Source organism: Prunus persica, chromosome G2 (genome assembly GCF_000346465.2).
Source record: "Prunus persica cultivar Lovell chromosome G2, Prunus_persica_NCBIv2, whole genome shotgun sequence".
In the NCBI taxonomy this organism is placed as follows: Eukaryota; Viridiplantae; Streptophyta; class Magnoliopsida; order Rosales; family Rosaceae; genus Prunus; species Prunus persica.
The window spans coordinates 9,174,006-9,240,557 of NC_034010.1; the positions used below are offsets into that span (position 1 = coordinate 9,174,006).

The 66,552-nt window shown below is 38.8% G+C and overlaps 1 protein-coding gene and 1 pseudogene across 2 annotated transcripts; both read right to left on the minus strand.

Annotated features, from left to right (window-relative positions):
• LOC18786035 lies at positions 10,408-14,072 on the minus strand (annotated as a pseudogene).
• On the minus strand, positions 32,370-35,303 carry LOC18787614 (very-long-chain enoyl-CoA reductase). 2 transcript variants are annotated; one of them, XM_007218382.2, is made up of 3 exons: positions 35,121-35,303; positions 33,463-33,734; positions 32,370-33,049 (listed from the first exon to the last, which is right to left on the minus strand). In XM_007218382.2, exons 2-3 carry the CDS (start codon positions 33,730-33,732, stop codon positions 32,579-32,581), a joined length of 741 nt encoding a protein of 246 aa, XP_007218444.2. In that variant the 5' UTR covers positions 33,733-33,734; positions 35,121-35,303; the 3' UTR covers positions 32,370-32,578. The 2 variants fall into 2 exon arrangements, with proteins under 2 accessions (XP_007218444.2, XP_020411753.1); XM_020556164.1 differs by having other exon boundaries at positions 33,463-33,802.

The following is a 66,552-nucleotide window of genomic DNA, read 5'->3' on the forward strand; positions in this document are numbered from 1 at the left end:
TGAAAAACCGAATACACGACGGTGATTTACCGTCGTCTTTTTGCTTTTTTGTAGTAGTGTCCCTATTATCCTGATCACCGCACCATAATAGGATCTAAGGATACTTCAGACAATAAAGAGAAGGCGCGCTTGCTTCTTCACATCTTGATGTGATTACCCATTTCATTCGGTCTCTAGCAAATGTGAACCCCCGAATGTTACGTGAAGTCCCATTGTACTAGTTAAGTCTTAGCTCACCATGCTTGCTTAGGATAGGAATCAAACATGAAACCTCATCATATTAGAATGTTGGCCTATACTTGTTCCTACCTTTGCAACATCAAATGCATGAAATGGATCCCTCCTAAACATGCGTTGTTGCTGTCAACTTCCCCATGTCTGAGGCAAGCCTTCACAAGTGTCATGCTCTTTTGAAATCCATCATGGTGGAAGGCCACATAAAGGAGATCAAGAATGCCTTTCGTTTATCGACTTAATGTTATCAATCGATTGAGGGAGTTTTGGGTCTCATCTTTTATCTTGTTTAAATACTTTAATTGTTTTGACCACATATTGTTCTAGGACAACTATTACTCCATTTAAACATATTAATAATTACACTGTACTCCCACTATTTAGTTTCAAAAACTCAAATCAATTTCATAAAACTATTTTATTTTGAAATTGGGAATATGTGTTACTATTAATGAAATACCTTTTGCATTTCTTAAGTATGGTTAAATAGTTGTCTATAGGCTCATGGATGATTATGAAATTTTCATTTTCGATTCAACATCGAGCCAAGATGTTGAATCTAGGTCTTTGGCGGGTGATTGATTTTATTACCCATTTTAACTTCTTTAAAACATTCATGGTTGATGGGCATTGGACCCAAGACTATTCTCAAAGTCCCTAACCAATCTTTTTTCTCCTTTGTCTCCTTCTTGGGCTCCCTTCTTCCTAATCTCTATAGAAGACTCAAGACCCAATGGACCCTGAGGGAATTGTGTTTGGAGGGAGATAGAAATTACATAAGAGAATGAGAGAGGAGAAGCATGCAAGCTTCTATTTAATTTACAAACCAAATGCTAATTTAAGCAACCTCAAAAAAATAAAATTAGTTACAATCCATCCATTCAATCAAACCCATTTATCTAATGAATTAATGGCCAATCACATAGCTCAATTTGGTTTTTGGGGGCTTTAAGTCCTTTTTCCAATCATTTAATCAAATTAAACAATAAAGGATATGATACATTAAACAATTGAGACTTTAGAACCTATGGGCTTATTTCCAATGGAAAATTTAAATCAAACATAAAATTTTAATGTTTCACTAGAAGACAAAACAGTTTTGTTTTTAGTGTATTAGGGCAAAATTGCAATTTCAAAAGTTATGGGCCAAAATCGAAAATACTACATTTTAAATTTGGACCCAACAGTTTTGTGTAATTGCATGGAGACCCAAAATGGGTCTCATCTTTGTGGCTGCCAAAATTTCAAGGGGGAGGTGTAACACCCAGACCCCAAATTTTCCCAAATTTTACCCTCATTTAATTATTTAATTATTTAAGGGTATTTTAGTCATATTTTTAACCGGAGAGAGTTTGGGACCGTGACTTATATTTTTGGATAGGTTGTACTGAGACGAGTTCACAGACACGTAGTGGGCTCGAATCGGAGTTGTAACGAGAGAGATATGGTCAAAAGAAGTCCAGTGGCATAATCGTAAATATTTCGAAATGGGATTTTTTATAAAAATCTGGTTTCTCTCTCTCTCCTCTCTCTCTCTCCCGCGACCTCTCCCTCTCTCCCGTCAGCTCTCCCTCTCTCTCTCTCCTCGCAACTCCGGCCACCGGCCACGGATGTGGACGGGGCCGGTACCAAAATGACCGGGGCGTTGTCCTCTTCCAGCCCCAGCCGTCTCCCGCCTCCAGGCGCCGTGGTTTCGCCGAAAAATGGAGGAGAAGCGGCCGGCGTCGTCCGATCTTCGCCGCCGTCGATCTCCCTCCTCCGGCCACCAAATCCGACGAGCAAGGTATGGTTTCTCACCTATTTTTCATGCTCTAGCTGCCTGTTGGGTAGGATTAGATCGATTCGTAGCGTAGGCAATTCGATTTTCGAATTGAAAATCGGCCGAACTTCGGCCGCCGTGATCGGGCATTTTCGGTCACTTTTTGGGGTAGGTCCAAGAACAAAAGTGACTCCAAATGAGGTGTTTTACCTAGGATAGGAGTTTGGAGTCTTGGTTCCGAGATTTTTCGACGAACCATAATCGCTTTGGACACCCGATCTGCCCGCGCGTGTGGCAACGCGCGGGCGAGGGTGGTGGAGTGACTCTGGGCAGTTTTGAGATCCTCGTGCTGTCACGAGTGCGTAGGATTTCACGGATCTCAATTCGGACGTCGTTTGACTATCGAACGGATAATCGCATATTATGCGTTATCCGGGTTTGATAGGTTGGGACCGTCGGATGGTCCCAAATTTAATATATGTTAATCTAGGTATTTCTAGGATCGTGTAGGAATTTACGGATCGTGAATCGGAACCCCGGATGTTCCGAATAATAATTTAAAGTTTATATTTTATATTAACCGTCAGATCGTGCGATCGTGAGCGATCTGACCGTCCGATCTGAACCAAACTTGCAGGACAAGTGTCCTATACCTGGTAGAACCCATAGGGACTTCCGGATCGAAAATTGGAGGTCGTGGGTTCTGCAGGTCCGGTTGACCAGGGTTAGAATTGTTTGACCCTTGGTTGACCGTGAGTCTTCCGGTGTAATCCCACCTTTTAAGGGGGGATTATCGGGTGCTAGACCATTGTGGAGGATTACACAATATAAGAATTAATTTATATAAATATAATTATATGTGGTTGTACAAGGGTACAACAGAGTCTAGAATGTCAGTTTGGAGTGCTATACGCACTACTTTAGGTACCTCATCGGACTTTGGATTCACTACATGCACCACCAAGTGAAAGCTAGGTCCCGCGTGGCGTAGGTTATCCGGCGTTGGGACAGGCCCCATACGTGGCGTTGGTTGTACCGGCGTATGGGGAGCTATTGTGATATTGTGTTGAGGTCGCACGTGGCGTAGGTTATCCGGCGTGTCGACAGACCCCATACGTGGCGTTGGTTGTACCGGCGTATGGGGAGATTTGTGATGTGATGTTGAGGTCCCGCGTGGCGTAGGTAATCCGGCGTTGGGACAGGCCCCACACGTGGCGTTGGTTGTACCGGCGTATGGGGAGTTATGTGATATGATTTGCAGGTCTCACGTGGCGTAGGTTATCCGGCGTTGAGATAGACCCCATACGTGGTGTTGGTTGTACCGGCGTATGGGGAGATATTATGATAGTATGGCATGGTCGCACGTGGCGTAGGTTATCCGGCGTATTGACAGGCCCCATACGTGGCGTTGGTTGTACCGGCGTATGGGGAGGTTATGTGGGATACAGAGAAATGAATTAAGATATCGCTCAAGTGTGGAATGGGATTTTAGGAAGAACTACGTGTGGCTTGATCCCTCAAGGAGGGTACGTAGGCAGCCTAAGGTTATTAGGCGCAGCCGCAGACTAAATATTAGTCATAATTTGTATTTGAATGGTTTGGTAGTTGGATAGGAATTATTGAAAGGCCGAAGGCCATTTGTGTGAATTGCATGAAATTATATTGTGCATGCTGCCAGTTGGGAATATTAAATGCGTTTTTATGCAGGTTGAAATTTTGAGAAATGTCCAATTTATAGGGGAGACTCTGCCGGAATTTCGGCAGGAAGTCTCGGTTTTTAGTAAGTGGGCCTGGCATCGGGGTGATGTCAGGAATTCCAAAGGGTTCGTCTCGGGTTTTGAGAAAATTCGGGGCGGGTCTTTAAAGTTGGTATCAGAGCTCTAGGTTCAATTCCCTGTGGACCCAGCACTTTATGTGCATCCTTAAATTGTGGGGATCAAAATGGGTTCCATCTCGGAATGGTACATTTGCAACGTTGATGACGTCATAAAAGTCAAGTTATTTCACAGAGGAAAGATACATAGGCCGCCGGAGCATAGGAAGGGCTGGAGCTTTACCACAGACAGTGGTTGTTTCAGAAGTTCCGGAAGATTGCGAATAGAAGCCGAAAGTTTGCATAGGGTAAGACCTGTACTTATGGTACAGTTGGATGTCCCTATGACAAAGTTGTCCGTTGAGTCCGCATAAGCAGGAGGTAGGGAGTTGATCAACCTGCTTCTAGGGATCCTCCATTGCCTGAACATGTTGCTAATTTTCGATTGTGTGCCTAGAGCACCGAGTCGAAGATCCTAAGAGCATAACCTCTCTCTGGGACAAGCAACTCCCCGACATTGGATCAAGGGATCCAAGGTCTGAAAGGTGGTGTTAGAATAATCGAAATCACAAGTGTGAAAAAAAAAAAATAGCCTTAATTCTCTTACAGAAAGAGGCTCGTGTGTGGTGGGAATACTGTGGTCAAGTCTAAGGACGAGACCCAGATGGATTGAGAAATCCTACCTATGGAGATGGAGAGAGTACTTTGGGGTCTCATCTCACGTGAGCACGTTTGAGTAGAGATCTTTCATTGGAATCAGAAATGGATCATGGTCGAGAGAGATCGATGATGATTACAATTCGGTAAAAATGATCATTTCTGACTTTTCTCTCAAGGAATCGTGTTAGCAAATTAAAGGGAGAAGTAGTGGAGTTGGGTGTAACCGTACTTCATTCGCGTGGGCTTGAATGCCGCGATTGACAGGAGTGGAACATTAGGGTTCTTCCTCCTTGCTCTCTCACGTGAGCTCGCCATAGTTAGAGAAGGAGACTTCTCTTTCTCTGCTTGCTTAGCTAGAGCTTTTGGCTTGGTTGCCAACGCGATTGTGGAGAAAGAACTTGGGAACCCGAGTGGTAGATGCGGGCCCCATACTCACAACCCTTCGAGTGACGAGGTAGGAAATTTCGGGGACGAAATTTTTATAAGGGGGGTAGTCTGTAACACCCCGACCCCAAATTTTCCCAAATTTTACCCTCATTTAATTATTTAATTATTTAAGGGTATTTTAGTCATATTTTTAACCGGAGAGAGTTTGGGACCGTGACTTATATTTTTGGATAGGTCGTACTGAGACGAGTTCACAGACACGTAGTGGGCTCGAATCGGAGTTGTAACGAGAGAGATATGGTCAAAAGAAGTCCAGTGGCATAATCGTAAATATTTCGAAATGGGATTTTTTCTAAAAATCTGGTTTCTCTCTCTCTCCTCTCTCTCTCTCCCGCGACCTCTCCCTCTCTCCCGTCAGCTCTCCCTCTCTCGCTCCTCGCAACTCCGGCCACCGGCCATGGCTGTGGACGGGGCCGGTACCAAAATGACCGGGGCGTCGTCCTCTTCCAGCCCCAGCCGTCTCCCGCCTCCAGCCGCCGTGGTTTCGCCGGAAAATGGAGGAGAAGCGGCCGGCGTCGTCCGATCTTCGCCGCCGTCGATCTCCCTCCTCCGGCCACCAAATCCAACGAGCAAGGTATGGTTTCTCACCTATTTTTCATGCTCTAGCTGCCTGTTGGGTAGGATTAGATCGATTCGTAGCGTAGGCAATTCGATTTTCGAATTGAAAATCGGCCGAACTTCGGCCGCCGTGATCGGGCATTTCCGGTCACTTTTTGGGGTAGGTCCAAGAACAAAAGTGACTCCAAATGAGGTGTTTTACCTAGGATAGGAGTTTGGAGTCTTGGTTCCGAGATTTTTCGACGAACCATAATCGCTTTGGACACCCGATCTGCCCGCGTGTGTGGCAGCGCGTGGGCGAGGGTGGTGGAGTGACTCTGGGCAGTTTTGAGATCCTCGTGCCGTCACGAGTGCGTAGGATTTCGCGGATCTCAATTCGGACGTCGTTTGACTATCGAACGGATAATCGCATATTATGCGTTATCTGGGTTTGATAGGTTGGGACCGTCGGATGGTCCCAAATTTAATATATGTTAATCTAGGTATTTCTAGGATCGTGTAGGAATTTACGGATCGTGAATCAGAACCCCGGATGTTCCGAATAATAATTTAAAGTTTATATTTTATATTAACCGTCAGATCGTGCGATCGTGAGCGATCCGACCGTCCGATCTGAACCAAACTTGCAGGACAAGTGTCCTATACCTGGTAGAACCCATAGGGACTTCCGGATCGGAAATTGGAGGTCGTGGGTTCTGCAGGTCCGGTTGACCAGGGTTAGAATTGTTTGACCCTTGGTTGACCGTGAGTCTTCCGGTGTAATCCCACCTTTTAAGGGGGGATTATCGGGTGCTAGACCATTGTGGAGGATTACACAATATAAGAATTAATTTATATAAATATAATCATATGTGGTTGTACAAGGGTACAACAGAGTCTAGAATGTCAGTTTGGAGTGCTATACGCACTACTTTAGGTACCTCATCGGACTTTGGATTCACTACATGCACCACCAAGTGAAAGCTAGGTCCCGCGTGGCGTAGGTTATCCAGCGTTGGGACAGGCCCCATGCGTGGCGTTGGTTGTACCGGCGTATGGGGAGCTATTGTGATATTGTGTTGAGGTCGCACGTGGCGTAGGTTATCCGGCGTGTCGACAGACCCCATACGTAGCGTTGGTTGTACCGGCGTATGGGGAGATTTGTGATGTGATGTTGAGGTCCCGCGTGGCGTAGGTAATCCGGCGTTGGGACAGGCCCCACACGTGGCGTTGGTTGTACCGGCGTATGGGGAGTTATGTGATATGATTTGCAGGTCTCACATGGCGTAGGTTATCCGGCGTTGAGACAGACCCCATACGTGGCGTTGGTTGTACCGGCGTATGGGGAGATATTATGATAGTATGGCATGGTCGCACGTGGCGTAGGTTATCCGGCGTGTTGACAGGCCCCATACGTGGTGTTGGTTGTACCGGCGTATGGGGAGGTTATGTGGGATATAGAGAAATGAATTAAGATATCGCTCAAGTGTGGAATGGGATTTTAGGAAGAACTACGTGTGGCTTGATCCCTCAAGGAGGGTACGTAGGCAGCCTAAGGTTATTAGGCGCAGCCGCAGACTAAATATTAGTCATAATTTGTATTTGAATGGTTTGGTAGTTGGATAGGAATTATTGAAAGGCCGAAGGCCATTTGTGTGAATTGCATGAAATTATATTGTGCATGCTGCCAGTTGGGAATATTAAATGCGTTTTTATGCAGGTTGAAATTTTGGGAAATGTCCAATTTATAGGGGAGACTCTGCCGGAATTTCGGCAGGAAGTCTCGGTTTTTAGTAAGTGGGCCTGGCATCGGGGTGATGTCAGGAATTCCAAAGGGTTCGTCTCGGGTTTTGAGAAAATTCGGGGCGGGTCCTTAAAGGAGGGGAGGTTTTGTGTGCGTGATCCCATTTGTCATGACATTCCAAATTGTACCCATAAAACATTTTTATTCTCATTGGCCAATTTCAAAAGATGAAATGGTAATGGGAGACACAAGGTACAACCCTATGGCCCTTGTCATAAAATGTTTTTGACTAACATGTAACCATCATATCTCATACAATTCCATGAATCAAAAGGCAATATTCTCTAGGGATCAATAAGAACTTTTCATGAAAATCTCGAGAACATAAAGAACATTCATATTCTTTCAAACCTTTTTATAAAATCATATAAAATCCTAAAATCTTGGAAAAATTATATTTGTGTTTAGAATTTCAAGACCAACACAACAATGTATATTAGATAGGCATGAAAACACACAAGAACAAAAACCCAAAGATGCCACCACCCCTTTTTGTCCATTTTGAAAAATCTTTTTCATGCAACATCTAAAATTCCAAGTATCAAGTATACATGTGAATCAATCATGAAAGATATGACGTGTTATAACATTTATAACCATGAAACTAAGCCCAAATTCTTTCTGAAACTCAAAAAGGTGCACCTTTTCATAAACCTTGGCTCTTGATACCACTTGAAGGGAATATTGTGGGAATGGTGTTGTGTAGAGATTTCTAAAAACTCTACAACCAAACTTTGAGAGTATAAATCACCTAGCAAGCCATATCTAACAGGAAGTCAAAGTAAGAGCGGAAGCATTAAATAAACTAGGGATTAATGCAAGTCTCATTTGGTCCCAATCTTTATAAGTCTATAAAAGTGTGCACCAAAGACTATCTAAATCCTATTTGAGGGAAAGATAAGATGTTCATACTCATGGAGCGAATCTTGAAACCAAGAATGTTGTTAGCACCCTCACTTGATGTGATAGATTGAAGGGGTTAGGGAGAGAGACCTTGATGTTTTCACTCTTTCAATTTCATCAACTTGAAAACCCTAGGTAATAGGATTCCATAGCTACACACTTATACGATCAAAAATGCCCCCAAACCCTAGTGTAGCAACACCCCTCCGGCCCTGCCCCCCTCTTTGTGTGTCATCTTTTGCTATCTTGGTCCAACACATTAATCCTATAATGTGTCACATATGTGCCTAAGTCCATATGGTCAAATCCCTTTTGAATTTCCAAGTCATATGGGACCTTTAATTAAAGTTTCATAACTTTAATTGAATAATTAAATTAATCTAATCAATTTAATTATTCTAGTGACTTGACTAATTCAATCACTCACTTGTCTAAAGAGTGTTGGTCCCTGTCATCCTTAGTTGACCGTGTCAAGTGTCGGGTCAACAGTTTGACCTTTGACCTTTGACTTTCACATTGACTTTGACCAAGTCACAAAATCATTCATTCTCTTCATAATTTCCTAATCGATTCCTTTTCGGTGTGCAATCTTATAGGTTCTAATTAGTGAGGCAGTGAGTATGAATGATTCACTCTGAATCAAGTGTGAATTGCATCCCTCCATACAATTCTCCCTATTGGCGAAGGCTAATTATAATTAGTCCTTACAGGCTTTCCACAAGCCATAAGTGACATCTAGCAGTATGTCATGACTACCCAAGATAAAAAGAATTCATGTAGAAAACCTAGTCAGTTTGTGATTACAATGCAATTCGATCATTCTCTAATTCAACACTCTGTCATATTCTCGGGATATGGTAAACTTGTGTCAAAATCCCTAATATGACATCTCTACATTATATGATTCAATTTGATGAAATTGCAAACGTTCTTGTTTCAATTTCCATCCAATACTTTGGTCAAAGATTCACGAATCATATCTTTAGAATATTCTCTCTTCTTACTAAGAGCAGAGATTCTTTGTTGTACATTCACCTATCTCTGCGTACACGCTGAGAATCCTGAGGAACACCTTTAAGTCACATCATTTTGATATGACAGTATAGTCCTCTCAAAGAGAAACAACATATACACAAGACAACTGTGATGTCTCAGGTGTAAGGATTAATTTGCATTATCACAACTTAGAATTCTTTGTTTGACACTTGTGAGTAAGACTTCTATACAAAAATTTTAGAGTTGATCGTGTTCAGTGGACTCCATATTCTATAGAGCACCTACAAATCTGTCTCAGTGTCTCTACACAAATGACTTGAAACTAGTCATCCTCCCGATTGAGTAAACGTAATGTGTACCAGTCTTTGCAGGTCACCATTGTCTAATTGGAGATCCTATCACGAGGAACATTTTAGGATACGATATTTATATGTATGGAAAGGTCTTGTGTATCTAACTTCTTTAGACCACTTTCTATTTATATCTTAATCCATGGACTTGTTACTTTGTGTACGTTATGTATCTAAAGTAACGTTCTTGCCCCTTTGATTATTATATATTATTTTTTTAAAATTATCTATTTTATATTGACTTCTAGGGCATATATCTAACAACAACCACACTAGCTAGGTTCGCATGGAAAGAGTCAACTCCGATGGGCCAAGTTGATCTCCCACTTACTCTAGGTAAATACCCAACATGCACAACAATCTAGATTGAGTTCACAGTCATGCATTGCCTGACTACATACGATGTCATCTTAGGGTGAGTAGCTATATGAGGGTTAGGCGGAAATTTTGGAACGAAGCCTATTGATGAAAATACCAACACCAAATGGCATCATCACGGTCAAGGGTAACCAGAAACTCTCAAGGGAATGTTATGTCATGTTATGTCGTACAACTGACAAAACCATAAAGAGATTTGCACCATCTCTAAATTTGGGGACACCCTATCCAGAATATATGATCCTTGAATCGACCATGCTCGTGTTCGGTCGCGAACGGCCAAAGACCTCAAAAAAATTCCTATATGCAAAGAACACCCAAACAAGATGGTGCATATTAGAGTCAGATTGGCACCAAAGGTGAGCATGATTCCCTTTCTGAAAGCAAACGTCAAGTTCTTAGCATGGTCATATGTATGCCTGATGTGCTCCCCGAAGGCAAAACTTATTGTAGATAAATAAATAAACTAGATTAGATCAATAAACTAGATTAGAACAATCTAAATATTGTTAAAATATCCACCGAGTACCAAACTACATTAAATGTATATTTGATCATTGTTGTATGAACCACATTCAGAAATAAGCAGAATAATCAAAATACTTGTGGATCACTCAGCAAGAGAAAAGTTTAAAGATCCAGTAGCTACGTAGAAATGCCTTGGGTTACTCAGCACATGCTCACTAGACTGATTATACATAATCTGTTGTCTACTTTTGAATTCAAAACATCTATAAAACAAATGGAATGAGAGCCTTGACATTTTTGGGAAAATGATCAAACTTGGAAAGATACCATCTTCCCGTAGCACAGCTCCTTCCAATCAAGTATAAAGCTGACCCTATGGTGAAGGAGAATGCATAGAGAGTTTGAGAAATAAGAGAAATCCCCACAAATCCTACGATTTCAAAAAGATAGTGGGGGCATATCACGAGTCCAAACAAACCGCCTTTGGGAATCTTATAATCCTTGTCACCCTTTGACCGAATTTTAGAAAGAAGGTAGTGATGATAGAAATTGCCAGAGATCCCTATTAGGAACAGCAGACATCCAAGGTACTTCAAATCAACTGATGGCTCCGGAAACCCTTGCGTTAAGTATTGAGCGTATGTCACAGTTGCGGTAGACAGAAAATAACTAAGAGAGATGGCCAACACACTATCAAGAATCATCCCTCCACTATAGTTGTGAACAAACAGAACCTATATATGAAAAATGGAAGAACATATTTTCGAATGAGAAGCATCAGAAAAATTAATAAAATTCTGAATTTGAACCACACAGTAACTATTGTTTGCATGTAGTTGCTTAAACCTTCCCCCCTTGAAATGTTCTTGTTTTCTAACTTACTTATTTATTTGAATTAAAACACATAAAAGTAAATCTCTATCATGAAAATGGTTATAAAGGAAAAGCCCACCAGCTTAGCAGTTTACATATGCTCAGTAAGAGGTTTTAGAATTTGAACAGTCAAGTGATTAAACTTGTAGAAATGCTCAGTAAGCAAAATCACTAGTTGGTATAACCAGATAGTAAATAGATGGCAACTAGTTCCAATTTGAAGATCACTGAAGAATACATACTCAAGAAATCAGAGAAAAGATGAGGGTGGAGTTGTACCTCAAAAATCCTTTTGAAAAAATGAATGGTTAGGGCTGAACAAAGCAATAAGATTCTGATATTCTCTTGAGGATAAAGCACAAATGATGCGACACCAGCAAGAAATGCCGGAATATAAGCTATTAGCATTAGGGGTGGGCGCGGTCCGGTTCGGTCCGGTTCTCACCTCAAACCGGAACCGAAACCGGTATTATTTAACCGGTCCGGTTCGGTCCGGTTTAGGCAAAAAAAATTTCAAAAACCGGCTGGTTCGGTTCTAACCGGTTCTGACCGGTTCCGGTTTTGAACCGGATTATTAATTTATTATTTTTTTAATTTTAAAAAAAAAAAAAAAAATTTTAACTTTTTTTAATAAAAAAATTATAATAAATAACTTATTTTTTTAGCTTAAAAATGAACAAATAATCCAATTCATACATTTAGAAATTTTTTGAAGTTGAACTTGGAAAATTAGTGATTATAAAAGTTAAAAAATGGCATTAGATTTTAAAATTTTGTAAAAATATAAATATAAAATATATGACCGGTCCGGTTTGGTCCGGTCCGGTGCGGAGAGATGTAAAACCAGAACCGGAACCGGTTGGAACCGGTTCGGTCCGGTTCCGGTCCGGTTTGTTGACTTTTTTGGTCAACCGGTTTTTTTTTCGGTTTTTTTTCACCGGTTCGGTTCGGTGTTCCGGTTTTCCGGTCCCGATGCCCACCCCTAATTAGCATGCCTGTTCTACTAGATAGTTTAATTTTCTCTGCAGCAGAGGTTTTAGAACCGAATTCCAGAACTTCGAATAGTGTAAGTGCTTTCCCCTTAGCTCTGAAAGCCCAAGACTAGCTAATGATGTGAAGCTAATCACTGACATTGCTGTGACGAAAAGAGAAGGAGGTGGTGGGAAAATATATGTCAACATTGTGGTGACAACCATGTAACTAGCCTTTGATTTCTCTCCCTAGATTTCTGTAACGAACACAGACAAATACGCTGTTAGGAAATATAAATGCCAGCAGATAAACACTTTCCTCTCCTTTTGTGAATTAAAATTTGGGCTTATAGAAAATCAATAACTGATGAATAAGCTGACAAAATAGTAAATTCTTTATGAAGGTATGAGATTTATCAATTCTCATCACATCTACAATATTAGAATTAGAAGAAGAAAACAAATTTCTTTATGAAGGTATGCCAGCCGATAAAAACATTGTAAGAAGTACCATGTAAAGTAGGACACTCCTAAGTCTATTGTTGTTATCACTTATGAAGGATGAGTAGCAAAATATTTGTGAGGAAGCAACCTCTACCAAAGAAAAAAAAAAAAAGAAAGAAGACAGAAGGCACATCCTCTGATTAATACAATATTATTAATAAAATTTCTAACACAACTAAACTCGAACAGAGAAGTAGAGTTTCACTGAAGCAACAGCTAAGCATACCAACTTAGTTATACTAACATGCATAATTCAAGATCCATACACCATCAAAGCATGGAAAAAAACAGTATGCGGTAAATTTTATTCCATTTACACCATAATATAATTGAACTTGATACCAATTCTAATTAATGACCAAGACAACGCTACAACTCCACCTCCAAATATTCCCAACAACAAACCCATCCACCATTACATTATATATCCCTGCATCAACCAACTGAATACAACGTCCAATTTCAATACAAATGTGCAAAAGAGTTCGTAACTTGGAAAGCATACCTCCAAAGATCTTCCAAACAGCAGCTCCCAACACAATAAATGAAAAGCCAAAACCTAGAAACCAAAAAGCAAGAAGAAACATATCAAATACTTTTTTTTGCGGTTACAAAAATATATCGGAATTTACAGGAGAGCAGTTATAACTAAATAAGAGCTATGCATCATGTAATCTATTACCATATAACTCCTTGAAAGGGTAGGCCGTAACCATTGAAGTTTCTAAACTTTACACTTCATTCAATGTCTCGATTAGTTTTCTTATCTAAAAATGATTCAGTAGCATTTCCACATTTCCATATTTCCTCTAAATTCTCCAGATACACTACCTAATCATATCATAGTATACCAAGAGTTCTTGAATGAGAATTCTAAAAGTTTTATGTTAAAAGGTAAATGGGAACAAAGAAATAAAAAGGCAAGGGGGAGAGAGAGAGAGAGAGAGAGAGAGAGAGAGAGAGAGAGAGGCTACAGTTCAAAATATTACAGTTTACTCTTTTTTCACATCAGTTTCTACAGGAGCTCCAATATTGAAATCCGATTCAGAACTGAACACTGAATCCAAGACGTACAGAGATCGAGCTTGAAACAATGAATATTTAAATAAATCGAGAAAAATAGTTAACGATATCAATTTTTCTGAATTTAAACGAAAATAATGTGCCGTATAAATCAAGAATTGAAGACAATGAGGCCTCTAACCACATGAATGCAGTAGGGAACATGATTCTAAACAATAAGAAAACTCATAATCAACATTGGGGGTTAGGGCTTTAGAGAATCGCACCTTGGAACTGTCACTGAGCATTCAACTTTGAAGTAATAGGGCTCGAGCAATAATAGTCTTCTAGCGAACAAGGAGCTGAGCTCTTGAATGGTCCAGTGAGAGAGAATCCTAAAATTGTGAGAGAGGAAGAGGGAGAGCGAAAGCGAGAGAAGTGACTTCACAGAGTATATCCAAACACGCTTTCACAGAGTATGAACAGCACGCTTTATTATCTTTTTAGGGTATGCTTTGCCATATACAGTAAATACCAGATATTAACAACATGCAAAAACCACGTGTTGTAAAAGCTCCAATTTGGTGTAGTGAATCTTCCGTAATTTTGTTTAAGTTTTTCCAGTACAAGAATAAACCATAGAAGGAAAATTTATATATGCAAACATAAGATGCTGAAAATTTGAAAAAATAATCTGTTGCAAAAGAAAAGTTTGATACAAGGTGCAAAACAACATTCAATAAAACTAAATGGGTCCTAAAAGCTACATTTTTTGTTAGATCTCTCAAGCTATATTTGACATCATACTTAAAACTGAAGTTGGAATTAGTACGGGGTCCGAGAAACTAATTTAAGAGACTTAAACGATTAGAAACAACCGAACGCAAGGAAACGTGTTGGAGTGTCCTACTAGGTCACCTAGTGAAATAGCTTCCAAATTCAACCTAAGTAACCTCCAACACCATGAAGACTAACCACAGTCGACCACAAAGTCGGTTGCACTTCTAACTATTTCGATCCAACAATTACTTTTTTCAATACTCCTTAATCAATATGACAGTTTCCAAGTGATGTTGATCTGGACTCTGGAAAGTAGCCCTTTAACTAGAAAAATAGTTTCCTTAAATATGCCCGTACAGTTTTTGGGCTAGAACACTCAACTTTGGAAATTCACTAAACATTGAGTTTAAATCGAAATAGTGTAAAACTTTTTAGATTTGAAGAAGATGTTAGATTTCTTTAATATGCATGTTCAAGATCTTTTACGCAATCTGAAATACGCAAAGACATACCTAGAGCCATCTTCTTTGAGTACACGACTTCTGAACTAATTCAATCACGGCAACAACAATCCTAGCAAAACAGGAACGACTTAAGACTTCTGCTCTCTCTCAGAATATGTTTCAGCTCTCTTTGTATGATGAGAATATATAGGGTTAGAGAACGTGTTTGATGAGAGCAGGGCCTTAAGCTTATATCGGGCTAGGTCAAGTCATCTCTACTCATCACCGATAACCGACTTGACTAATCTTCCAAGCCCACCAAATCGGTTCACATAAAAAAGGAAATAAATAGGACCCCTTAATAGGCCTCAAAACCTTTCCTTATTCCATAAGGTTTTGGGCCTCAAGGTATAGCTTAATTTAAAACAAGGAATGTGCCATATAGTCAAATATTCATACCTATGCAGAGTATCCTCAATGCACATGCTCAAGAAACCTCAACTTGGAAATAAATCCACACATATACCCACACAAAATACCCATATACATATATGTATATAAATATAAATATACACACACCCAAAATCAACACATCATCATGATGTATCGGGGGAAAACAAAACAACACAGAGACCGTTTTTACTAGACCATATGGCGGAATCCTCAATACACATGTGACTAGGGACGAGCTGTCAAACAGGGGCGGCTGAAATAAGTCTTACGTGCAGACACCCCTGTTAATGGCTCTACGATACACCCCGCCAAGGGGAGGTATATATAATGGTGCAATCCATAATTCAAAATTCCAAAAATATATTTCCAAATAACATAAATATATATAATAAAATAGCACCCATAATTCCTTTATGAAAACCATTAAAAAAAATCATAATCAATAAAAAAACCAAATCTAAAATAAACCCATTTGATTTCAATAATATCCAAAATACTATATTCATATACTCGGGAAATATAATAACCTCCGAAAATCCCATAAGACAAAGATAAAAAAATCCAATACACCATATTTAAAATTCCAAAACCATAGCCCAACAAAATATATATATATATATATATATATATATACCAATTCCAAAAATCTCAAAGATATTGATAATCAAATCCAACAGCCACATAAACTAATACACCAAAATTCAAAATCCATAACATACCCAAAGTCACCATAGTCCTTTATAAATAATAGTAAGCATTCCTGAAATTCCCATAACCTTATTAAACCAAATTAATGAATTTCCAATCTAATCACAGTTATCCAAGCAATTCCATATTTAAAAACAATGCTCATTTAAAACATTGTGCATTCACAACAAATCTAGTGCTGCTCAACTTATTCAAGAGAGTAAACAAATTTAATTAATAATCGAACCCAACAATGAACTTTAACTCAACACCTGAGTTCTCGGGTCTCAAAGTGTGTTCACGAGTTTTAAAGTTTTCTTGAGTCATCCTAGTACTTTTTGAAGAATGAGATAGCCTCGGAAGACTCGGGATCAACTGAGTGGTCAAAATTTACATATAGATCAACAAGGCCCGAGGGGCCACCACCTCTGATTTCCAATCCGAAAGTTCCTAAAGGTCCAACAAAGTCTACTAAACATGTCCCGAAGGTTTTGTCTCAATCGAACGGTTGGATCCAAGCCAATCGCACTATCAAACGACGATCGATTTGCCTAACCTTATAATCATTGATTCGGAGTATGCGAGGCTCCGATTCTCAATCCGCAAGTTCCTATACGATCCTAGAGGTACATGAAAAAACATATTTGAAATTGGAAACAATCGAACGGTCTGAACCTATCGAACTTGGATATTGCATAATAAGTGCTATATCCGATCGATAGTCAAATGGTAACCAAAGGCTAATCCGAGCATACCTTCGGGCTCGGGACGACGTAAGGAGCATTTTAGAACTCAATAGGCCACCGCAAAGGGGCCCATGTGCCGCCACGTATGGCAGAATCCTTAATACACGTGAGGATGAAATAAGTCTTACGTGTAGACATCCCCGTCAACAGCTCTACGGTACACCCGGCCAAGGGGAGGTATATATAATGGTGCAATCCATAATTCAAATTTCCAAAAATATATTTCCAAAAAACATAAATATATATAATAAAATAGCACCCATAATTCTTTTATTAAAACCATTAAAAAAAATCATAATCAATAAAAAAACCAAAACTAAAATAAACCCATTTGATTTCAATAATATGCAAACTACTATATTCATATACTCAGGAAATACAACAACCTCCGAAAATCCCATAAGGCAAAGATAAAAAATCAAATACACCATATTTAAAATTCCAAAACCTTAGCCCATCAATATATATATATATACCAATTCCGAAAATCTCAAAGATATTGATAATCAAATCCAATAAGCACATAAACTAATACACCAAAATCCAAAATCCATAACATACCCAAAGTCACCATAGTCCTTTAAAAATAATATTAATAATTGTAAGCATTCCTTTCCCTTTTGGAAGTTGGTTTACAGCCCCAAAACCCTAGGTGGAAAGTCAGATTCCTTTTCCTTCTCTCTCCTAGCAACTTTTTCTCTCTCTTCTCTCTCTCTCGCGTGAATAGTGACAGCGTCACTTTTTGGCAAGTTTTGACCATTTTCCGGACACCAAACGGCCAAGGTCTCTTCATGGAAGTTGTTCTACTTCCTCCCCTCTAAGTTTTTCGGGGAGAAAACTGGCGATTTGAGGTTGTTAACAGTTGAATTGGACTTCTACCCAAGGTATAAATTACTCCCCTTGTAGTTCTGGTTCTTTTGGTATATGTATCAACTGGTGATTTGGAGTTTTCCTATGGTCGCAGAATCACTTAAGACACCCAGCATCAGCAACGGTGCATGGCAAAGCGTGTACCGGTTGTCGATGACTGGTTTTGGACCTAGTTTAATTCCCTTGTCGTCCTGAGAAGCCAGGTATGTCTTATATGTATTTCAAATTGTGTGGAAGATCATGGACATTAGAAATCTAACAATTTAGCAACATGTCATGGTTACCCAAGCTAAATAGTTTGTGGTTAGAGAACCCATTCAATTGGAATTACAATAAAATTTGATCATTCTCTTTCATCAATGTTCATAATCTCGTTATTAGGATATGGAATTCATGTCGTATCCCTAGCATGATCGTTTTTGGTTATCTGATTTAATTTGAGCAAAACTAGAAATTCTTCTATCTATTGAGCTCTAATTCCAGTCGAAGATTCCCGGAATCATATCTTAGAATATTCTCTTCCTTCATTAGAAGTCGAGCTCCCTTGTTGTACACTCACATGCCTCTATAAACTTATCGAAGACCCAGACGATATCTTAAGTTGAACCTAGGGTTGACCCCAACAATATAATACAGTCAAAGATTTACTATCTCCTTGCCTTAGGGCCTATCAACATGATTCTCCACCTCTCCATCATACCTCTATTTCCCAAAACTTGCAGTATAACCATGAATATCACATGAACTTCAAACCGCATAAGAACTATCCTAATAATATTGGCACATGCTTTAATATATTTTTGGTGAAGCATTAGTCTAGATTTAGTGACCTTGTTGAAACCTCACCATGACCTATTGGTGAAAGCTTATTTTAGAAGTTCAATAAATATCTAATGGCCTTTAATTGAAACATTGACTAAGCCTTAATGGAACCCTGTAACCCATATACTTAGTCAAAGATTATTCTATACTTGGTGAAACTATTTTGGATTTAGTTAGAGTTATTCTAGGCGGTGAGGCTCTAGTGAAACATTCTAAAACCTCAATGGAAACTAGTGTAAGTCTTGCCTACATACATAGTGAAACAATTCGATGCAATACTCAAATCCAGAAATAGAGGATTAACTCGTAAGTGATTTCGAGCTTCATATTTCAACAAATATGACAATGCTACCAATTTCGAGTTCAAACTCAAGAATTTCGACCTCAACCCCAAAAATTTGGAGCTTCTTGAAAGAGAAGATTGAAATAATGTAGCCAATTTCGAGTTTGCTCATGGATTTTATTTTTGGGAAATAGCGCTTAATGCCACTGCTTTCCTAATTTTATCTGGAAATACCACCTTTCCCCACAAATTTTGTAAATATCACCTATAAATACATATTTTTTGTCCACTTATTGCACGCATAACACTTTTTCTGAAATTGTGTTTTCTCTCTCAACTCTCTCTTGGCTTTGTCTCCCTCTATCACGTAGCTCTCACTCTCTCTTCGCTCTGTCTCTCTGTCGCTCAGCTCTCACTCTCTGTTCATTCTTTCTCTGTCGCGCCCTGCTCTCGATCTCTCTTGCACAGCTCTCTCTCTCTCTCTCTCTCTCTCTCTCTCTCTCTCTCTCTCTCTCTAACACAGTGCTCTTACTCTCCCCTTGCTCTCACTCTCTCTTCCCTCTGTCTCTCTGTCGCTCAGCTCTCACTCTCTGTTCGTTCTTTCTCTGTCGCGCCCTGCTCTCGATCTCTCTTGCACAGCTCTCTCTCTCTCTCTCTCTCTCTCGTGCAGCTTTCTCTCTCTCTCTCTCTCTCTCTCTCTCTCTCTCTAACACTGTGCTCTTACTCTCCCAGTGGTGTCTGTTCATCGAAGCTCAACTTCATCTTTCATCTCCAATAGGTACTATTCATCATCATTTTCTTAGGGTTTAGGGGTTTCTCTGAAGTTGGTTTAGGGTTTATGGTTTCTATGAAATTGGTTTAGGGGTTTCTTCGAAATTGGTTTAGGGTTTAGGGGTTTCTCTGAAACCAGTTTAAACTTTAAAGGTTTCTTTGAAATTGGTTTGGGGTTTAGGGGTTTGTCTGAAATTGTATGATTCTGATGATTCCTTGTTTGATACAGTGAATGGGTTTGTTCTTTGTGGATTGATTCTTGCATTTGATTTGGGATTCGCTTGATTGCTACTGTTGCATTGCTATTGTATTGTCATTGTTGTGCTGTTGTATTGCTAGTTTATTATGGTTTTATTGCCGTTCCATTGTGGTTTTAATGGTTTTGGCGATTTGTGCAATTGGATTCTGTGTTTCTTTGTTATTTTCTTTCATCCAAAGAAGAAAAATTATAGGTGTTCATTTATAGTCTCTACATTAGCCACATGAATCTTTATAGTTTGTTTTGCAGTTGTAGTAGCTTTTTGATGTCTGTAGTTTGTACATATATAACCATTTATTCTGTTATATAGGCAGAGTCCATAATTTTCTTTTGATGTTCTATTTGTATTGTATTTCATTTGTTCTCTTTTTATGACATACATGTATATCAATATGGTGATGAGTAGATTTTAGGAAGCATTGATGCAGTTGGGCTAGTTCTTTTAGCTTTTTCTCTCAAACCGTGTATGAAGTTGATCCTTGGGTCATCAAATCACTTTGACAGTTGGGTGGTATTTGGTTTGTGGATGGAAATGTGATCCAGATTTTGTAAAATGGAATGTAGATAAGAGTGGAGCATGGAGAGAGTTTAAGAGTAGATAAGAAACTAAAATGGGGTAAAAAGTGCAATTGGTATTATTTCACATTTCGGGGGATTGACAGTGCTTGGTTTATTGGATTAAACTGTGGAATGATAGTAATGTTAAGTGATGTATCAAATGGGATTTGTGGCATTTTTTAGCAAGCCTTGTGGAGAGAAAATATAAGAGAAGGAAATGGAAAAATATAAGAGCAAGCCTTGTGGAGAGAAAATATAATAGAAGGAAGTGGGAAAAATATCAGAGCAAGCCTTGTGGAGAGAAAATATAAGTCTTGATCTGCTTATATATTGTGTGTTTATTGCTTTGTTATTGTGTATATTTCAATGGCTTGAAATTATTTGTATAATGTTGGTGTACAGGGAAATATGATTTCTAAAGTAAAGCTGATGACTGATGAGGATCAAAAGTTTCAAGAAAAGGCGTTGTCCCTTTCCCATACAAAGACTGCCATTAATACAATTAAGGAGAAATTGAGTCCGCAATAGTTACAAAGGTTCCAGGACAGTTGTTTTGGTCATCTATTACTGATTGAGGACCTTAAGTGGACTGCACAAATTGTCTACGAGTTGTTGTTGAGGAAGGTCGATCCGAAGACAGTTTCCCAAGTGAACGGGATAAAATTCATTGTTGGTAATAAGATGATACAATTCACGACGTAGCAATTTTGAGCCATCATGGGGCTAAGGTTCGAAAACCTTCCTTTCATTCCAATTGTGACTAATGAAAACTACTCTTTGAAAAAGAAATATGTTTGCAACAATAAAACTGTGACCCTTTCCAAACTAGAAAAAGCCTTCATCGACTGCGCTGATGAGGAGGATGTCGAGAAGCTTGGATTTCTATATTTTGCTATTTTTGTGCTGTTGGGTAGTGAAAACATGTCAACATTGACATGCGTTATTTGAAATTGTCGGAAGACCTTGAAGAGTTTCAGAAGTATCCATGAGGCGTTGTTTCATATGCAAAGACAAATGCCTCACTTTTGAGGGCACTTTGTGCAGATTACCATCGAGTAAAAGTTGCCCCAAAAAACTATAAAAACAAAAAAAATCTGAAAAGAAATCAAAGACAACATCAAGTAGTAGGCTAAGAAAGTACCACATAAAAGGTTTTGGCTTTACACTTCAGCTGAGCAAATATCCATAAATGTATAAGTTCGATTTAATTTGTTTACAGTGACTGATGTTTTATTGTTCAAAATAGATTTGGGCTTCTGTGGTGTTTCCAACGTTGGCTACACTGCATTTTGTTATGCACGAAGAGAATGGCCACATCCCTCGTATACTACAATGGAGGAGCAATACTTCGGCTCGTTTTCACGAGCTAATGAGTCAAGTATTCCAAAATTGTGAGGTTAGTTTTGTTCGTAATGATTATGTTATGCATATGAAAAAATAATAAGTTTAATGATATGTATTTTGTATGTGTAAATTGGAGGTTGATGTGCAACTTCTCCGCCCAACTCTAATTGACAAGTGTTTGGGCCAAAATAAATTTAAAAAAGCACCAGCCCATCTTTGCAAAGAAAGGGCCATAAAACATAAAGGAAAAGAAAAATGGGCTTCAATTACCAGGTCAAGAAAGAGCCCAATCCAAGTCAGAGATCCACATCTTTTTCGAAAAAGACAGAATTGTAAAAAACACCAAATTAAATGGCCGTTACAAACTAAGCAGATCGATAAAAGAAAAATTGAAATGGGCCCAGTCTACAAAAACCTACCATTTCTCTCAAAAAGCCCAGGAATAAATTGGCAAATTTTTCTGGGGAACCTGTTCTCAAGGAAGCCCACGTGACTGCCTGGAAAGACTTTAGAAAATCAACATTTTCAATTGAGTTGATAAGAGGTTAAATAGGGGCATGTTTGAAAAAGACATCTCTAAAAAATCTCTGCCTCCAGAAGATCAAAATCCCTTTTATATGCTCAGAGAAAATTCTGCTCCAAGGAAAGGCACCATTTTCAAGAGATAAGCAGACTGTGTTTTGACATAAGTAGAAAGCAGAGAGTTGTTCAGACGGAAAATCAAACTAACCATCATAGTTTGAGCTCTTACAAAGCAGTTGGAATTAAAGAAGAAGGGTCAGGTTTTCTTTCAGAAAATACAGGGAAATGACTGCCTTAGGAACTGACTATGGAGGGCTTATCTGCCAGAATTGATAAAAACCCTTTTCTTTGCATTTTTAAAAATAAAAGATCCTTTTAAGAAAATCTGCCGCCCATTTTTAAAAGGATTGGAAATCAATCAAACAACCAATCAATCAAACAACCAAAAAATCAGTCAAAAGACAAAAACTCAAAATGATCACTTGATCTCAAAGAACCTTCAAATAAACTGAACCAACCAAAAGCTCGTTAAGCTACAAGAAAGAAGTCAGCTACAAATCGAAACTTCCAATTTCAGACTTAGAATAAGTCATTCAAAACGAGATTTCTCTCGTTACAAATTTGGTTTAGCAAAAGGCAAAACAAGCAGAGTTTGAGTTTTTACAAATATGAAAACCTCAACAAATTTATGGAAAGCCTTGACCAAGCAGAACAGGTACCACAGTGCAGTTCTAGCTCAGTAATTCTCAAGTCCAGCCACTTCTGTCTTTTTCAGACTATAGAGGCCGCAATTCTACCCGTTCAAAAATCTTTCTAGGGTTTGAAATATTAAAATTTTGCCAAACTCGAACGTTGGTATCGATTTGCAACTGAAGCCTAGCAGTTAAAGTTGGGAACAATCCAGTCCAGCACATGCATACCCAGTCCAGCCCGGATCAGAAGCTTCTGTCCAGGCAGAAATGGAAGTCCAGCCCCTTTTTTTGTCTTTCTAGAGTTGATTTTTTAATGTAGAGTTTTGTAAAAGTTAGTTCTGCCTGAAAACAGTTCATTTTCTTACTATTTATTCTGGCCAGAACTACTGTACTGTGAAAAATTATGAAGTCCTCACCAGTCTGAGGTAGGAAAAGAACTTACTTGGGAGATATTCCGCACCCAAATTCACAATCGTTTATTTAGGAATCAGTAACTTGGGGCGCAAGTTATTTATTTTTAAGAAGTCTGCTATAATTTTTATTACTAGCAATGACACGCTTGCACACTAAAGAAAGTTGACTTGTTGACCACTCAACGGTTTTCAAGGCAATGAGGAACTTTACCCTTCCATCACAAGAGCAAACATCAAGTGGGTGAACAATTTGGCATGCCCAGTGGGACTTCTCAGTATACATACTCCTTAAGAAATTCTCTAAAGTATATGAATATTGGAAGTTCTAGCTAGAACCCACGCTGCGCAATGGAAAGAGATCAAGCAGTTCTCAGAAAAGGTTTGGAGTCAGAAGAAAGTGATGCTAGGCAATCAGCCCATGGCAGTACCGGAAGTAAACGTTCCAAGGCTGGCTCCAGGAGGTTGAATCAGATATAAGAAGCTACAGCATAAAGGAGCCAGGATACTCTGAACAACATGACAGCCATGATGCAATGGCAAGTTTACAGGTAGTTCAGGAAGGACTGCGAAGCTGCCATGGCCAGAATTCAAAACCCTAATATTGTGGTCCAGCAATTAGACCTCCCTAGTGGACCTCCACCAGAACTGGCATGGCCATGACGTGGAGAGGTCCAAGCTGGACAGAGGGGAGGGGCCCTTCCCGTCCAAGACCATGAGGTCTCAGTCAGGCCAGAAGGCCCTGCACCAGTTCACAGAATCAGCCAGAGCCTCTACCTATTCCACAACCTGTGGCCCCACGTGATCAACCCTTGGCACTTCTGCCTGAGGCACAAGCTGTGTTGCCTTACAGACCCAGAAGGATGGATCCCAATCCATTCTCTTTGCCAGTAAGAGGCAGAAGAGGCAGATGGAGAATCAACCCCTTTGCCAACAATGACAGGAATAGGCCGGTGGCAAACTGGAGGAATCATCCAGATTTGGAAGAAGAAGAAGAACACAGGGAGGAAGCTCTGCCCAGGCCATACAGGATAGAGCACAGGGTTGACCACATCCAGCCAAAATAGGGGAGAAATCCGCACCCTGTCAATGCTTTGAATGACATGGGGGCACTACAGAAAATGATCAGGAAGATGATGGAGCCTGAAGCCAGAAGAGGAGAAAGGCCCACCTACAGAAAGCCATATCCGGCTTACATAGATCAGATAACTTTATCTCTGGGTTTCAAGGTACAAAACTTCACCTTATTTAACGGAGAGGATCCTCATGCTTCATCAGTTGAGCATATAGGCAGGTTCTCTGTCCAGTGCAAAGCCATAGAGAATAACCTTCTATTAAAACTGAGGCTTTTTGGAAACTCTCTCTCTGGACAAGCCTTCATCTGGTATACCAGTTTGCCAACTAATTCTGTTCAAACCTGGGAACAAATGGAAAGTGTTTTCCATGACTACTATTTCAGGATCGAGTCGGAAGTCACCATCAGTGATCTTGCTGCCCTCAAATAGAGTGAAGATGAACATGCCGTGGTCTTCATAACTGGATCCCTATGAAAGAAAGGCACTTCTTCCAGATGGCTCAAACCGCCCTTAAAATCTCTCTGAGAAAAATATTTGACAGTATGCTGTTTGGAGACCTGGTAGAACTGGCAGACAAAGCATCTAAATATGAGGAACTACTCAAGGAAGAACAACAAAAGATGAACTCTTCCAAAGGCACATACTATAAAACCCCTTCTTCTTCAATCCATCTGGTTGATGTAGAATAAGAAGAAGACACAAAAGGCTCTAAGGAAAGAGAAATTGAAGTGGCAAAAATGGCAAAATTGAAACATCCCATCAGCTGCAAGGCTCTTACAAAGCCACGAAAGGACCAGAAGCCACCACCATTCACATGAGGGTTTGTTCCAAACAAACCAACCCAGAACAAGGTCCATTCCTTCGATCTGACCAAGGTTGATGCTTTGTTTGATGAGATGCTGCTACATAAGAAAATAGAGACACCCCACAGGTTGCCCAAGCTAGAAGAACTCAAGGGCAGACAGTATTACAGGTGACACAACTCTTGGAACCATTCCACCAACAGTTGTGTTGTTTTCAGAGACGTCATACATGATAGAATAACAGCAGGAAGGCTAAAACTGGAGGGGAAACTTCCATGAATTACAACAGATCCCTTTTCCCAGCCTCAAGTCAACGTGGTCAACTTAAACTGGCCATAACAGAAAAGAGACAAACCAGCGACAGAAGCTAGCTCCAACAGAGACAGAAGAGTCACAAGGGAAGCTAATCAAAGGCCAAAGGCAACTATCTCGGCCAAAGTGTAAGTGTGAGTGTAATGACCCGGTCCTAAACTAATAATTAAATTCTAAATTATTAAAGAAAAAGACAATGTTACCCCGGAATATTTTAATAGGTTTACATGTTGACTTGTTGACCGGGGAGACTTTGGTGAAATTGTTACATCCCGGCCCAAAAACATGTTAAAATATTTAAAGTAAGAGAGAATAAATTTAAAAGAGGAAATAAATTGAAATAAACATTAAAATAAAATGATTTGGATTAATTAAGCTTTTTGAGAAATTAAAATATTATTTACTATTAGAAGGGGCAAAAAAGTCATTTTAAGTTTGGAAAGGAATTTGGAAATTCTGATTGTACCTTGTGTAGAGCACATCGAAACGAGTCCGTAGACACATAGTGGACTCGAATTGGAGTTGTAACAGAGATATGACTATCAAAATAAGTTCAGTGGCATAACCGTAAATATTTCAAAGTTCAATTTTTTTTAAAACCCAGATTTCTTCTCTAGGCAGTTTTGGACAAGCCAACTTCAAAGAGTAATTTTTCCCAACTCCGGCCACCAATTCAAGTAAGGCCGGTCCCGTTAGAACTACCATACTTCCCTCTTCCAGTTCCAGCCCATCGCAGCCTCGATCCACCGTCGTGGTAGCCGGAAACAGCCACGAAACGGGGTGGTTTTGACAATTTTTGACGGAATTTCGTAGAGCTCTTTTGGACACCTCCGACCACCATCCTTTCAATGTGTTCTAGCTGATAGTTGGGTAGGATTTGATCAATTTCTAGCGTAGGCAACTCGATTTGTAACCCAAAATTTGGCCGGATTTTGGATGAGATTCCGGCCACTTTCGGTAATTTTTCGAGGTAGGTCGAAGAACAAAAGTGGTTTCAAATAGGGTGTTATACCTAGGATAGGAGTTTGGGCTGGCGGTTTGGAGTATTTTCGGCTATCAAAAATTGATCAAGCCACCCACGCGCTGCCAGCGTGTGGGCTGCATAGTGAGGTCACTCTCAGTCCTAGAATGATCCTCTTGTTGTCATGAGCGCGTAGGAATTTGTGTTGTCATGAGCCCCGATCGGATCTCGTATATTGTGCAATTTCCAGGTTTGATACATTTGAACCGTTGGATTGTAGTTATTCTCGTATATGTCAATCTAGACAATCCCGAATCGTGTAGGATTCAACGGATCAGGAATCGGAGTCCCGGATACTCCGAAAAGGCCAACCTTAGTGCTAGGTTTGCAGTAACCGTCCGATCGTGAATCGTGAGTAGTCCGACCGTCCTATCGAGACCAAACTCTCGAGACATGTGTCCTAGGCATGTTAAGACCTTTAGGAACTCTCACATCAGAATCTTGAGGTCGTGGACCCCACGGGATCCCGGGTTGATTTTTGGGACTTATCGCTTTTTTAGTCCCGAGACACTTCTAGACCGTTCTAATAATTGGAAATGCTTACATAGGCTTGAGAATGACTTCAAATACAATGCACACACATCTAGGAGCGTAGGGCCAGGACTTTGGATTAAATAATGAGGATGAGCTCCATGTGATATGTTTGAGCCTTTAGAAAGCTCATGTGCGTGCGAATGTTCACTTGGTTTAGTTGTAGTTCTATTTTCATGATTTTATGTGATTTCGAGATGAGTATTTAATTATCTGTTTATTTATCACCTGTTTATCTATGTTCATATGGTTAATTGTGTGGTAAGAGTATAAATATAATATTGGAATGGTATGCTAAGCAGAGATCGAGATACTTAACAAACTAGCCAAGTATTTGGTGTATATATATATTCAGTAGTTGAAAATGATGAATCTTAGCTTTTGGCTTTTATCAAATTGTGGTATATATATATATATATATATATATATATTCTTTTTTTAAGTTTAGTTGAGAACCAATTTATTGAAAGTTTATATAAATGACGAGTTATGGTTTTCAAACCCACCGCGAGGGTACCCCCCCAAGTTTCCTTGAGACAGTTTGTTATTTTGATGATGCCCCACGAGTTTCGGGAAGCCTGAACCGTGTGGTGTGAGGATTGCAGCTCAGATTGAAGAGTTATCTATGAGACCTGCAAGGAATGCTGCTCGGATGGACTTGGTGTCTTCGGGACCTGCGAGGATTGCGGCTCAGATTGAAGTGTTATCTCTGAGACCTGCGAGGAATGCCGTTCGGTTAACTTTGTGTTTTCGAGGCCTGCGAGGATGGAATTGACGGATTATTATTGGAGTTGACGGATATATGGAATTGACTGCATATATGGAATTGACGGTATTAAGGAATTGACGGATCAGAAATGGGGGTATGCCTAGGTGGAGAGAATTTAAGTTCTGAGATGCTTTTAAACTAAATTGAGGATTTTATACAGTTACCATTATTTTCTTAAGCGTCTCATTTGTTTTACAAGCGATAGATGGAAATATATATAGATTCTAATCAAGTTATTGATATATATATTTATGAATTTTATATAGTATTAAATATCTTGAGTTTTTTTAGCATATTTTGCCCTACGAGTCTTAGAGTTATGCGAACCGTGGGAGCGAGGATTGCGGACCAGGTTGACCAGATGTCTCCTGAGTCCAGCGAGGATTACAAGTCAGGACGTGTCACCATTGTGTCACGAGGAATTGATGGTTATGGCTTCCCAAGCATGATTACTTGATATAAATGCTTTTATTTCTTCGTTTAATTATATATTGCCATGTGAGAAATGCCAGGAAGCTTGAAATAGAAAGTTGAGATGAAATTTGAGAACTAGAGTGGTTTTGCAATTAAAGAACTACGTGTGTGGCTTGATCCCTCAGTAAAGGTACGTAGGCAGCCTATAGTTACAAGGTGCAACCACGAGTTAGAATGTTTGAGATTACCAACGCAGTATTGTTGTTCTGAAAGTTGAGATGAATTTTATTAGCAGATTGATTTGTTTGATTTATTGCGATATGAGACTAGAATATTATGATGCTTAATTTGTTTGGATATAATTGAATGCATGCTGAACAATTGAGTTATATAAATGTTTGATGGCAGGTGGGAGATTTTGGGAAATGATTAAATTACAAGGGAAACTCTGCCGAATTTTCGGCAGAAGATAATCTTATTTTTAAAAGTGGATTTTTAGTTAGAAGGGCAGTTTGGTCTTTGTGCCTGGCATTAGCCAGGTGTCGGACACTCACAGGGTTCGGCTTGGATTCTAAAGTGGAATTTGGGTCAAGTCCTATCAGTGAGAGTAAGTTAGAAGTAACTCTGGACAGGTAGAAACAGCCCACATCCAGCATTTTTGACAGAATTGGAACATCATATCAACATAGCCCAGTTTTCGGCCTCATCTAAGGACAGAGCCAGACAGAAGAACTATATAAGGCTTGCTCCATGCATCAGAAGAATGACAGAGCAGCCGAAGAAGGAAATACCAATTAAGATGCTTGGAAAAAGGTGGTAGACCAACTCTGGAGTTAACCAGAACTCAGAAGAGAAGAGTTCAAAGGCAATACTGCACTTTTCTCAAGAACAGGGATGACACACAGGTACTTCCAGGGACTAGTTCTGCCAGAAGAGGGAAGAATCCAGAAGTAGCTCATCAGGCAGAACAAACAACCTATCAGCCACAAAAGCTAATAAAGACAGAATCTCCAGGCAGACCTTCCATCCATCCTGCCTCATCCTCAGTCAATCAGCTTGAACCTTCACAAATACAAGGTGAATCTGAACCTATTCCAGTAGAAGGACAAGAGGACTGGACTGAAGAATACGAAGAGGAGCAGTTGGACTATGAACCATCTGCAGATGACCAGACTGGGATCCTCGAAACAGAACAAAAGGACTAGACAGAAGAATATGGGGAAGAACAGATGGAATATGATGGAGAACTAGATGAAGAAACTGAGGCTTTTGGTGCAGAATTAGAAAGCCTGTTGCAGGGTGATCTAGGCATCAACATGGTGTTCATCTTTCCGGAAAGATTCAGGGCAGCAGAAAGACAAGAAAACACTCTGGAAGGAGACATTTTCTCCCAGGAAAGTTTTGAATGCAGGTTGGCAGAGGTGGAAGAGGCGCCAGAACAGCAAACACCTACTGCCAAGACAGGCAAAACTGCCATGAAACTGGCTGCAGAACAACTTTGCTTCTCCAACCCAACCAAGGAAATGACTAATCACCTCAGACCTCTGTTCATAACAACAAACTTTGGGGGTATTCCTATTCCCAAAGTGATGGTAGATGGAGGTGCAACCATTAATCTTATACCCCACAGATTGCTGAGCAAGATGGGCAGAACAGAGAAGGATCTAATTCCAACACGCTTAATCGTCACCAACTTTGCTGGGGGCATCACTAAGACTCATGGAATTCTAGATGTGGACGTCATAGTTAGAACTAATGGGCTGAAGATTGCATTTTTTGTGGTAGACACCACTTCTACCACTTACAATGCCTTGCTTGGCAGGGACTGGATACACCAAAGTCTATATGTTTCTTCCACTCTGCATCAGCAACTAGCCCTTTGGAATGAAGAAGGTTTCATGGGGATAGTAGAGGCCGATCCATGACCATTTCTGCCCTCTGCCATGTGTTTTGAGGCAAGGTATTATGATGATGACCTTGGTCCTTTCACATTCCTTAGAGTCAACTAGAACGGCCACCCTGTTGGTGTCACAGCCCAGAGACTCATTGAAGATGGTCTAGCCAGTTCTCTAGAGGACTGGAATACACCTTTTATTCTAAACCTCCAGGACTCTGATATTTAGTCTCAATCAACAAGAAAAGGATCGAGCTGCAACAATTCGATCCATTACCAAAAGATTGTTGATATATTGGGAAGAAAGGAAGCTCTTTATGCAGAATCTAGTCATCAATATGGCAGAATTCACCCATGAGAGCACAGAGGAATAAGGAGAAGAGAGTTTACAGGATGAAGTTTTAGATTTCGCACCAGCAGCACTAGATGATTCTTTGGCAGAAGTGGAAGATCCATTACAGGAGATAAATTTAGGGACAGAAGAGGATCCAAGACCCATTTTAATTAGTGCGCTGTTGAAAGAACCACTCAAAAGTGAAATCATTGCACTTTTGCATGATTTTAGAGACTGTTTTGCTTGGCATTATCATGAGATGCCTGGATTAGACAGAAAACTGGTGGAACACAAGCTGCCAATTGAAGAGATAGAGGAGTTGGAAAAACGAAATGGTGGGTTGAATGAACATGATGAAGGACATGAAGAAGTGGGCTGTCCTCATATCAATGAAGGAGACGACAATGACATGTCACCCTTACATGAATATATTACTCCAACTATAGAACCGGCCGAAATGGAAGCACAAGTCCCTGGTCATGAAGCTGAAGCCTTCACAGCCATGCAAGTCCAAGAGGCAGAAATGGGCACTTCAATTCTTGACAAACAAGTGCGGCAAGAAGCTGAGAAGCTTCCTACTCCGGAAGATGTGGACGGGTGCGGGGTAATCTGCAAAAAACTGTTATCTTTGTTAGAGGATTGGAAAAATAGCAACATTAAGGCATTGGGAGGTCAAATGAATCCTCCCATCATAACCAATGTTATTGCAGCTAGTGATGAAGCGATTAAGGAATGTAGTGCCACTGTTGAAAAACAAGATGTGGAAGGTAAAGGGTGCAGAAAGAAGCGGCCGGCTAGTACATTGTTGAGTCCATTTTCCGATCCCTCGAGGAAAAAGAGGACGATTACTGTTTCGGATGCTGACGCAACCTAGCCATGTTTTGATCCAACAAAACCCGTGCCCAATGACAATGTCAAGGCAGTAATAGAGTTTTTCACCGCTTGGGAAAACCGATTCAAGGTTAGGATTTTTAACCTTGGAAATCCAATATTCATGTTGTTGTAGTATGCAATGATCCACCAATAAGAATACATAGCTACCTTTAATATACATGTCTGTGTTTGTACTATCTTTGCCATATTATACAATGTTCTAATTATTGAATGATTACAAAATCGACCCTTGGAAGTTTGCCTATTGTAGTGCGGAGGTGCAGTTCAAAGCATGTTCAGTTGGCCCAGACTTTTTTTACAAACTCAGAATGGATTAGCTCCAGGGTAAGAATTTGAACCCTACTTCATTAGGATAATTCAATTCTTTTCTCACATTCACTATGTGTACATTTGTATTAAATTGTGATGGTATTATTTACTTGAACTTTCAGCACCTTGACATGGCAATGTTTCTAATATGGAAAAGACAACTTTCTCATCATTTGGTGTTTGGAACTGACTGGATAACTCCAGATTATTGTTTGCAGGTAAAAATGTGAACATGTTAAATTCACTGCTTCTGTTGCATTGGTTCGTCATTATGTAATGTGCCTTAAAAATTGTTTGCAGTAATTTTTAGAGCCGATAAGACCACCTGCAAAGAAACGAGTATCGAAGAAAGCAGCTGCCCCAAAAACCATTGACCTTCCACCTATCCACCTAAAAAAGATACGTCACTTTGTGCACGATACATGGCAACATGGGTATGTGCAACCACAGAGCAGAGACTTACTGAGCAAGGTGAGAGGATGATTCCAGCACAAGTCTTTAACTTACGAGTGATCTTCTTAGAGTCATTAGATTAGATCCAACAATATCCTTGTAATCAAGAAATTAGTCTTGTAATTTTGTGACTAATTATTTGACATTTGTAAACTAAATTCTGAAAATTCTTTACTAGCCCCTAGTCACAGATCAATCTAAATATTGTTAAAATATCCACTGAGTACCAGACTACATTAAATGTATATTTGATCATTGTCGTACGAACCACATTCAGAAATAAGCAGAATAATCAAAATACTTGTGGATCACTCAGCGAGAGAAAAGTTTAAAGCGCCAGTAGCTAATTAGAAATGCCTTGGGTTACTCAGCACATGCTCACTAGACTGATTATACATAATCTGCAGTATACTTTTGAATTAAAAACATCTATAAAACAAATGGAATGAGAGCCTTGACATTTTTGGGAAAATGATCAAACTTGGAAAGATACCATCTTCTCGTAGCACAGCTCCTTCCAATCAAGTATAAAGCTGACCCTATGGTGAAGGAGAATGCATACAGAGTTTGAGAAATAAGAGAAATCCCCACAAATCCTACGATTTCAAAAAGATAGTGGGGGCATATCACTAGTCCAAACAAACCGCCTTTGGGAATCTTATAATCCTTGTCACCCTTTGACCGAATTTTAGAAAGAAGGTAGTGATGATAGAAATTGCCAGAGATCCCTATTAGAAACAGCAGACATCCAAGGTACTTCAAATCAACTGATGGCTCCGGAAACCCTTGCGCTAAGTATTGAGCGTAAGTCACAGTTGCGGTAGACAGAAAATAACTGAGAGAGATGGCCAACACAACATCAAAATTCATCCCTCCACTATAGTTGTGAACAAACAGAACCTATGAAACATGGAAAAACATATTTTCGAATGAGAAGCATCAGAAAAATTAACAAAATTCTGAGTTTGAATCATAGAGTAACTGTTGTTTGCATGTAGTTGCTTAAACCTCCCCCGTTGAAATGTTCTTGTTTTCTATCTTACTTATTTATTTGAATTAAAACACATAAAAGTAAATCTCTAACATGAAAATGGATATAAAGGAAAAGCCCACCAGCTTAGCAGTTTACATATGCTCAGTAAGAGGTTTTAGAATTTGAATAGTCAAGTGATTAAACTTGTGGAAAGGCTCAGTAAGCAAAATCACTAGTTGGTATAACCAGATAGTAAATAGATGGCAACTAGTTCCAATCTGAAGATCACTGAAGAATACATACTCAAGAAATCAGAGAAAAGATGAGGGTAGAGTCGTACCTCAAAGATCCTTTTGAAAAAATGAATGGTTAGGGCTGAACAAAGCAATAAGATTCTGATATTCTCTTGAGGATAAAGCACAAATGATGCGACACCAGCGAGAAATGCCGGATTATAAGCTATTAGCATGCCTGTTCTACTAGATAGTTTAATTTTCTTTGCAGCAGAGGTTTTAGAACCGGAATTCCAGAACTTCGAATAGTGTAAGTGCTTTCCCCTTAGCTCTGAAAGCCCAAGACTAGAGGATGATGTGAAGCTAATCACTGTCATTGCTGTGATGAAAAGAGAAGGAGGTGGTGGGAAAATATATGTCAACATTGTGATTTCTCTCCCTAGATTTCTGTAACGAGCACAGACAAATACGTTGTTAGGAAATATAAATGCCAGCAGATAAGCACTTTCCTCTCCTTTTGTGAATTAAATTTTGGGCTTATAGACAATCAATATCTGATGAATAAGCTGATAAAATAGTAAATTCTTTATGAAGGTATGAGATTTATCAATTCTCATCACATCTACAATATTAGAATTAGAAGAAGAAAACAAATTTCAAGGTATATAAAAACATTGTAAGAAGTACTATGTAAAGTAGGACACTCCTATGTCTATTGTTGTTATCACTTATGAAGGATGAGTAGCAAAATATTTGTGAGGAAGCAACCTCTACCAAAGAAAAAGAAAAAAAAAAGAAAGAAGACAGAAGGCACATCCTCTGATTTTATTTTATTTTTTGGTCTGAAAAGGCACATCCTCTGATTAATACTATATTATTAATATAATTTCTAACACAACTAAACTCGACCTCCATTTACATCATAATATAATTGAACTTGATAACAATTCTAATTAATGACCAAGACAACGCTATCACTAAAACCTGTCCAAAACTACAGCTCGACCTCCAAACATTCCCAACAACAAACCCACCCACCATTACATTATATATCCCTGCATCAACCAACTGAATACAACGTCCAATTTCAATACAAATGTGTAAAAGAGTTCGTAACTTGGAAAGCATACCTCCAAAGATCTTTCAAACAGCAGCTCCCAACACAATAAATGAAAAACCAAAACCGAGAAACCAAAAAGCAAGAAGAAAAATATCGAATACTTTTTTTTGCAGTTACAAAAATATATTTGAATTTACAGGAGAGCAGTTATAACTAAATAAGAGCTATGCATCATGTAATCTATCACCATATAACTCCTTGAAAGGGTAGGCCGTAACCATTGAAGTTTCTAAACTTTACACTTCAGTTCAAAATAAAAGTTTTATGTTAAAAGGTAAATGGGAACAAAGAAATAAAAAGGCAAGGGGGAGAGAGAGAGAGAGAGGCTACAGTTCAAAATATTACAGTTTACTCTTTTTTCACATCAGTTTCTACAGGAGCTCCAATATTGAAATCCGATTCAGAACTGAACACTGAATCCAAGACGTACAGAGATCGAGCTTGAAACAATGAATATTTAAATAAATCGAGAAAAATAGTTAACGATATCAATTTTTCTGAATTTAAACGAAAATAATGTGTCGTATAAATCAAGAATTGAAGACAATGGGGCCTCTAACCACATGAATGCAGTAGGGAACATGATTCTAAACTATAAGAAAACTCATAATCAACATTGGGTGTCAGGGCTTTAGAGAATCGCACCTTGGGACTGTCACTGAGCATTCAACTTTGAAGTAATAGGGCTCGAGGAATAGTCTTCTAGCGAACAAGGAGCTGAGCTCTTGAATAGTCCAGTGAGAGAGAATCCTAAAATTGTGAGAGAGGAAGAGGGAGGGCGAAAGCGAGAGAGAAGTGATCAGAATGTTCTGGTCTGAAGGAAAAATAAAATGATTTTACTTATGATTTTAATAGATTGCAATTACATGATTTTACTTATATTTCTATACAAGTTTGAACTCTATCATCCATCATCATTCACCTAATACCATAGTCTGAAATATCGATAATATCGACGAAATATCGAGGATATTTAGGTTTTTTCGAATCACGGATATTTCGGAACATATCTATGTACATATCGTATAAATATCGACAATATCGACGATAAAATCGAAAAATATCGATGTCGATAATTTCGCTCACATTTCAGCAATATTTTGTCAAAATATCGGTGTAATATCGCTAAAATATCGAACATATCGATGTGTAGGAAAAAAAAAAGGTATAAATAAAAAATAAAAAAATAAAAAATAAAAAAATAAAAAAATAAAAAAATAAAAAAAAGGGAAAAAATGGGAGAAAAAAGTACAAAGGGGATAGAATCCCTCCATTTTACTCCTCCAATACCTTAACCACCATATCACTTATGTTTTTGTGATAATGTGCCAAAATATTTATATTTATATGGGTGACATGTTAACAATTACATGCAAAACTATTTTGGGATTTATCATTTGATGACTACTCTTCACAATACACTTACTCTACACATAGAGATAATGAAGATAGTGAAAAATTTGAACCTCATAGGAACTCTATGTGGTACTAAGTCACTCATGTATCTTACCATGCAATATATAAAGTGTAAAATATTGTAGTAAATCATTATATATAAATGATTATGGTGTGTTTAATCTTTTTTCATTAATTACTACAAATTTTTTACACTCACAGTGTTTGCCCGTTTGCTGTATAATCAACTTAAATCAGTTAAATCCATCATGCTGTATTTCCTTCTAATTTTTTGTGATAAACTAATAGATAATTGACTAAATAAACATTCTTCAAAGTTTCAATAAAAAATTTCAAGTTTTTCTTACAATTTCCGTGGTTTTTATTCAATTTTTATCGATATCGAAAATATCCCGATATTTCCATCGAAATTTCCATGTTTTTGAACTATCGATATTTCCGATATCATCAATACTTTAGACCTTGCCTAATACATAACCTGAAGGAATATACCCAATTTTTAGGATATAGATACCAAATTTTTAGGGTTAATACAAAGATGGTGGCATAATAACCATCAAAGGTTAGTCCAGGAGGAGTACACCGACATCAACAATGTAACTCCCAACGTAGCAACAAATGGCCAGAATGAAAATGTTAAAGATACTGAGAGCCTAGACATAACATGCAAGAACACCACTCATCACCTGAGCACTCAACTGCAAATGCAAAACTACCTTTAACTCTCACAAGCAAAATAATACAATAGAAAACTGCAACTACAATGAAAAACAAATCCGCACAGCTAGCTTATCGACTCCAAGAACCACGAAAGTTCTAGCAAGACCACCCAAGTCGACCAAACCAATTGACTGTCCCCGTTAATGTATGGATCCAGGATAGATCTAAGGAACACCCAAATTTGCAAAATAAAAGAAGAAAAAAAAACAACCAAGTCCAAGCCAAAGAACCCACCACACAGCTTCAGCCACTACTTCAAATCGAACACTTGGTGGGCATGATACCCCACTGTCTCAGATACCCAAATCACCTTCCTCGTCTTCTTCCATAGGAGGTTCACTTTTTTCTCTATGTTCCACAAAGTAATTGAATAATTATTCTTATTTCTTATTGTTGTTTTCATTCAAGTAATAATCAAGGTTCTGACGGGGTTTGGCAGTGGATTGCCTTGAGGGGGAGGTCTCACATAAAAGAAAAACAGAGAAGAGATAGAAAGAAAAATAGAAAAATAGAAAGAAGTGAGAACCAGGCGTAGAATGATGAGATTTTTTACGGAGCTTGGTATTTATATCACCTACTCAAAGTCTTACACAATACACCATTTAATGAAATACTTCAAAATTAATAAACTTTTGAATACCACCAGACTTGTATTTAGTACTTAAAAATCCTAATTGAATACTACTAGATTTTTAAGTTTCAAAACAATCTATTTTAAAATCTTCATTGAATACCACCAGACTTTTATTTATTACTTAAAAATCTTAATTAAATACAACTGGACTTTTAAGCTTCAAAACAATCTATTAAAATCCTAATTGAATGCACCTAAAATCTTCAATTGCCAAAAATTGAAATGATGGAAATCTAAATTCCGTCATTTTAGAATTCTTTGTAATTTTCAATTTCTTCATCCAAATGGAGAGCGGAAATTTAAAAAAAAAAGTCGTATTTTTAGCGGGTTTTCAAATATAATCAAGGGGTTCCGTAAAAAAAGGGAAAAAAAAGGGCTTTTTATCACAAAACGTCCTTGATATTTACGAAACTATCAGATTGCATCCTTAAAGTTTTTTTATATCACCCATGGTCCCTAAATGTAATATAGGTGCTCTTAAATAGTCTATATGTCAAAAAAAATGTTAAATCCAGGGATATAATCGTCAAATGAATCCATTTTCACATCTTCAATGCCTCAGACCCATTTGCCACCAATTTGGAACCATTTCCCTCCATTTCTTGTTGGAATTGGCAGGAAACTAAAGGTAAGCACTGAAAATGGAAGGGAATAACATAAACAAATTGAACTATAAACAACACATGTTGAACAATAGTGTGCAATAGTTGCCTAAATTATGTTTTAGGATGATTTGAAGCTCAAAAAAGGACTTAAAACCCAAAAAACCTAGTTGCTGTTTTGCCCAGAAATTTGAAGATTTTTCGTTACCAAAAGGTTTTAGCGATGGATGTTCATCAGATTTTTCGTAGCTATACATTTTCTGCGAAGGTGTTCTTCAGATTTTTCGTCACTAAAAGCCAAATTTCCAGATCAACTTCAGACTTATATATATGCTTGGCACTGCTGTTGAACAACACATGTAATTGTAAGGTCATTGCTCATTGATTCTGATTAGCAAGTTTTTCATCAAATGAAGGAAATGCTCATTTCTTATATTTCCTCATTTATTTTTGCTCCTTTAGCCATTTGAGTATGCTATTGGTGTATTGGCCGATGTTTTATCGGCTCAGAGATATGCTTACAAACATATTAGGAAATGTTGCCATTTTCGTTAGGCATGCCTCGTTCAGTTGAACAGCTAGCAACTAGCATGGCCTTGGCAAACTCTCGTGTGAATTTGATAAACTGAGCCTCAACAACAAAAAGACACAAGACTGATGTGGTTTCTGATTGTTCTACTGAGACAATGTCCGACTGAGTTTGAATAATAAAATGTAAGAGTTGTGTCCAACATTTTACGTGATGGCGGTTTATATTATATATATATATATATATTATAATTTTGGATTAATTTGACGATTATATCTTTGGATTTAACAAATTTTTTTTTACAGAATAACTATTTAAGAGCACACATATTAACGTTCGAGACCATGAGTAATACAAAAAAAACTTTAAGGATACAATATGATAATTTTGCAAACGTCAAGGACGTTTTGTGATAAAAAACTAAAAATAAAAATCAGGGCGTACCCAGTTGCATGCCGTAATAGAAAAACAAAATTTACACTTCACAGCGTATATCCAAACACGCCGTTAAAAGACACATAAATTACTTTTTTAAGGGATGCTTTCACATGCCATAAATATTAGTTATTAATAGAACGCTTTATTATCTTTTTAAGGCGCGCTTTGCCATATACCATAAATACCAAATATTAACAACATGCACAAAAAAACATGTCGTAAAAGCTCCAATTTAGTGTAGTGAATCTTCCATAAGTTTGTTTAAGTTTTTCTACTACAAGAATAAACCATAGAAGGAAAATTTATATATGCGAACATAAGATGCTGAAAATTTGAAAAAATAATCTGTTGCAAAAGAAAAGTTTGATACAAGGTGCAAACAACATTCAATAAAACCAAATGGGTCCTAAAAGCTACATTTTTTGTCAGATCTCTCAAGTTATATTTGACATCATACTTAAACTGAAGTTGGGATTAGTACGAGTGTCTGAGAAACTAATTTATGTTATAAAATCAAAGAATTGATGAAGAGAAAAAGGGTTGAGGAAGCAGAGGAAAAACCTCTGCAATCTGTTGATCATTTCTATTGCCTCCATTCCGTTTCTATCTGACATGTATATACAATGAAGGAAGAGGAAGCTTCCAAATTGGAGGAAGCTTCGACGAAGCTTCAGGTGGGCTCCACCTAATATATTTACAACACTCCCCCTTGGAGACCACAAATGATATGGAATATGCCTCGTTAAAAACCTTGCCAGTAAAAACCCAGTGGGACAAAAACTGGTCAAAGGAAAAAAGAGTACATAATAATGTGTAACATAAAATTCTAAGTATATTGGCGCGCGTGCGACACTGCCTCGTTAAAACCTTGCCAGGAAAAACCCAGTGGGATAAAAACCCGGACGAAGGAAAAAGAGTACGGTGTTTGAAGATCTTTATTGATGGTGCGCTCCCCCTGATGCTTGGCAAAATATCTTTAAGTCATACTGTTTCTGCGAGTCAATCTTTGAGTGACACTGCCTCGTTAAAACCTTATCAGGAAAAACCCAGTGGGATAAAAACCTGGATGAAGGAAAAAGAGTACAGTGTATGGAGGTCTTTATCAAAACCATGCTCCCCCTGATGAATATCTCCCCCTGAAAAATGTAGGACTAGCTTTTGTCCAGTAAGCGACCATAAAAATTTTCATAGTATACCCTAAACCCTTGAGTGACACTGCCTCGTTAAAACCTTACCAGGAAAAACCCAATGGGATAAAAACCTGGATGAAGGAAAAAGAGTACAGTGTGGAACTGAGCTCTATCTGGTCTAGTATACTTCTGGAAAAACATTTAAGGACCAACGGATAATCCTCATAAAAATGCTTCAATACTTTCTTAGTATAAGCAAGAATCTCGTTGGCACAATGCTCGATCCTTAAGTCGAGACAAATATTTCGTGAATTCTGCAGAATCTTTAATGTGTTGCAATCACATTATAATCAATGTACTCACTGAGGTAATTTATGCATATTAATATTGAGTACAAATTTTGTGCTTCAAGCACATGTCCTTTAGGGACTTGCTTTATGCAATGTCAATCCTCTCAACGGATTTTGTCTAAAAAGGGATTAAATTTTATGACACATTATATAGCTTTAACCCAGCTATTTATACATCTTTAGGGAATCGCTTCTGGCGATATGCTCCGTGCATTTAATAACCCTTAAAGATAATATGTTGGTCTCCGTAATTGTGTAATAAGGGGGGGGCACAATTGAATCTGTAAATATGGAGAAAACCCAACATTCCTTGTTTCTGCCAGAAACAGTATGTCATACAAAGTAGGTATATTCCCTTTTATTCCGAACACCCAAGTATAAATTCAGTATTAACAAATTTTTGGGGTTTGTATTGTGGGTTTGTTCTTTCACGTTCATTCGCATTTATAATGGAATTACCTCGTTCCATTTTGGCCAATGATATTGTCGACATTTAATAATTGAACGTGGTTCCAATCAACACAGCCCATTGATGATTTGAGTAGCTACTCCAAAATCAAAATTTGTCATTCATCAATTTATGATCCCACCATTCTCATTTGCATGCGCATACATCAATTATAAGCATTTCTTTGCTTTTGGGTACCCAAGCCACTTCAGAGGGCTTTTATTATGTGAGAATGTGGATTATAACCTCCAATGGAGCGTTATTTTATAGTAGAGCGTGGAAAATCTCCATTTAGGGAGTTGGAACATTTAGAACCCATATATCTGTCATGCTACAGGCATGCCACAGATTAATACATACATGTCAATTAATTTATGGGACTTTAACCCGTATTATGGGACTTTAACCCATATAATTTGCTACGCCTTAGGCGTGCATAATATCAATATTGACATGTCAAAGGATTGTCCATTTGGGACTTCAATCCACATCATTTGCTACGCAACAGGCGTGCATCATATTGATCACTGCTATACCCATGTTATGTTCTGATGGGACTTTTAATCTGTGCAGTGTATTATCAATGTATCCAACTTGCAATCTGTAAAATTTGCATTAATAATTCATGGATACATACAAGTCATTCTTTTGGAACGGACTTATCTCCCCATTTGGTTACCTTTCAAGATAAAATATCAAATAGGTATATAAGCATAAAATAACACAAGTATTGCTTACATCCTTAGGTGGGAGAAACTTTTCTCAAGTATCATTCAAGCTCATATCAGCCCAGTAAATATAATGTAGCGCTTGATGATCTAGTTATATCCTGCAAGAGCAAAAATCACAACTCTTTTGCCTCTGTCAAAATAAATAACCCTCATAGTTAGGATTACTGGTATGGACGATAAACCCGCACCACACTTTAAATAAATGTAAATGTGCGGTAAATTAAATGCATAAATTAAATTGCTTGCTGTATGGACGTTAATCCCGCACCATACTTTAAATAAAATTAAATGTGCGGTAAATTAAATGTACTTGTATGGGCACTAATCCTGCTCCATACATTTAAATAAAAGCAAAGGCGTGGGCGATAAACCCGCACCACCCTTTTAAATAAATACTGTCGTATGGGTAATAATCCTACACCATACAGTAAATAAAATAAATGTGCAGTAAAGTAAATTTGCAGTAAATTAAACGTACTTGTATGGGCACTAATTCTGCTCCATACATTTAAATAAAAGTAAAGGCGTGGACGATAAACCCGCACCACCCTTTAAATAAATACTGTTGTATGGGTAATAAACCTACACCATACAGTAAATAAAATAAATGTACGGTAAAGTAAATTGATAATTTAAATTGCTTGCTGTATGGACGTTAATCCCGCACCATACTTTAAATAAAATTAAATGTGCGGTAAATTAAACGTGCTTGTATGGGCGATAAACCCGCACCATACATTTAAATAAAAGTAAATTGATGAAGAGAAAAAGGGTTGAGGAAGCAGAGGAAAAACCTCTGCAATCTGTTGATCATTTCTATTGCCTCCATTCCGTTTCTATCTGACATGTATATACAATGAAGGAAGAGGAAGCTTCCAAATTGGAGGAAGCTTCGAGGAAGCTTCAGGTGGGCTCCACCTAATATATTTACAACAATTTAAGAGAATTAAACGATTAGAAACAACCGAACGCAAGGAAACGTGTTTGAGTATCTTACTAGGTCACCTAGTGAAATAGCTCCCAAATTCAACCTAAGTAACCTCCAACACCATAAAGACTAACCACAGTCGACCACAAAGTCGGTTGCACTTCTAACTCTTTCGATCCAACAATTACTTTTTTCAATACTCCTCAATCAATAAGACAGTTTCCAAGTGATGTTGATATGGACTCTGGAAAGTGCCCTTTAACTAGAAAAATAGTTTATTAAATCTGCCCATACAGTTTTTGGGCTGGAACGCTCAACTTCGGAAATTCACTTAACATTGAGTTTAAATCGAAATAGTGTAAAACTTTTCAGATTTGAAGAAGATGTTAGATTTCTTTAATATGCATGTCAAGATCTTTTACACAATCTGAAATACGTAAAGACATACCTAGAGCCATCTTCCTCGAGTACACGACATCTGAACTCATTCAATCACGGCAGCAACAATCTTAGCAAAACAGGAACCGCTCAAGACTTCTACTCTCTCTCAGAATCTGTTTAAGCTCTCTCCTTATGATGAGAATAGGGTTAGAGAACGTGTTTGATGAGAGCATGGCCTTAAGCTTATATAGGGCTAGGTCAAGTCATCTCTACTCATCACCGAGGGCCGACTTGACTAATCTTTCAAGCCCACCAAATCGGTTCACACGAAAAAAGAAATAAATAGGACCCGTTAATAGGCCTCAAAACCTTTCCTTATTCCATAAGGTTTTGGGCCTCAAGGTATAACTTAATTTAAACTCTTATACAAATCTGATATAACTTAGTATCTAGTGCACCGATCTAAACATGAAAACATAATAGAAGTGTTTGGGCCAAAGTCTTGTGCACCCAGCCCAACGCTACGGAGCCCATAATAACAAAAACAAAACACTGGGCCTGAGAAGTCTAGACTCTAAAAATAAATAGGAATCAAAAGGTCCAAAATCCAACGAAAGCCCAGCCCAGAACCTATCTCAAACTTGGGCTTCGAAGAAACTAAATTGGGCTTGGCATGGTCAAAGTAAAAATTGGAAACCCAAAAGGAAACAGACCCACGTGATTTTTCTGACTTAGAAAAGTCAACAATTTCAACTGGGTTGGTTAAAAACTGACAAGGGAAGGCAAAAGAAGGGACATCTCTGAATCTCTGCCACATCAAAACCCTTTTTATATATATTCAGAGATAATGTTCCTACCCCAAAAAGGCGCCATCTTTCAAGAGATACGCAGGCTATGTTCTCCAAAAGAGATAAGCAAGAAAACAGGGAGTTGTTCAAACTGAAAAATCAAACTAACCATCACGGTTTGAGCTCTCAAAAGGGGCAGTTGGAATTAAAGAGGGTTTAGGTTCTCTTTAAAAAAAAAAAACAGAGAAGTGATTGTCTTAAGAACTGACCATTGAGGGCTTATCTGCCAGAATTGTTGAAACCCCTTTTTTTTCTTTGCATTTAAAAAAATGAAAGATCTTTTGAGAATTTTGCCGCCCATTATTAAAAGAAAGAAACCCTACTCCAAAGCATTTCTTATAAATATAGGAGAGGGTGAACAGAGCAGAAGACACTCAATTTAACAATCAATCAAACAATCAAAAATCAACCAAAGGCAAAAACTCAAAATGATCACTTGATCACCGAGAACCTTCAAAACAAACTGGAGCAACTAAAAGCTCAGTTGATCCACAAAGGAAGCCAACTATAGATGAGAACTTCCAAGTTCAGACTTAGAAAAATAAGTCATTCAAAACAAGAATTCTCTCGTTACAAATTTGGTTCAGCAAAAGCCAAGACAAGCAGAGTTTGAGTTTTCACAAATATGAAAACCTCAACAAATTTATGGAGGGCCCTGATCAAGCAAAACAGGTACTACAGTGCAGTTCCAGGTCAATAAGTCCTCAAATCTAGCCACTTCTGCCCCTTCAGACTGAAGAGGCCACAGTTCTGCCCGTTCAAAAGTCTACCAAGGCTTGAAATAAATTAAAAGCTCTGCCAAAATTAAAATTTGGTATCGATTTACAGCTAAAGCTAAGCAGTTGAAGTTGTTGACAGTTCAATCCAGCACAGACGTACCCAGTCTAGCCCATATCAGAGACTTCTATCCAAGCATAAATGGAATTCTAGCTTTCTTTTTGTCTTTCTAGAGTTGATTCTTTCCTTTCTAGTTTTGTAAAGGGCAGTTCTGCCTAAAAACAGTCCACTTTATTATCATTTATTCTGGATAGAACTACCAATCTTGTACTGGGATAAATTGTGAAGTCCTCACCAGTCTAAGGCAGGAAAAAAACTTACTTGGGAGATATTCCTCACCCAAATTCATAATCGCTTGTTTAGAAATTAGTAACTTAGGGCACAAGTTATCTATTTCATAGAAGTCTGCTAGGGTTCTCATTACTAACAGTGGCACGCTCACACACTAAAGAAAGCTGATTTGTTGACCAGTCAATGGTTTTCAAGACAGTGGGGAACTTCACCTTTCCATCACAGGAGCAAACTTAAAATGAGTGAACAAGAAGAGACATACATCTCAAACATACTAAACTTTCATGAAAATTCATGTTGAAGAATTTTGTCAATAGCATATTCAAAACACGGAATGCAATTCCAGCAGCATAGTTACTACTCTGAAATTCAACCAAAAATTCAATATAAAACCAAATGGAACAAAACTTGTTCTGAAACAATTATTAGAAAGTCCATTTTGATGTTTTAAAAGCTCAAGTTCAGACGCAAGGAGAAATATTTTGAAAACTCATAGATAGCCCACAAGGTCCTTTGAGGCATTACTTATGGCAGGACCCGCCCGGTTCCCCCTCGGAATCTATGACAAACCTTGCTTCCCATCTAGCATCTAACCAATGCCGGACCTACTTTCCTAAAACGTTCTTTAGCCCTAGTTAAACTAATAAAGACTTTGACATTAAACTCAAAACATTCAAAGTAAAACCCTTTTTACTCCTGCCTTTCAAAACCCATAAATCTTTCCAACAAGACACCTCTCAACCTTAAATCCTTTTCATACATAATTAAGCAAAATCTCATTTTTCTCGCAACCATACCCTACCAAAGGTGTATGTTGCAAAGCACCATAAGTCAATTATCAAATATGAAATTCACGTCAAATATTCATACCTATGCAGAGTACCCTCAATGCACATGCTCAAGAAACCTCAACTTAGAAGTAAATCAAAACATATACCCACACAAAATACCCATATACATATATGTATATAAATATAAATATACACACCCAAAATCAACACATCATCATGATGTATCGGGGGAAAACAATCCAACACAGAGACCGTTTTTACTAGACCACATGGCGGAATCCTCAATACACATGTGACTAGGGACGAGCGGTCAAACAAGGGGACTATTGCTCCCCAGGCACGCACGGCAGAATCCTCAATACACGTGCAGCTGAAATAAGTCTTACGTGCAGACATCCCTGTCAACGTCTCTACGGTACATCCCGCCAAGGGAGTATAATGGTGCAATCCATAACATACCCAAAGTCACCATAGTCCTTTATAAATAATATTAATAATAGTAAGCATTCCTGAAATTCCCATAAGTTTAAAAACAATGCTCATTTAAAACAATGTCCATTCACAACAAATCCAATGCTGCTCAAACTATTCAAGAGAGTAAACAAATTTATTTAATAATTGAACCCAACAATGAACTTTAACTCAACATCCGAGTTCTCGGGTCTCAAAGTGTGTTCACGACTTTTAGATGGTTCCTTGAGTCATCCTAGTACTTTTTGAAGAATGAGACAGCCTCGGAAGACTCGGGGTCAACCAAGCGGTCAAACTTTACATATTGGTCAACAAGGCCCGAGGGGCCACCACCTCCGATTTCCAATTTGAAAGTTCCTAAAGGACAACAAAGTCTACTAAACATGTCCCGAGGGTTTGGTCCCAATCGAACGGTTGGATCCAAGCTAATCACACGATCAAACGATGATCGATTTGCCTAACCCTATAATCATTGATTCAGAGTATGCGAGGCTTCGATTCTCGATCCGTAAGTTCCTATATGATCCTAGAGGTATAGGGTAAAACATACTTCAAATTGGAAACAATTGAATGGTCCGAACCTATTGAACCTGGATATTGCATAATAGGTGCTATATCCAATCGATAGTCAAACGGTAACCAAAGGCTAATCCGAGCCATATCGTTGTGCTCGGGATGACGTGGGGAGTATTTTGGAACTCAATAGGCCACCACAAAGGGGCCCACATGCCGCCATGTATGGCAATCCTCAATACACGTGCGGATGAAATAAGTCTTACATGTAGACATCCCCGTCAACGGTTCTAACATAAATATATATAATAAAATAGCACCCATAATTCCTTTATGAAAACCTTTAAAAAAAATCATAATCAATAAAAAAACAACCAAAATTAAAATAAACCCATTTGATTTCAGTAATATCCAAAATACTATATTCATGCACTCAGGAAATATAACAACCTCCGAAAATCTCATAAGACAAAGATAAAAAATCCAATACACCATATTTAAAATTCCGAAACCATAGCCCATCAATATATATATATATATATATATATATACCAATTCCGTAAATCTCAAAGATATTGATAATCAAATCCAATAACCGCATAAACTAATACACCAAAATCCAAAGTCCATAACATACCCAAAGTCACCACAGTCCTTTATAAATATATTAATAATAGTAAGCATTCCTGAAATTCCCATAACCTTATTCAACCCAATTAATGAATTTCCAATCTAAACACAGTTATGCAAGAAATTTTATATTTAAAAACAATGCTCATTTAAAACAATGTCCATTCACAAAAAATCCAGGGCTGCTCACACTATTCAAGAGAGTAAACAAATTTAATTAATAATCGAACCCAACAATGAACTTTAACTCAGCACCCGAGTTCCCAGGTCTCAAAGTGTGCTCACGACTTTTAAAAGTTTTCTTGAGTCATCCTAGTACTTTTTGAATAATGAGACAGCCTCGGAAGACTCGAGGTCAACTGAGCGGTCAAACTTTACATATTGGTCAACAAGGCCCGAGGGGCCACCGCTTCGATTTCCAATCCAAAAGTTCCTAAAGGTCTAACAAAGTCTACTAAACATGTCCCAGGGGTTGGTCTTAATCGAGAGGTTGGATCCAAACCAATCGCACGATCGGACGACGATCAATTTGACTAACCCTATAATTATTGATTCGGATTATGCAAGGGTCCGATTCTCAATCTGCAAGTTCCTATACGATCCTAGAGGTACAGGGAAAAACATAATTGAAATTGGAAAAAATCGAACGGTCTGAACCTATCGAACCTGGATATTACATACTACGTGCTATATCCAATTGATAGTCAAACGGTAACCAAAGGCTAATCCGAGCATACCGTCATGCTTGGGACAACGTGAGGAGTATTTTAGAACTCAACAGGCCATCGCAAAGAGGCCCACATGCCGCCACTTACCGCAGCAGCGTTGGGTGTCATGATAAATTTCAAATGACAAAAAATATCCAAGTTACCGGTCAAGCCCTATACCAACACGTTTAGACTAATAAGGGGAACCTTTTTTTGTCCTTGGATCCCTGCCAAAAAGTGGCCAGAAATTAGTAAATTGTGGCCAAACCCGTCAGCCTTAAATGGGTGTTTTGATTAATTTCCAAAACTCCAAAATCGAACCCAACCACATAAATAAACAGATAGAGCAAGAAGATTAAATGAAGTTTCATACCTCAATTGACATAAATGGTGGTCGGAGTCATCGTAAAAAGCTCTGAAGCCACTAACAGTTCCAGTTGTTCTAGCTGCCAATCCTTGGGTTTTCCAACTGGAAAATGGCTTGGGTTAGGTAGATGACGTTGATATGAAACTTTTAGGATCAGACTCACCAAAAAAGGTTGCCAGATGGCGATGAAATCACCTTTCAAAGATCGGCGTTGTACGAAGAGAGAAAGAAGGAGGAGAGGAAGAAGAAGAAATGTCGGGAAAGAGAAAGAAGAAGAAAATAACAGGAATTCCCGTTACTATAGCCCACACTAAAAAATTTTAAAATTCCCATTACGTCCTTTCTGTTTCTAGATCTTTTCTCCATCGTTACAACTAGAAATTGGACCTGTCGTCTGTCTACGGACTTGTATCAATAAGCTCTAAGCAATGGTGTTGCTCAATTCCCCAAAATCATTTCCGAACAAAACGTGACTAAAGTGCCTCTATCCCCTAAAGGTAAAATTGTAACTGTCGTAATTAAATTAATAGGGAAATACACGTAGATGATCATTTTGCCCAACTTTCATTCCCAAATAATAACTTTACAAATCTTATTAACATATAATGACTTTAGGACTTGAAATTACCTAATTGCCCTCCATAAAAAAGCATATCTATTGATCCTTTATCACCTTTTTTCTGAAAGCCAACTTCTCCCAATTCCTCTTCTCTCTCTCTCTCTCTCTCTCTCTCTCTCAGTTCTCTCTGTAGACGTGAGTTTCCTAATTAATCAAGGAGATTTATTTCCTTAATTAATTAAGGGGTTTACTTTCCCATTTTATTTAGTTGATAAATCTTTGTATAATTAGGAGATACTATCCTAATTGATTACTGTATCTATTTTCTTGTAAAGCATTCATGTACATTCCTATATATACCTCCTTATGAAGAATAATAAAACCTAACCCAAAGTATTCAAACCATATTCTTATTTTAGTATGGTATCAGAGCAATCAATCATCGGTTGTCTCTAAATTCTGATATCAAATTTCTTCAAACACAAACCCTAAATCCTCATATCAAATTTCTTCAAACACAAACCCCAAATCCTCATATCAAACTTCTTCAAACACAAACCCTAAATCATATTCCTCATATTTGTCTTTCCCAAATTCAGATATCCATACACATCCCTCATATCTTCAAAATCCTAAACACAAATTTTTCTTTTACCCTTAAATTCTTCCGCTGCCATGGATGTCATCTCCTCTTCCAAAACCTTCGACACCACTCCACCATCCTCCCAAATTGTTACTATTCACAGTGAAAATGCTCCATTCCCAACTAGCGTCACCTTGACTAAAACCAGTTATGCCTTATGGTCTAAAGTCATGGAGATGCGTATTGCTGCTTGCGAAAAAATTGGGGTACCTAACTGGTGACGCTTTGCAGCCTTCAAAGCTCTCCTCCACCTACAACAAATGGTGTACAGAGAACTTTTGGGTCAAGGGGTGGCTCATCCACTCCATGTCTCCAGACCTGATGAGTCGCTTTATCCGTTTAAGTACCGCCAAAGAAATCTGGGATGCTGTGAAGAAAACCTACTATGATGGTGGGGATAAAACTTATCTTTTTGATCTCAACAAATGGGCATTCACCATTAAACATAATGGTTCCCCTGTTAACAAATACTACAGACAGTTGCAGAACATCTTTCAGGAAAATCATCATTGCACTCCCAATCGCATGCACTGCGACACCGACGTGACCGAGCCCCAGACAGAACTGGATCGTCTTCGTGTTCACTTGTTTCTTGCCGGGCTTGACCCTGAGTTTGATCAGGTCCAGGGGGAAATCCTATGCAAAGATCCCAAATTAGACCTTGACCAAAACTTTGCATATGTTCGTCGCGAAGCTCAACAACGGCTGACCATGGCCAGTGCCCCAGAACCTGCGGTCATGGTCACTCAACGTCAACAGGGCCCTCAGACCTCTGTCAGTGGCTCTTCTCAAACTGAGGTCCTCAGCTCTCGTTTGGAGCAGAAATGCACCCACTGTGGTGGAAACAAACATACCTGTGCTGGTTGTTACGAATTGATTGGGTACCCAAATTGGTGGGACCACTCCAAAGCTCCCTGCAAGAATAGGAGCAAATCCCTCAACACATTTTCTGACTCAGATCCTGTAAGTCCTGTTGTCTCGACTACACCGGTTCCCTCCTCTGCATCTATAGCCACAACAGGTACTCCAGGTTCTATTTTACATAGTTCTTTAAAAAAACACACATGGATAATTGACACCGGAGCCACTGATCATATGACCTTTGATCCTGGACAAGTTGCCTCTCATACGCCGTCTTCTCAATCGTGGTGTCTAATGTCAATGGTACCCTCTCTCCCGTAATTGGGGAGGGTTCACTCTTTTTTTTGACTCCCTCACTTTGGATTCTGTGTTGATTGTCCCATCCTTATATCATAATCTCTTGTCTGTTGCCCAAATTACTACGGCTTTGAATTGCACTATAACCTTTTGGCCTACTCATTGTATTTTTCAGGACATCCTCAACAAGAAGACAATTGGTTGTGGTACTAGGAGGGGCAAACTTTACTACCTGGACTTGGCATCTGACAGTGAAGTTAGCCTCAATCAAGCTTACAAAAATGGGGGTGCTAGTGTTGAGAAGCAAACTTCTGAAGTGTGGTTATGGCATCGACGTCTTGGACATGCTTCGTTTGGATAGTTACAGAAGATATTTCCTACCTTATTTTCCAATTTAGATATTTCCAGTTTTAATTGTGACATTTATGAACTAGCTAAGAGCCATTGTGCTCCTTTTCCCTTAAGTTCAAATAAAAGTTTGGTTCCATTTTCTCTTGTTCATTCTGATGTTTGGCGCCCTACTAAAATAACAACTCCAGGAGGAGCTAGATGGTTTGTCACGTTTATCGATGATTGTATACGCATGACCTGGGTTTCCCTTCTCAAAACAAAAAGGGAAGTTAGTTCCAAGTTTCAGCAGTTCTATCAAATGGTGGAGACGCAGTTTCATACTAGCATTCAGGTTCTTCGTTCTGACATTTGCGGAGAATTCCTCAACCATCATCTTAATTAGTTATTACAAGATCATGGCATTGATAAACAGAGCAATGAAGAACACACAAAGATCACTCTCATACAGCCTCTGTCTTCTAGAACAACAAATCAAGAGCACACAACAAAGAATAGAATTGAGCACAGCAGACTAAGTTCTAGAAAGAAAGGAGGAAACAGCTAAGCTTCATCACTACTGTACACTTGTCAATATCTCCATCTTTCCTGTAACAAACTTTAGTCTAGATATTTCCATTTCAAGTGTATATATATAGACAACTATACAATCTCATAATTATCGAATATACAATTTCAATTCTTACAAAACCTAAATTTCTCCTTCTTCTTGCTCTTCTTTCATGGTATCACGAGCCTCCCACCTCACGGTATTCTAATTCTATGGCCTCACCTACTTCCTCTCCCTCTACTGAGGTTTCTCCTTCTCCCTCTTCCTCCTCTTCCTCTTACTCTGCCATTCCTCCTACTCACATTGCCACGCTTCTTCCCATTAAACTTACTCGCGACAACTATATCCTCTGGAAATCTCTTCTTATTCCTATTCTCCAGAACTCGTCTCTCTATGGTCTTCTTGATGGCTCTGAAACCTGCCCTTCACCCACACTTTCCCCCAACCAACCAAATCCAGCCTATGTAGAGTGGACTATCAAAGATTGTACCTGTAAGATCTGGCTTTATGCTGCCTTATCTGACTCTGTTCTTTCGTACACTGTGGGCTGCACCTCCGCCAAAGCTTTTTGGGATAATCTTAAGAAACGATTTGCTGCCATCACTCGCTCCCACATTCTTCAACTCAAGGGCCAACTTTAGGCTCTGAAAAAGGGATCTGATTCCATGATGCAGTATCTCGAACGCATCAAATCTCTTGCTGATGGCCTTACTGCCGCAGGTGCCCTTCTCGACGACCTTTATCTTATAGCCCATATCGTTCGCGGCTTACCTCTTGCTTATGATTCCTTTGGCACCTCCATCCGTGTTCGTGCAGACCCTATTGACCCAGATACACTTCACGGCTTATTAGTTAGTGAAGAAATTGAAATCCTTCAACGAGAAACCCTAGCTCCCAATGATTCATCTTCCTTCTTTCAGGCCTTTTACACCACTTCACCCTCCAGGCCCACTTCTTTTCATACCAAACCCAAAGGCCCATCTTCTCAATGTTTTACCCCAAAACCACCCTACTCCCTACTCCTTCCTTCTCTTCTCCTCGGCCCAACACCACCCCTATCTATCAACCCAACCCCTCATTCCCACATTCACGCTACCACCAAGACTTCAAAGTCTGCTGTCAAATCTGTAACAAACTCAACCACACTGCTGTCCAATGTCGTCACCGCTCCAACTATGCTTACCAGGGTCGCTCTCCTCCACAATAATTTTCTGCCATGACTGCTACTCACCTTCATCACCGCCATCTTCCCCCAGCTCTCTTTGGTATGCTGACACCGGCGCCACCAACCATATCACTCATGACCTCAACAACCTATCTCTCAAATCTTCCTATCCTGGCACTGACAAAGTGATTGTTAGCAGTGGTGAAGGTTTGGATATCACCCATAATGGCAGCTCTCTTGTATCTGCTTCTAATTCCAAATTTCAACTCCACAACATACTTCATGTTCCACATATTTCTCTGAATCTTTTATCTGTTCATCGATTTGTTTCTGATAATCAATGCACACTAATTTTTACTCCTTTTGAATGTCTTGTGAAGGACATAGCAACGGGGAAGCTCTTATATCGTGGCCCTACTGATGGTCATCTCTACCCCATCAATCTTTCTCAAGTTCACCATGTTTCACCTGCTGCTCTTCTCAGTACCAAAGCCTCTGCTTCCATCTGGCACAAACGATTAGGCCACCCCTCTGCTCAGACCCTCCAACATCTTCTCTCCACTCGTTCTCTTCCTCTTCAAGGCTCATCCATCACCAACTATGTCTGCGTTGATTGTCAGTTAGGCAAAAGTCACAAGTTGCCCTTTAATAAATCTATCTGTAGTTCTTCTTTTCCATTAGAATTAATTCACACCAACATTTGGGGCCCTGCTCCTGTATCCTCTGTATCCGACAATAGATATTATATCATCTTTATTGATGACTTCTCCCGTTTCACTTGGTTATTTCCTCTTCAATATAAATCTCAGGCACTCTCAGCTTTTCAGCAATTTAAATTATTAGTTGAAAACCAGTTTGACCACAAAATCAAAGCACTTCGGTGCAATAACGGAGGTGAATACATCGGAATTCAATTCCGACAATTTCTTACCAGTCATGAGATTGTTCCACAGTTCACATGTCCACATACACCCGAACAAAATGGCATGTCAGAACGCAAACACCGCCATATAATTGAGCTCACTCGAACCCTATTTGCACAGTCTTCTCTGCCTATCAAATACTGGGTTGAGGTTGCTCAAACATCTGTTTATCTCATTAATCGCTTACCATTTTCATCTTTGCAGAAACTGAGTCCCCTCCAGAAGTTACTCCATTGCAAGCCAGACTACACCTTTCTCAAATTTTATTGATGTGCTTGCTTCCCATGGCTCCATCCTTACTCTCCCAACAAGTTGGAATTCCGTAGCAAAGCCTGTGTGTTTCTTGGCTATGGTGTCAATCAAAAAGGGTATCGTTGCCTTGATCCCGTCTCCGGCCGGGTTTATACATCTCGCCATGTGGTGTTTGATGAAAATAGTTTTCCTTTTACACAGAAAGCCTCACTCTCACCCTCCCCATCCTCACCACCACAGCCCACCAACACACCAACTTATCTTCCATTCCTTCCTTTAACCCAGACTCTTCCATCTCCTTCACCAATTCCCTCTCCCCCAATTTCCTCATCCTCATCTTCCTCTCATTCTAACTCTCCTTATATTCCTTCCACATCTTCTACACAAGACTCACCCTTGCCATCACCACCACCACCTCCTTCTCCCCCACCTATTCCCACTCACCCAATGCAAACCCGCTCCAAATCAGGCATTACCAAGCCTAGACACCCTTTTCCCATCGCTTTATTTGCTTCCTCTCCAACTCCATCAATCCCTACAACTTATAAGCAGGCAACCAAAGATCCTCGCTGGCTTCAGGCAATGAATGATGAGCTCACTGCCTTACAACGGACTCACACATGGACTCTAGTTCCTCCTCACTCTGCTCAAAATCTTGTTGGCTCAAAGTGGGTTTTTCAGATCAAACAATATGCGGATGGCTCCATTGAACGATATAAGGCTCGGCTTGTTGCCAAGGGCTTCAATCAACTTGAAGGTATCGACTACACTCAGACCTTCAGTCCCGTTGCAAAACCCGTTATCATCCGTATCCTTTTATCCATTGCAGTACAGAATGATTGGCATATTTCTCAACTTGATGTTACTAATGCCTTTCTACATGGCCATCTTACTGAGGAGGTATTCATGACACAACCACCTGGGTTCGAGGATCCGCAAAAGCTAAATTATGTCTGTAAATTACACCGTTCTCTCTATGGTCTTAAACAGGCTCCACGCGCCTGGTACGAAGAATTACACGATGCTCTGCTTTCCTTGGGTTTTCAAACATCTGATGTAGACACCTTTTTCTTCCTCAAAATCGATAGTTCTGCTACTTTCATCCTTGTTTATGTTGATGACATTGTTCTTATAGGCAACAACCCCTCTTATTGTACTCAATTGATCTCACAGCTTGGTTCTCAATTTGCAATCAAGGATTTAGGCCCTCTTCACTACTTCTTGGGTATCGAAGTGCATAGAACTGCCTCTGGCCTTTTTCTCAGCCAAACAAAGTACACAACTGATCTTCTTTCCAAAACCAACATGATTGATGCCAAACCATTTCCCTCTCCAGCAACCACAGCAAAATTGGCTTCAGACTCTGGTGAACTTCTCTCGAATCCCACTTCCTACAGATCTATTGTTGGCTCTCTTCAAAACTTAACTTGGACCCGCCCTGATATCTCATATCCAGTCAACCAAGTCTGCCAATTTCTCCATGCTCCTACCACAACTCAACTCACTGCTGTTAAGCGAATCCTTCGATATCTCAAAGCCACTCCAGATTATGGTCTACCAATTCATAAAGGCAAGCCTCATCTCACTGCCTTTGGTGATGCAGGTTGGGCTGGCGATCCTAATGATCGTCGTTCCACTACTAGGTCCTGCATATTCCTCGGTGCTAATCTCAGCTCTTGGTCTGCAAAAAACAAACCACTGTGGCTCACTCATCAACTAAAGCTGAATATCGCGCACTAACCACAACAACTACTGATGTCTTGTGGATCTGTTCTCTCTTAAAAGAACTCCATGTTTTCTTGAACCGTCCACCATTATTTCATTGCGACAACATCTCAGCCATTGCACTCACTGCCAACCCTATTTTTCACTCCCGGACGAAGCACATTGAAGTGGACTATCACTTTATCTGAAATTTAGTGACCTCCAGAGCCATTGCCATTCAACATATTCCCTCTCATTCACAATTAGCTGACAATTTTAAAACGGGCCTCCCTGCTGAACGCTTCCTCACCCTTCGATCCAAGCTCATTACTCGTCACCCTCGTCTTCACTTGAGGGGGGATGATAAACAAAGCAATGAAGAACACACAAAGATCACTCTCATACAGCCTCTGTCTTCTAGAACAACAAATCAAGAGAACACAACAAAGAATAGAATTGAGAACAACAGACTAAGTTCTAGAAAGAAAGGAGGAAACAGCTAAGCTTCATCACTACTGTACACTTGTCAATATCTCCATCTCTCCTGTAACAAACTTTAGTATAGATATTTCCATTTCAAGTGTATATATATAGACAACTGTACAATCTCATAATTATCGAATATACAATTTCAATTCTTACAAAACCTAAATTTATCCTTCTTCTTACTCTTCTTTCAGGCATCATACATCACGCTCATGCCCTTTCACTCCCCAACAGAATGGTGTGGCTGAACAAAAATGAATAGAAATTTATTGGAAGTAGTTCGTGCCTTTCTTTTTGGTGCCAATATGCCTAGGCCTTTTTGAGGAGAAGCTGTCCTCTCTGCAACATACCTTATCAATCAGATTCCCTCTAGTACCTAAATTTCCAAAAGCCCCTTCAAATACTTCACCACCATCTCCAAATACCTCATACCCAAAACCTGGAACCACGGATTTTCATATGTGTGGCCTTTGTCTACTTTCAAGTTTACCAACGCAGCAAATTGGATCTCCTCACCGAAAAGTGTGTTTTTATTGATTATGCACCTCATCAGAAAGGGTACCAGTGTTATCATCCTTCTAGTTAGAAAGTGTATACTTCTATGGATGTTGTGTTCCAGGAAAATGACATACATTTTTTAGTTGCACTAGAGGAGCATTGTGACACGAACACTTCTCAAATTTTTGTTTTTTTTTCCTCCAGAATTGTTCCAGCCTGAAAGCGATCGATCGCTCCCCGGAAACCAGCCTCAACCTAATCTGTCGTCTCCTTGCTGTCAAACATAGGAGGAGGAAATTGATGAGATTTCGCCTACTCCGGAGACTTATTCAGCTCCAGTACCACACCAATCACCTGCTGAGGACGTCATTCAGGTAACATCTTGTCCTGAAACTGATAACATTAATGAAATATCTCATGATAATTTGATTTCAGAAGGCACAGAGCCTGCATATCAGATTCTAAAAAGGAAGAACCATGGCAAATGTCCAGTACACTACGAAGCAAATCTTAATGCCAAAGGAAAATATCCCATCAACAATTATATATCTCTAGACAGATTATTAGAATCACGAGGACACTTTGTGAAGCAGTTGGCAGACATATCAGTCCTCAACAGTCTAACTGAAGCACTAAAAGACCAAAAATGGAAAAAAAAGCCATGAATGAAGAAATGCAAGCTCTCCAGAAGAATGGCACATGGGAACTCGTGTCATTACCACATGGAAAGAAGATAGTGGGATGCATGTGTATTTATATTGTGAAATGGATCCATTGAAGGATGTAAAGCTGGATTGGTGGCGAAGGGATACACACAGAGATATAGGATAGACTACCAAGAGACCTTTGCCCCAGTAGCCAATATTAACACTATCAAAGCCCTTTTGTCTCCAGCAGCAAATCTCGATTGGCCATTACATCAGTTTGATGTAAAGAATGCATTTTTACATAGAGACCTGGAAGAAGAAGTATATATGGTTTTACCACCAGGATGTAACTTAGCTCGTGACAAGGAGAATCAAGTTTGCAAGCTCAGGAAGTCATTATATGGGTTAAAGTAGTCTCCCAGGGCATGGTTTGAATATACACAGAGTAATTCGGATCACACCTTGTTCTTGAAGCGTGATGGAAGAAAACTTACTGCACTAATTGTTTATGTGGATGACATAGTCGTAACTGGAAACGACACAGGAGAGCAACTGAAACTGCAAAAGTATTTGTCTCAGGAATTTGAGATGAAGGATTTAGGTGATCTAAAGTACTTTCTCATAATTGAAGTAACAAGGTCCACAAATGGTATATTTCTGTCGCAAAGGAAGTATGTATTGGATTTACTCACTGAAACAGGAATGCTTGGATGTAAGCCTGCTGACACACCCATCGAGATGAATCACAAGTTGTGTGAAGACATGGATCAAGAACCAACCAATAAGGAAAATACCAACGCCTTGTTGGGAGGTTAATATATTTAGCCCACACAAGACCATACATTGCATATGCTGTGAGTGTGGCTAGTCAGTTTATGCATTCACCTAGTGTGTCTCATAGGAATGCAGTTGATCGAATCTTAAGGTACTTAAAATCAACCTCTGGAAAAGGATTAATGTTCTTAAAAAATGGAGATCTTACAGTTGTTGGATATACAGATGCTGATTGGACTGGCTCCATTACTGATAGAAGCTCTACTTCAAGTTACTTTACCTTTGTGGGAGGTAATCTAGTCACTTGGCGGAGTAAAAAACAAAATGTGGCTTCTTGGTCTAGTGCAGAAGCAGAGTATCGAGGAATGACTCACGGAGTTTGTGAACTATTGTGGATTAGAAGACTATTGATAGAATTGGGTTTCAAGCCAGGAAAGCCAATGGAATTACATTGTGATAACAAGTCAACCATTGACATTGCCCATAATCCAGTTCAGCATGATCGAACCAAACATGTTGAAGTGGATAGACATTTTATCAAAGAGAAAATTGAGAAGAAGATCATCCGCCTACCATTCGTAAAATCAGAAGATCAACTGGCAAATATTTTAACCAAAGCTGTTTGTAGCGGAGTGTTTCATGACTCACTTACCAATTTGGACATTGGTGACGTATATGCACCAACTTGAGGAGGGGTGTTGACGTGAGTCTCCTAATTAATTAAGGAGATTTATTTCATTGATTAAATAAGGGATTTACTTTCCCGTTTTATTTAGTTGACAAATCTTTGTATAATTAGGAGATACTATCCTAATTGATTACTGTATCTATTTTCTTGTAAAGCACTTATGTACATTCCTATATAATAAAACCTAACCCAAAGTATTCAAACCATATTCATATTTTAGCACTCTCTTTCTCTCGCAGCGCTTTCTCTCTCCATCGACCACCACCACTCTCTTTCTCCCTCTGTTGCGAAAAGCTAAGTAGCACTCTCTCTTTTTCTCTATGCAGTCGATGTTAGGGTTTGTTGAGGGGGTTCTTGAAGGTGAAAGAGAGGGTTTCTTTGTTAAGTGCTCTCTCCCTTCAACAATCTCTCAGTTCCCTCTCTTTTTATGTCTTCAATCGAAGTCTTTCTCTTATCCCCTGCTCCTTCAGGACCTCACAAAATCCTAATTCTTAGCTAACAGCTGAGGAGGTTGACCTCTCCCAGGATGTACAGCAGTGGGATGCTCTGTCTGACTCCGAAAAGCACTTTGTAAGTCAAGTCCTGTCATGTTTTGCCGCAGCTGATGGGGTTATTTTGGAGAATTTTGCTGCAAGATTTCTAAACGTTGTTCAGATTCCAGAGGTGATTTGTCTGCTATGATATGTCCTTTATATGAAGAAGAGTGTTTAAAGTTCCCAAAGCATATTCCCTCTCTCCTATTCAACCCATAATTTTTGAACTGTTGATGATTTACCACATAATTAGACTAAAATCCCTTTTTATTTTCTCCTAGTTGACCAACTAACACTAAGGCTTTTTGCTCTTCTCAGGCTCGGGCGTTCTATGGATTTCAACTTGCAATGGAGAATATTCATTCTGGTAGAGCTTTAAACATGGTTTCTGTTATTTCCTCTATTTACAATGTATGGACTATACCTGCCTAAAGGGTTATCTTTTTTCTCCTTTTTAAAATATGGGCTATCATCAGAGATGTACAGCTCGCTTTTGGAGACATATATCAAGGATTCAAGGAAGAAACATATATTGTTCAATGCAATTGAAAGCATTCCTTGTGTCTCTAGGAAGGCTAAGTGGCCTTGGATTGGATACACAGGTACATGTACATTCTTCTTTTGCATTCCTGGTATAAGCAAAGATGGCACATCTTTGGGTTTGGAGTGCTTCGTAATTGCTAATGAAGGAAATTATATTTCTTGTGTGGTTGGACCTGTTTGTCTTGAGTTGTGTAGGAGGGCCATTTCTATGAAACGGAAATCACATATGCAATAACTTGAACTTCCTCTTGTGTTATATCATATGTTGTGTCTGTAGGTTCAACGTGTGCATATAGGAGTGACAAAAATTATTCAGCCTGCAATTTTTGAATATAACGCTTGGTCTTTCTAAAGAGGAGGTTTTGTGCATGGGAAGAGAGGAGGGATGGGTGGGGGGGGACATCTTTAAAAATTCTATCTAATTGGGAATTTATATATTTTAACTAAAATTTTCTGCTGTATCAATCACATTGAACTTAGTAACATCTGCTGTATACTGCAACTTTAAAAGTTGTCGTTCGTAAGCCCAGCTGACCGTGGTCATCAAGCTTCATTTGTAGTTTGTACATACTCTCTATTTGATTAGAAGCAAGGAACCTGTTGCCTAAAACAATTTCTTATTCTGCATGATGTGCAGTTCCAATTCATATGCGGAGAGACTTGTTGCATTAGGGTAGAGGAAGTACAAAATAACCTTATTTATATGATAATGAATAATGATCTAGCATTTTCCTTTACAAAATAACTTTATACAATCAAGCGTTTTCTTTTACAAATATCCTTATAAGTTCATTCACAAGACAGACTTGAAAAACAGGTGATAAGAAACGAATATAAGTGCAATAACCAGGCAACATCACAACACTACAATGGCAATACGATACAATACAAATGCAATATGGGAGCAATACAAGGGCAATACAAAAACTCCACATTCCTACTATAATTTTATTCCACATTCCCACTTTATATTCATAATCTACAACATATTACAAAAAGGACCTGACGTCCTTAATGGAATCACAGTTTACACTCTTATATCGTCAAAATACCCTCAAGCAAGGAATAGGCGGAGAGGCTTCTATAAAAGTTGAGGATGTAAAAGATGTTCTTGACTTGAAGGTGAATTAGTTATTGGCCAAAGGCTTCTTAGGAAATTATTTTCCTTTTGCTTCTTTTGGTTAATATTATCATGATAATTTGACAGAAAAGATGAAGTCAGCAACATTTTGTAAATAATGCATGTTTTAGTTTAAGGGTTGAAACCAAAAAACAACTTAATTTGGTTCGCGATTAGTGATTCCATTAAGGACGTCACATCCTTTTTATAAATCAAACTCATAGTTTCCTCCCCTGCAACAAATTATATTAATTAAGAAAACCAACCCAAAATCTAGGCTCCACTCCACTGTAATGTCAAGTAGATTATGAAGTGGTAACAGACTTGCAATACAATCACAATACGAAAGCAATAAACATACAATAAAGTGGCAATAGACAAGCAATAAAAATACAATAAACAAGTTGACAGGACCCGACTCAAATTCCACTTTGGAATCCGAGCCGAATCCTGTGAGTGTTCGACGCCTGGCTAATGCCGGGCACAAAGACTAAAAATCCACTTTTAAAATAAGATTATCTTCTGCCGAAAATTCGGCAGAGTTTCTCCTGTAATTTATTCATTTCTCAAAATCTCCACCTGTCATCAAACAGTTATATAACTCAATCGTTCAGCATGCATTCAATTATATCCAAACAAATTAAGCATCACAATATCCTGATCTCAGATCGCAATAAATCAAATAAATAAATCTGCTAATAAATTTCATCTCAACTTTCAGAACAACAATACTGCGTTGGTAATCTCAAACATTCTAACTCATGGCTACACCTTGTAACTATAGGCTGCCTACGTACCCTTACTGAGGGATCAAGCCACACGTAGTTCTTTAATTGCAAAACCACTCTAGTTCTCATATTTCATCTCAGCTTTCTATTTCAAGCTTCCTAGCATTTCTCACATAGCAATATATAATCAAATGAAGATATAAAAGCATTTATATCAAGTAATCATGCTTGGAAAGCCATAACCATCAATTCCTCGTGACACCAATGGTGACACATCCTGACCTGTAATCCTTGCTGGACTCAGGAGACATCTTGTCAATCTAGTTCACAATCCTCGCTCCCACGGTCTGCATAACTCTAAGACTCGTAGGGCAAAATATGCTAAAAAACTCAAGATATTTAATACTATATAAAATAATGCAAGATAAAGATAAATGAACATAATAAAATAAAATAACATAAGTTAAAGATTATAAGTTCCGAACACCCTTGTATCGAACTCACGTAAAGTTCATAAATAAATAAATATTGCTTGTAAAACAAATGTGACGCTTAAGAAAATAATGGTAACTGTATAAAATCCTCAATTTAGTTTAAAAGCATCTCAGAACTTAAATTCTCTCTACCTAGGCGTACCCCCATTTCTGATCCGTCAATTCCATATATCCGTCAATTCCAATAATAATCTGTCAATTCCAATATTAGTCCGTCAATTCCATTCTCGCAGGTCTCGAAACCATAAAGTTAATGAGCCGCATTCCTCGCAGGTCTCAGAGATAACACTTCAATCTGAGCCGCAATCCTCGCACCACAAGGTTCAGGCGTCCCCGAAACTCGTGGGGCGTCATCAAAATAACAAAATGTCTCAAGGCAACTGGGGGGGTACCCTTGCGGTGGGTTTGAAAACCATAACTCGTCATTTATATAAACTTTAAATAGATTGGTTCTCAACTAAACTTACTATATATATATACAGTCCCCTTCTATTGAGGGATCCCTCAAATAATTTTATTTAAGGGACGCCCTTTAGGGTACCCTACAATTTTTTTCTCAATGATCCAAACTATCTATTTTTTAGGTCTTCATTCATAGATCATCCTTACAAAACATTAGACAAATTGGAAACCGTTTCAACATCCAATTGTGTCTTACAAAATCAATGAACACGGTGCTTCAAGAAAATGCTAAAATTTCAATAACTTAATTGAGTGGTCAAATGATATCGGATTCAAGTGATTTTTTGTAGAGATGATCTTTGAATGAGTATCTACAAAATAGACGGTTTGGATTAGTGAAATACAATCCGGAGTGGGGCCTATAAGGAGTGTCCCTCAAATAAGCTTATTTGAGGGATCCCTCAATGGAAGCTCTCTGTATATATATATATATATATATATATCATAATATGATAAAAGCCAAAAGCTAAGATTCATCGTTTTCAACTACTGAATATATATTTATATATACTAAATACTTGGCTAGTTTGTTAACTATGTCGATCTCTGCTTAGCATACCATTCCAATATTATATTTATACTCCTACCACACAATTAACCATATGAACATATACAAACAGGTGATAAACAAACATATAATTAAATACTCATCTCGAAATCACATAAAATCATGAAATTAGAACTATAACTAAACCAAGTGAACACTCGCACGCACATGAGCTTTGTAAAGGCTCAAACATATCACATGGAGCTCATCCTCATTATTTAATCCAAAGTCCTGGCCCTGGGCTCCTAGAAGTGCGTGCATTTTATTTGAAGTCATTCTCAAGCCTATGTAAACCTTTCCAATGATTAGAAAGGTCTAGGAGTGCCTCGGGACTCAAAAAGCGATAAGTCCCAAAAAGTCCACCCGGGACCCCGTGGGGTCCACAACCTCAAAATTCTGATCCGAGAGTTCCTAGAGGTCTTAACATGCCTAGGACACATGTCCCGAGAGTTTGGTCTCGATCGGACGGTTGGACTACTCAGGATCGCACAATCGGACGGTTACTGTAAACCTAGCCCCATGGTTGGCCTTTTCGAAGTATTCGAGACTCCGATTCCCGATCCGTTGAATCCTACAATAATCAAGAATTGTCTAGCTTGACATATACGAGAATAACTACGATCCAACGGTTCAAATGTATCAAACCCGAAAATCGCACAATATGCGAGATCCGATCAGGGCTCAAACGTTGTCCAAATTCAGATCCGTAAATTCCTACGCGCTCGTGACAACACGAGGATAATTTTGGGACTGAGAGTGACCTCACTATGCAATCCACGTGCCGCCACACGCGCTGGCAGCACGTGGGTGGCTTGATCAATTTTCGGCAGCCGGAAATATTCCAAACCGCCAGCCCAAACTCCTATCCTAGATATAACACCCTATTTGGAACAACTTTTGTTCTTGGACCTACTTCGAAATATGACCGGAAGTGGCCGGAATCTCATCCTGAAATCCAGCCAAATTTTAGGTTACAAATTGGGTTGCATACACTAGAAATTGATCAAATCCTACCCAACCATCAGCTAGAACACATCGAGAGGATGGAAAAACATACGAAATTCGAAGCAAATGGTGGCCGAAGGTGTCCGAACGAGCTCCACGAAATTCCGTCATAACTGTCCAAACTACCCTGTTTCGTGGCGGTTTCCGGCGACCACGAAGGCGGATAGAGGCTGAGATGGACTGGGACTGGAAGAGGGAAGTGTGGTGGTTCTAATGGGACTGGTCTTCCTTCAATTGGTGGCCGGAGTTGAGAGATATCACCTTTGGAAGTCAGCTGGTCGAGGTCCAAACTGCAAAAAATCTGGGTTTTTAAAAAACTGAACTTCAAATTATTTACGGTTATGCCACTGAACTTCTTTTAATCGTCATTTCTTCGTTACAATCCCGATTGGAGTCCACTATGTGTCTACGAACTCTTTTCGATGTGCTCTACGCAACGGTATAATTGGAATCTCCAAATTTCTTCCCAAACTTAAAATGACCTTTTTGCCCCTCCTAATATTAAATAATATTTTGATTTCTCAAAAACCTTAATTAATTCAAATCATTTTATTGTAATGTTTATTTCAATTTATTTCCTCTTTTAAATTTATTTTCTCTTACTTTAAATATTTTAACACTTTTTCGGGCCGGGATGTAACAATTTCATCAAGGTCTCCACGGTCAACAAGTCAACAAATCAACAAGTAAACCTATTAAAATATTCCGGGGTAACATTGTCTTTTTCTTTAATAATTTAGTATTTAATTATGAGTTTAGGACCGGGTCGTTACATTATAGATGTCTTTGTTGAACTATTTGTTGAACTAATTGTTGAACTAAAATTGTTGAACTATTACAATATTTAGTTGCTACATATAATAAATAGTACATAAAAAATCAATACCCATGTCTGAAAATTTCATCTCATTATAATAATGACTTAAAAAACAATATCAAGTACATAACACAAATATTATAAACATACGGATCCACAAGAAGAATACATAATGTCTTAGATGTCCTTACTAATTCTTGTGACCTAATGATAACAAGCACAATCAATGATGTGTACAATCTGCTACAAGTTTGCTTAGCATTTTCATACTAGAAGCTTTGCTTTTGTCTTCAGAATGCAGCTCAAACAACTCCTTGGCTACACTCATTATATTATGCACAAAATGGTCTCCAACACCAATGTATAACTTGCACAGCAGTGCCTGCACAAACTAGCTAAAACACATTGTGTAACTGTTAACCTTAGATTTGTTCTTGAAAGGGAAACGAGTTGGGCGCGGCTTTTCTTTTCCTTGTGTAATCTGAAAAGAAAAAGAGAAAGAAAAAGAAATTGTCAAGACAAAACTGTAGGAAGAAAGAGAAAGTGATTATATCAGACATTTCCCCGTACATTTTTCCTACCAATGATATACATACCCTATGAAATTGGAGACACACTTGACACTAAAAATGAAGTTACATTCCACATTTACACCGAACCACACTGACCAATGCAGTAAACCATGACAGTCAAGAAATTTCATCCAAGCACACAACTTCAGCATATAATCTTATTCAATTGAGATACGACAAAAGCAGTAATCTTCAAACGCAGACAGAGATGAAGGTATAATGATCTTCCTCTATTCAAAATCTAACAATCAGATAGTTTTTGCATAGTGATTTTTACTTTGGTTCATTTGAACATAGAATCCTTCAAGATTTGAGTAGAGTTCTGATAATTCCTTGTGATGTTCTGAGACCACAATTGAACTTCATAATTTAACCCTAAATTTTCATAGAAGTGAAAGGCACATACCCTGACAGTGACATAACCAGCTGTGCCCCTAGATAGAGCCAGAACTGTGGTCTGATGATGTAATGCTCCGATTATTCAAAATCGCTTGATGTGGGTCATTTCTGCTCATCTAAAGCTATTTCTAGCTCGCATTCATATTTGCACCTGCGTTACAGAACTACTCCAGCTGAGATGGTAGCCTTTGGCCTTCAGTTTAACTCTTTTGTGACTCTTCTACCCATGTTGGGGCTGACTTCCACTATCAGTTTGCCTTTCTCCTGTTCTGGCTAGTTCAAGTTGACCATATTCACTTGAAGTTGAGGAAAAAGGTCTTTCGTCACTGTGGGAGATTTCTTAGCTAGCTTGAGCCTTCCTGATATTATTCCTTCTTGTATGACGTCTCTGAAAACAACACAACTATTGGTGGAGTGATTCCAAGAGTTATGCTATTTGCAATACAGTCTGCAAATACTATATGACGCCTTTTGTAGGAGCATCTCATCAAACAAAGCGTCAACTTTGGCTAAATCGAAAGAATAAACCTTGTTTTATGCTGGTTTGTTCGGGACAAACCCACCTGTAAATGGTAGTGGGTTTTGATCCTTTGGTGGCTTGATCAAAGCCTTGCAGCTGATAAGGTGTTTTAGCTTTCCATTTCTGCCACTGCCACCTCCATTTCTTCTTAACTCTCTTGACTACCTTCTAATTTGACCTTAATTGGATTGAGGAAGATGGTGTCTTGTAATATATGCCTTTGGAAGAATTTCTCTTATG

Coding starts and splice junctions, on each gene's coding strand:
- LOC18787614 (XM_020556164.1), bottom strand. CDS start 33,780: ATGTTGACATATATTTTCCCACCACCTCCTTCTCTTTTCATCACAGCA. Junction 33,050..33,462: donor TTTTCAAAAGGATCTTTGAG/GTACGACTCTAC, acceptor CATGTTTCATAG/GTTCTGTTTGTTCACAACTA.